The 60,948-nt window shown below is 39.2% G+C and overlaps 3 protein-coding genes across 3 annotated transcripts in view; 2 read left to right on the top strand and 1 right to left on the bottom strand.

Annotated features, from left to right (window-relative positions):
* Window positions 1-10,167: 10,167 nt before the first annotated feature.
* nsmaf (neutral sphingomyelinase (N-SMase) activation associated factor) lies at window positions 10,168-38,252 on the bottom strand. Its single transcript, XM_062993119.1, has 31 exons — window positions 38,098-38,252; window positions 36,673-36,753; window positions 31,842-31,920; window positions 31,690-31,754; window positions 30,092-30,128; window positions 29,869-29,919; window positions 28,630-28,701; window positions 28,497-28,544; window positions 28,349-28,401; window positions 27,276-27,405; window positions 27,110-27,181; window positions 25,905-26,013; window positions 23,600-23,776; window positions 22,643-22,722; window positions 21,792-21,882; window positions 21,616-21,679; window positions 21,468-21,519; window positions 21,255-21,375; window positions 20,660-20,791; window positions 20,515-20,557; window positions 19,185-19,351; window positions 18,923-19,031; window positions 18,750-18,808; window positions 17,364-17,431; window positions 17,174-17,241; window positions 16,940-17,063; window positions 16,079-16,162; window positions 12,807-12,957; window positions 12,589-12,691; window positions 11,450-11,559; window positions 10,168-11,355 (listed from the first exon to the last, which is right to left on the bottom strand). The coding sequence occupies exons 1-31, from the start codon at window positions 38,133-38,135 to the stop codon at window positions 11,261-11,263; spliced, it is 2,733 nt and encodes a 910-aa protein (XP_062849189.1). The 5' UTR covers window positions 38,136-38,252; the 3' UTR covers window positions 10,168-11,260.
* A 7,628-nt stretch (window positions 38,253-45,880) lies between these two features.
* Window positions 45,881-48,387, top strand: LOC134311484 (collagen alpha-1(XXVII) chain B-like). Its single transcript, XM_062993118.1, has 4 exons — window positions 45,881-46,080; window positions 46,796-46,960; window positions 47,129-47,235; window positions 47,473-48,387. The coding sequence occupies exons 2-4, from the start codon at window positions 46,879-46,881 to the stop codon at window positions 47,665-47,667; spliced, it is 384 nt and encodes a 127-aa protein (XP_062849188.1). The 5' UTR covers window positions 45,881-46,080; window positions 46,796-46,878; the 3' UTR covers window positions 47,668-48,387.
* Window positions 48,388-53,352: 4,965 nt separating this feature from the next.
* ggh (gamma-glutamyl hydrolase (conjugase, folylpolygammaglutamyl hydrolase)) overlaps window positions 53,353-60,948 on the top strand; it is an 11,549-nt gene continuing 3,953 nt past the window's right edge. Inside the window, exons 1-6 of the mRNA XM_062994032.1 lie at window positions 53,353-53,690; window positions 55,806-55,914; window positions 56,812-56,862; window positions 56,956-57,040; window positions 58,218-58,356; window positions 59,980-60,086. Of these exons, the coding sequence (XP_062850102.1) occupies window positions 53,600-53,690; window positions 55,806-55,914; window positions 56,812-56,862; window positions 56,956-57,040; window positions 58,218-58,356; window positions 59,980-60,086 (582 nt within the window). The 5' untranslated portion in view covers window positions 53,353-53,599. The remainder of the gene's footprint in view (window positions 53,691-55,805; window positions 55,915-56,811; window positions 56,863-56,955; window positions 57,041-58,217; window positions 58,357-59,979; window positions 60,087-60,948) is intronic.

Raw genomic sequence — 60,948 nt, 5'->3', positions numbered from 1 at the left:
TGTACGGTACAAACCAGTTCACAAATATAAAATAATGAATGTAGTATATTCCTGTACTTACCAGCTGATGCAACCATGGAGCTCCCAAGCTCTTCCTCACCATTAATCGTAGCTTCAGGAGTTTGGTGTTCCTCTTGGTAATTAATATAATATTCACCAGATATTGTTGTCAAGGTGGAGTCTGACTCAAATGAACAGATGGAGGATGATGAAGACTGGTATTCCAGCAGGGCATCATCAACAATATCCACCTCTGTCTCATTTGGTAATCCACATGCTACTGTGATTGAACTGAGACTACTTCCCCCAGAAATTGAGGGAATGTCTGACAGATCAGAGAAACACCTAACACATAAAAACACACCAAAATCAGCTTTATATTACACAGAAATGTTTCTTTCTTTCTTCTCATGTTGGATTTGGACTTACTCATCAGATATTTCAGTAGAGGAAATCATTCCAGAGGAGCCATGACGATAAGATAAAGAGTGATCCATTATGATCATTGATTCATCTCTCATCATCATGGTAGCTGGTGCCAAACTCTTTGGAATATCATGTAAAACAGGCGTCCAAATACTTTACATTTGCCAGGAATATATCTGAGTACTAAATCCTTTAGCAGGAGTTTCTCTTACCAGGTCAGCATTGTCAGGATCATTGGAGGTTTCCATAGTTTAAATATTGATGGTACAGATTTTGCTGTCACTCAGTAATCAGATCTGGATCAAATAATTACATTTTCTCTGAATTAGTTTTAAAGTATCAAAAGATCAAAGCACACAAGATAAAATGTCTTCATCAAAAATCATAATAATTGAACACAAGACTCTATGACACATTTATATTAAGGATCACATGAACTGACTATATCAATGAACCAGTGTACCTGTGTGCATGAGATTCCATAAAGCTGCTAACTGTGACATCACAACATTCTCTGCTCTCTACCTGCAGGATTCATAAGCTGCTTACATCAGCATGGATGATCATTTCCAACCCTAAATATTACAGCTGTATAATCAGTTGTAATGTTTTTTGTTCTTTATAAGCTGTGCTGCACTACTAACATTAACATTAGGAGTACTAAACTGGTTTATTAAATGCAGCTTGCCAATGTTTATCAGATTCATATATGGGTGTTTAGTAGTAAACCACCATTTTGTTTAAACATGAATAGAAATAAGTGAATTTAATAACCGCTGAAAAAATTACCTGGATTAATGATACATAGATAGATACATAGATAGACATACTTTATTTATCTCAAAGGAAATTATTGATTCTCCTGACACTGGCACACAAATTGAAAAAATGTAATTGTCGTTTTATTCAGTGCTTGGAGGTGTTTCATCTCATTCTAAATTGCTTTTGGAACTTAATCTCCAGGGAAAATTGCATATTTACATAATGTACTGCATTGTTCAAAATACACCAATTAGATATACTATAAAGAACAACAGTGTGTTATTTGTTATTCAGCCACTTTGAATCTCGTATCTTAGAATTTATTCTTAAGTAAAAAAAAAAGAGTCTGACCGTGTGAGACTAAAAAGCTTGTTTTGTAACTCTTTTCAGTGATCTCTTTTTACATCATGAATTTCTCCTTGGTGATGGATGGATGGATGGATGCTTAATTGGAATAAAGTGGCAACCTCAACGTTGTTTACACATAATAGACAGCAATTGAAAGAGAAGATTAAACACTGCTGTGTGTTTGTATGTGCATGTATGGCTTTGTTCACAGGGACATTTCTGGCATCAGTCAGGAAACATAGCTGTGTCTTTTATAGTCGTTTATTTACAGTCATTTATTATATTCTTTTTTTAGATTTAACTTAGATGCAAAGCAGGAAAAAGTACAAAGGCCGAGTAAAAGCAAAAAAGCTTTATTTAAAATGTAGTCACTAAACTGATTTCATAAGCCCTACTTATGTTATATTAAATATAATAGTTAATACTAATTAAAGTGAATATAATTAATCATATGTAGGATTACTCTTACTGAAGTAGGAGTCAAATATTAGATTTCACATATTACATTGCAAAAAAACCTTGGTTATTTTTTATTCTTTAAAAAAATATTTATAATGTATTCTAATGCTCAGACAGCATTTTTAGTAAAGCCTATAGTAAGCATTTTTGTGGGCCTTTATTCGGTGTAGTGAGAAATAAGTGGACTTTGCCATGCAGTTAGAGTAATAATAAGACACAAAATGTTTCTCTTGTTGCAGAAATAATTGCATTCTAAGGTTTTTTAGTATCCAGAAATAACTAATGACTAATAAGACTATAATAATGAGTTCACTACATAGAAATGTCTATTTTATAAAGACAGCATAAACCTGCATCCTTCACTAATGTGACATTACATCATTTGTAGATCAAAATCTGGTAATTTAATATTATACAGTAAGTGCATTGCAACAGATCCTGCCATAGTCATGCTGAAATACTGCACAGTACATATTAAAAATACATTGACTGACCCTGTCTTACCTCTCTGGTGGAATTATTGCTATTTTAGGATGAACAACTGAGGACTGTGATTAATAACTTTTTGCACCCATAGTTCTTAAAATAGGCATGGTAATAGAGATCATTATCAATAAGTAAAATGCACATGTATTTATTACAATTAAATCTTATTACAATAGCACAATTGTGTTTATGTAATTCTGTATTTCTGCATAGCTAACTCAAAAATAGAATAAACTGATCTTTTATTGTCATAATAATAAACAATACACTTGATAACACAAATGTCATTTCAATACTGAATACATTTAATGATAAAAAAATACTGAAAACCTGTAATATAGTTATTCTAAAACTAAGCTGATCATACCAAAACCTTTAGGTATCACCAATAAGTCATCATACACACTTAGACCTTTGTGTTCAGCGAGCACAATTTAGATTAGAGTAGTAGCCTGTTTAGCATTGTAGTCTTGTTTTTCTTTTCTCCATGTCGATATGAATAAATCATAAACTTAAGATAGAGGTATACCATTCTGTAGCCAATATTCAACACTAACACACTCAGATGTTGCATAACCAGCACTACTCCTCATTCTCAACAGGGGTGTCTCTGATCCTTCACAGTTAGCATGATAATTCCTGGCATCTGTTCCCTTCAGAAAGTTTATGAAACCACCCAGACAGGTGTACAATGCAAGATAACACAACACTCTAGCCAACAGTCCCTCAGAATAAGTTGTTGGAAAACCTAAAAGTAGCACAAACCATTATAAGGGTCTGTCATGGTATGGGGCTGTGTCAGTGCCCTTGGCAAAGGTCATTTACACTTCTGTTATGGCAGCATTAATGCAGAAAAGTCAGGCACGTGCACAGATAGACCCCTAGTGGTGCTCAAGCACCTGCCCTTTTGCCCTGGATGAGAAAAGTGCCCTTTCTGCTGGAGCCCAATTTTTTTCTACATTCATCAATATTTAAAAATAAAAATTACCCTCTCTGTCATCAATTCCCCCCAAAAGTGTTTTGATATCTGAGGGGCATTTATTTGAGTTCTTGTGAGAATTCTGACCCGATCTGATCCGCAGCGCACACAAGCTCCCGCCTTGCCCCTCCCTCCTCCTCCTCCGGTTAGCACTCATGCAGTGCTGAGCGCCAGGCCAAACCGCTGCTACACACTTCTCCTCTGACCCGCAGCATCAGACAGACAGTTAATGACAGTGTTTCATACAAAGAGCATCCAAGCATAAGCATAGCCTACACGTTTTGTACTCATGAGTCATGAAATACGTGATTTTAAAGCCTTGTCCAGCTGTTTACTGACATTTGTCATGTTTAATGAAGGGGGAGGGGGACAAACTGCAGCAGACAGACAGACAGAGAATTTAAAGACAGTTTTACTGTTTTACAAATTAGACAGGTTCACTAGTTTTGTTTCATTTAAAATCTTACTTATTTTGATGTGAAAGCCTGAAGAAAAAAAAGCATGAGCACAAACATTTTGCAGGAGAATGTCAAGTAGCTCTCACAGTAAAGTGTTGAAAATAGATACAAACATACAATATTTTATAATTACAGCATCCTGGCCAAAACGCTGTGTAGGAAAAGTCACCTTTAGTCAAGGAGTTATTTTCATGCAAGCATTTATACTTCCAACAGTTGAGGTTTACAAATGAGGAATAATTTTGCTAGGTAATTAACATTACAAACTAATATATGTAGAAGACTAAATATAATGCTTTATGATATAGAACAGCATACAAAAAATTATGAATAAATAGGAAAATGTTATTTAGCTGTCTATTTTATTGGCATAATAATAGGCCCATTGTTAACATTAACTACCCAAAGTGGGTTTCTGATTTGAAATCAAAGGTAGGTCTTAAGTTGAGCTACATAACAGTCTGGTGAGGTAAATTGATACTAGTGATGGTATATTATTAGTGCAATGCTTCAACTCTGTCAGAAAACAGTAAAATGATGTACACTGTGTTCTCCCCTTTATGGAGATTCAGTAAGTCACTCTTGATTATTATGCACAACAGTGATTTATCTCATTTACAAATTTTGCAGCATAATGCCAAGAAAAGAAAGGTTACAAAAGCAGAAAGAAAAGGAACTACAGCAAGCAGCTCAGAGTAGCAGCTCTCTTTTATCCTGGATTAGGCCATCTACCAGTAAAGCAGATGAGGGAGATGTATCAGTATCAGTTGTTTGGTTATTAAAAAGTGTGCACAATATGGCCTTGTTTTTGCCTGTTTTTCATTTATTTATGCAATTTAATAATTTGAGATATTTGATTAGATGTGTATTGATTGTGTTAACAAAAATAAATATATAAGTTAAATATCCTACTGTGTGTTTTTTTATTTTTTTTATTTTAATAATAATTTTGGCGATGGGTGCCCTTTTTTTTGACTTGAGCACCTGCCCCCAAAAATGTCTGTGCACGTGCCTGAGAAAAGTACATTGAGATCTTAGAGCAACATGTGCTGCCTTCAAGACGTCGTCTTTTCCAGGGACATCCATGCATTTTTCAACAAGACAATGCAAAACCACATGCTGCACACATTACAAAGGCATGGCTGTGGAAGAAGAGGGTACGGGTACTGGATTGGCCTGCCTGCAGTCCTGACCTGTCCCCAGTAGAGAATGTGTGGAGAATTTTTAAATGAAAAATGTGACAACGACGACCCCGTACTGTTGCACATCTTAAGACGTGTTTGCATGAAGAATGGGACAAAATAAAAGCTGAAACACTAAATCACTTGGTCTCCTTGGTGCCAAAAAGTGTGGTGAAAAGGATTAGCAACATTACAAAGTGGTAAATGCTTTACTGTCCCAACTTTTTTTGGAATGTGTATCAGGCCTGAAATACAGAAATGGATGTTTATTAATAAATGAAATGAAGTTGACCAGACAAAACATGAAATATCTCAGGTTCATCCTGTCTGCAATGAAATAAAAGTAAATGTAAGAAACTTTTTTTATTATTTGCATTTTCCATGCTGTCCCAACTTTTTATAATTTGGGGTTGTAATTTAAAAAGAGATGTGCATCTAAAATTTGCACACAAGTATAAAAAATGAAAACACCTGTAAACATTGTAAAATAATGTACTCAGTAAGGACAAAGAGTATAATGCTACATGAATAATTAAGCCAATTTTTCAGAAGAACTTGGCCAACAAAAACCCTTGCATTAAGCTACAAAGCTATATCAAACATTTCTTACATAGAGCATATCAGAGAGCAATGTATTAGCAATCAGCAACTGTACTGGCGAAGGTTTCAACCATTTTTAGAATTGAGCGCCATCTATCGGGATGCTAAAAAACACGATCAGAAAAGCATACCGATCTAAACTCACTCCAATTTTAACACTGGAAAAGTTTTGTGTCTGGGTCATGCCTGGGATTGGGTGCCTTTGGGACCTTAACATTTTTTGAAAATTTGTTTTTCATGTTTTATTATAAAAAGGACATGTTATACTTTCCCAAACTAATATTGAGGTTTTATTAAAACATTTTATGCAGTCTCTGACCCAGGATGTCCACCCTGTTATGGACAAATGCATAACTGTTGTGTTTCTGTCTTTCAGCTGCACTTAAGGCCATTCTGTAAAGGATGCACACGTAATATCAATATTTGTTTTATTATTATAACCAAACTGAATAATAAAGCTATATAAATTACACATGCACCTCATATACACTGTGATGTCCACCCTGTTACGTATTAGGTTGGAACAGGGTGGACCATAACAGAGTGAACATTCTGACATAAAATTAGCCATTAGCTAGCGAGTGAGCAAAACCATGCTAGCATAAAAGTGAAATCAGACAAAGAATTCTCTGCTTTTTAGTGTGATTATTTTTAAATGATCAAATCGTATTGCTTTTTCTTCATATATCCCATAACAGGGTGGACATATTATGGTTGACCATATAAGACTTTTAGGATAAAATGTGGAGAAAACAACATTAAAATGAGGAGTTTAATAAGCCACTCATCTTCCACCGTTGTTTTCTCTCCAAAAAGATCATGTGAGCTCCAGGAAATGATGTTAGTATGTAAAACAGTTCTTCATTTTAAGAGACAGTAGTAAGAAATAACAGGGTGGACAGGAACTTGAGGGACGTGTGAAAAACCCTTCTAATCAGCAATAAAATCAAACTCATAAAGAAAAAAAAATCCAAGGTTTAGAGGGACTTAAGCAAAACCTTTTAAACAGTATTGAAAGACAGATATTTTCATGATTAAACCTCATATATCATCACTAAATCTGAATGTACATCACTGGGGACATGGGAAAACCTCTGCTATATAAGAGATTAAAACAGTATGTATACAGTCATTTTAAATACAATGATCAGTACTGGGGACACAAAAGGCACCTAATTGTAGGAATGACCCTTCTAACACAAGCAAAACCTAAATCTTTTAAATGAATGTATAGAATTATGTTGTCTATTTCTGTTCGCCGTAAGGTGTTCCCTTCAAAACAAGAGCTGGTGTACCTTTTGTATCCTTTCTTACAGGTAACAGCATGGCAGTGAGCTCCAATGCAAATCCTACTGTTTATATGTGAATATCAGCTCCCATTTTATTTAGCATTAATTTAATTCTTCATGGCCTCTGTGATGAACAGCTAAACACAGAGAACTTAATTTACATCTTATGTGATTGTAATTTTTAGCAATATGTGCTACTGTATATAGTGCATATATTATTTAGTATTAGCATGTGATTTGAAAGGCAGTTCTACCTAGTTGGTCCACCTTGTAGATGTAAAGTCAGAGACGATTACTCTTCTATTGCTGCTGTTTGAGTTGGTCATCTTCTAGACCTTCATCAGTGGTCACAGGACACTACCCCATCCAACTCTTGGCTGGATATATTTTTGGTTGGTGGACTATTCTCAGTGAGGTGTTTAAAAACTCCATCAGCATTGCTGTGTCTCATCCACTCATACCAGCACAACACACACTAACACACCACTTTTCACTGCAGTGCTGAGAATGACCCACTACTCTGTAGTGGTCCTGGGAGAGTCCTGACCATTGAAGAACAGCATGAAAGGGGGCTAACAAAGCATGCAGAGAAACAGATGGACTACAGTCAGTAATTGTACAACTACAAAGTGCTTCTATATGGTAAGTGGAGCTGATAACATGGACAGTGAGTGTAGAAACAAGGAGGTGGTTTTAATGTTATGGCTGATCGGTGTATATTTGACAATTAAATAAACTTGTCGGGCAGTGATGACTCAATACATTAAGAGACAGAACCCTTGATAATTTACTTATAAGTTTAGTTAAGGGTTTAAGCCCTGCCACTGCCAAGTTGCATGCTGGGCCCCTGAGCAAATCCTTCAAGTTGTTTTAAGTTGTATCCTGTTTAAAACTGTTACTTTTTTAAAAACGCATCCAAAATGAATAATCTACAAAGTTTACATCTTTAAAAAAAAGTCAGCAAGATTGAGTAATATGAAATAATCACCAAAATATGAAGTCATTTGAGATTGAGAGGCAAACTTCAGCTGGTCAGGTGTACCCAGGTATTTCTAGTCCTCAAACAGTAGAAATTTGGTTTTGTTGACAAAACGCATGCTTTACTACAGACTTCTGAAAATGGTTTAACCATATGTTCTGTGCCAATGAGTAACACCACTCATTCCAGTTGCTATAATTTCTTCATGGCTGAAAAATCCGGTACTGAAATCAGTAGACGTTAGCTAGTCAAACAACTATTACTGAACGTCAAGAGAAATGATCTAACCTATATATATTTACATTTTTGGCATTTAGCAGACGCTTTTATCCAAAGCAACTTACAGTACTGTAACAGTATACAGTCTAAGCAATTGAAGGTTAAGGGCCTTGCTCAAGGGCCCAACAGTGGCAAGCTGGCAGTGGTGGGGCTTGAGCCAGCGACCTTTAAAATGTTCCTAGGCCACTGTGATATTTAATGGCTGATATAATGTAATATATATCACTTACTTACATTGTTTAAAATCAACGTTCTACAGCAGTGACATTTGCATGAAAGTTTGTGATTTTTATTTAGTGCAAAACACAAAAAACATAATCTTCAACGTGTCATGAGCCCAATAAAGCTCAGGAATGTTACCACTAAAACAATAAAAACAAAATGTTTAAATATAAATCAAGTAGCTGTTAAAACACACATTAAAACATGATGACTTTGTTTTCATCCACATATTTCTCTTTGTAGAGATCATACAGCTGTACAATTTACACCGATGTCTTTCAGCTTTATTAGCATTTTGTACAGTAATGAGATACTGAATTAATTTTTATACAAGCATCGCTTTTATTTTACTGACCTTTCTAGATATGAAAAAACTCTTCACTGAAGAACAGAATGACTTCTGCAATAACATGAGTAATATATAAATAATCAAAAATAAAAATCAATGTGCGTGTGTATAGATAGATACACAAGGTTTTTTTGTATACTTGCATGAACTATTGCACACAGTTTTTTACAATAAACAGTTATTGTTACTTAGATGCATAATAATTTTGTAGATACAGTTAAAGCTAAACGTTTACATCCACTTGTAATAGACTTGTATATCATGTAAATGTCTGGAACATTCACTTTTAGGATCTGGATTGCGTACTTAGGTTTATGACAGTGTCTAGTGTGTGTGTGTGTGTTGTGGATTAAATTCTTCCAATGTTGAGCCAGGTTCTACAGGAATTGCAGGTGTGGCTACAATAAAATGTAAAGCCAAATTTTAATGCAACATTTTCAAGATGAAAATCTAGTTTGTTTGTTTATTTATTAGGATTTTAACATCATGTTTTACACTTTGGTTACATTCATGACAGGGCAAGCCGTAGCCTAGTGGTTAAGGTACTGGACTAGTAATCAAAAGGTTGCTGGCTCAAGCCCCACCACTGACAGGTTGGTGCTGTTGGGCCCTTGAGCAAGGCCCTTAACCCTCAATTGCTCAGACTGTATACTGTAACTGTTCAAGTCACTTTGGAAAAAGGCATCTGCTAAATGCCGAAAATGTAAATGTAAATGACAGGAACGGTAGTTACTCATTACACAAGGTTTATCAGTTCACAAGGTTATATCAAACAGTCATGGACAATTTAGTGTCTCCAGTTCACCTCACTTGCACGTCTTTGGACTGTGGGAGGAAACCGAAGCACCCGGAGGAACATGCAAACTCCACACAGAAAGGACCCGGACCGCCCCACCTGGGGATCGAACCCAGGACCTTCTTGCTGTGAGGCGACAATGCTTGAAAATCTAGTTATGAGAATGAGAGCTGGCCTCACAAGCATAGCTGGACAATGACCCAAAAACACAGTTGTAGAAATCATTGAAATCCCCAATGTGCCAGACATACAAGTGACTTACAAGTGTATGTAGAGTTTTGACTTTAACTGTGCCACATAAACCTATGAGTAGATTTTTTTTTTAAATAAAATGTAAGGCATAGTCTTTTCTCCTGACTGCTGAGCAGTTCCCGAAATAAAAATGAATTACATCACTTACGTATCACTAACTAGCTAAGATAAATATCAGAACCTTGACGACCAAGTCGTAGCTGCTTTGATACGAGATTTACTGCAGAATAGGTATTGTACTTTATTAAAATGACAGTATTAATCTGTTTAACTGTATTGAGTTCAAGTTTTATAATCACAAATGTAACGTTAGATTGAATAAATGTTAAAATGATTTAATCCACAATTAGGCCAGTTTGTCCAACTCTTATAGCGGTATATTCATTAAAATAATCACTAAAATTCTCTAGATGAACAGTTACAGTGGTTCATTTTGGTATGTTTGCAGCTATACTAGCAGGTTCTGATCAGGACCTTAAAGGAAAAATCCACCTCATTTATTTTTATCTTCAGTAACTCAGAGTATAATGATCCAGAGCCTATTACTAACACTGTGTGCAAGGTCCCTGAATGATCACACGTTAATATTTGTATTCATGTGCAAAGCATGTGCATTCATGTTAAGCATTTTGTTTTACTTTTGGTTGAACGGTCAAAAATATGTTGGTCTAGTTTATGTAACTTTAGCACTACTGCAACACTAAACAATTACAGTGAAAAAATTTTACATTAGGCCCTAATGCACGTTTGGTTATGTAAATATAGTCTAAATGGGAGGTCATAAAAGCTATTGAAAAACATACACTGTGAGCATAAATGTGATACTGCTATTGTAATAATAATGACTGTGCAGATAATCAAATGGACTGAAGTAGGATTTGGTTAAATACATAATATGACATCTCAATGTCCAACACAGTCATGGACAATTTTGTATCTCCAATTCACCTCACTTGCATGTCTTTGGACTGTGGGAGGAAAACGGAGCTCCCAGAGGAAACCCACGCAGACACGGGGAGAACATGCAAACTCCACACAGAAAGGACCTAGACTGCTCCACCTGGGAACTGAAGTCAGGACCTTTTTGCTGTTGACTAAGAATAAAACGGAGTGATAAAACAGTAATATAAAATAATAATAAAAAATACACAACCAAATGGCAATTTTACATACAGATCTAAAAAAGCACTGCTCTCACTACACAAGTCCTGCATATTAAAAGTAAATGTAATTCCTGATGAGTTTCTGATTGTGTCTCAGTGTATAGTGTGTTGTGCTGGCTTGGTATCAGATTTATGCTCACATGATCACAGGACTAGAATAATAAAACACAACCTTCAAATCAAATAGTGTCCAGCACATGTCATTGTATGGGAGTTCATGCATTGGTGTGGGTTAAAACTGGGGTTTCCAAAACATCATTTGTTTATCCTCCCCTCCAGTAATGATGCTGCAGCACTGTTCATTCATCCAAATACACGAGACAGGACCTGAAATAGAGCTCATGTAAGTATAAACAAGCTTGTAACCTTTAATGATTGGCTGGTTTAGTTGTTGTTTTTAAACTAATGTGTTTGTGGGTACCTGAGTGAGCAGGAATCCTGTGTGTGATTTTGCTGTTGAGTAGATCCCAGATCAGCAGATTTCCTGACTGACCTCCCGCCAACACTGTGGTGCCATCCCAACAGAAACACCTGTCCTCCAAAAAATAGAAAGGTTAAAAAAATTGCTTCTGTGACGTTCCAGTGTTATTCATGTAACATTAAAACTCATGGTTTTTAAATCTATTATTCTCAAACATGGTCATGTCCGATTACCCATTTGTAATTTTCCCGTGGTTGCACACTGCCCTGAATGAGAATAGCTGGAGACTATCATGCAGGTAGTTGCCAGCTGTTTCTTTTAACCTGCCAGAGGTAATCAGTGAGCATACCGCTTCGACCCATCAGCAGAAGCAGCAATTGCTGCAGCAATGAGAAACCCTTCCTAGGGCACAGCCAATTGTACCTCTGTTTATGCCTGGTCAAATCGACAGCACAGCTGCATTAGTGTTTAGATCATGTGACCTTTCAGAAAGGGAAATAATGGAAAAGCCAAATGCACTGAACACCATGCCATTTTAACAGAACTTGTCACAGTAAGTTATTGGTCACTTACCAGCAGGTAAATATTGTGATTTTTGGGGGTGCTCGGGTGGCACAGCAGTCTAATGCGCCAGCCCACCACCGCTCAGATCTCAATACTGAATCTCAGCTATGCTATCGACCTGCCAGGCATATAAGGTTAAGAGTTTGAATCCCAGCTCTGCCATGCTGCCAATGTTGGGCCCTTGAGCAAGGCCCTTAACCCTCTCTGCTCCAGGGGCGCCGTACGATGGCTGACCCTGCGCTCTGACCCCAGCTTCCAAACAAGCACGAAGAAAGAATTTCGTTGTACTGTACGTCTGTATATGTACAGAATATCTGACAAATAAAGGCATTTAATTCTACTTTGGCCTCTGCACAAAGACAAGGAATAACAGAGAGCAGTGCGTGACTCTTCATATACAATACTGCTCTCTGTGTATCGTGCAGGTAAAAAGAAGAGGTTGGCTACTACATACGTCAGAAGGGGCGTGTGTTAGGCGAGTTTCGTTTCTACAAGGAAGGGTGGTGGACAAACAATGCATGTTGCTTTTCTTACACTTCTTACACTTGGATGAATTAAGTGTGTGACAAGTTTACCTTTGTTCTTCCTCAGCATGAATCGTCGAGAGGAGCATGCCGGTCTGTACGTCTGTAACCTTTAGACATGAATCCTCACCCACACTCAGGATATTTCTACTGTCTAACAGACAGACAGACACACACACAAATATAATTAGTTCGGACTGTAAGAATTTTCTATAATCTAGCTACAAACATGTTTACATATAAAGAACAAAGTAAACAAATAGAAGCACCAGGACTAAACGCCACTTGGTGGATATTTCCAGAATGGCAGGTAAGTTGATGCAGGATGGAGAAGCTGGCAAGATCCCAGATACTGAGGGTGCCTTCTTTTGTGCCTGAAGCCAGTAGCGTACCAGCAGGGTTAAGAGCTATGGTGTTTACCTGCACACAAAAACACAATCACTCATTTAATCCCTTAAAGGTTAATCAACATAGAAAAAAACATAAATGTAGGAAACAGATATGCACTGTTTTTATAAGCGACACCTATCATACATATACAGGTCCTTCTCAAAAAATTAGCATATTGTGATGAAGTTCATTATTTTCCATAATGTAATGATAAAAATTAAACTTTCATATATTTTAGATTCATTGCACACCAACTGAAATATTTCAGGTCTTTTATTGTTTTAATACTGATGATTTTGGCATACAGCTCATGAAAACCCAAAATCTCAAAAAATTAGCATATTTCATCCGACCAATAAAAGAAAAGTGTTTTTAATAAAAAAAAAGTCAACCTTCAAATAATTATGTTCAGTTATGCACTCAATACTTGGTCGGGAATCCTTTTGCAGAAATGACTGCTTCAATGCGGCGTGGCATGGAGGCAATCAGCCTGTGGCACTGCTGAGGTGTTATGGAGGCCCAGGATGCTTCGATAGCGGCCTTAAGCTCATCCAGAGTGTTGGGTCTTGTGTCTCTCAACTTTCTCTTCACAATATCCCACAGATTCTCTATGGGGTTCAGGTCAGGAGAGTTGGCAGGCCAATTGAGCACAGTAATACCATGGTCAGTAAACCATTCACCAGTGGTTTTGGCACTGTGAGCAGGTGCCAGGTCGTGCTAAAAAATGAAATCTTCATCTCCATAAAGCTTTTCAGCAGATGGAAGCATGAAGTGCTCCAAAATCTCCTGATAGCTAGCTGCATTGACCCTGCCCTTGATAAAACACAGTGGACCAACACCAGCAGCTGACATGGCACCCCAGACCATCACTGACTGTGGGTACTTGACACTGGACTTCAGGCATTTTGGCATTTCCTTCTCCCCAGTCTTCCTCCAGACTCTGGCACCTTGATTTCCGAAAACAGTACTTTGGACCACTGAGCAACAGTCCAGTGCTGCTTCTCTGTAGCCCAGGTCAGGCGCTTCTGCCGCTGTTTCTGGTTCAAAAGTGGCTTGACCTGGGGAATGCGGCACCTGTAGCCCATTTCCTGCACACGCCTGTGCACGGTGGCTCTGGATGTTTCTACTCCAGACTCAGTCCACTGCTTCCGCAGGTCCCCCAAGGTCTGGAATCGGCCCTTCTCCACAATCTTCCTCAGGGTCCGGTCACCTCTTCTCGTTGTGCAGCGTTTTCTGCCACACTTTTTCCTTCCCACAGACTTCCCACTGAGGTGCCTTGATACAGCACTCTGGGAACAGCCTATTCGTTCAGAAATTTCTTTCTGTGTCTTACCCTCTTGCTTGAGGGTGTCAATGATGGCCTTCTGGACAGCAGTCAGGTCGGCAGTCTTACCCATGATTGCAGTTTTGAGTAATGAACCAGGCTGGGAGTTTTTAAAAGCCTTAAAAGGAGTTTTTAAAAGGTGTTTAGAGTTAATTCGTTGATTCAGATGATTAGGTTAATAGCTCGTTTAGAGAACCTTTTCATGATATGCTAATTTTTTGAGATAGGAATTTTGGGTTTTCATGAGCTGTATGCCAAAAACATCAGTATTAAAACAATAAAAGACCTGAAATATTTCAGTTGGTGTGCAATGAATCTAAAATATATGAAAGTTTAATTTTTATCATTACATTATGGAAAATAATGAACTTTGTCACAATATGCTAATTTTTTGAGAAGGACCTGTAGGTATATATACATTTACTGACTGTTGCACTGTACACTTTATTTAGCAACTTTACTTGCCAGATGATGTTTAGGTAGTGGACTATTTTCAGCACCTCAAATGTGTGGTGTACTGGTATGAGTGTTTTAGGTGTAGCAGTGTTGTTGGGATATTTAAAGGGGCAGTTGTAGCCTAAAAAGGTTAGGTACAGAACTGGTAATCGAAAGGTCGCTGGCTCAAGCCCCACCACTGCTAGGTTGCCACTGTTGGTCCCTTGAGCAAGGCCCTTAACTCTCGATTGCTTAGACTGTATACTCTCACAGAATTGTAAGTGGCTTTGGATAACAGTGTCTGCTAAATGCCAAATGTTAAACACCTCAGCGTCAGAATATTAAAAAATATTAACTCTCTCAGTGCATCTGAAATCTTCTACATTCGCTGTCCAGTTTTGGTTTCTTTGGGACAATTGCTCAGGGACAATAATGTAGGTGTAATGTTAATGTTTTGAGTCGAGGGAAAAGAAAATGAAGAGCATTTTAGCAGTGGTGTATAAAGTACAATTATCTTACTAGAAATTTACTTTGATGGAAGTTAAAGTCACCTTTTAGAATATTACTTAAGTAAAAGTCTTTATCTGTATCTGATGTTTAATGTACCAAAAGTATCAAAAGTAATTTTCTGATATTAAATGTACTTATTTTATATATTATTGAAAGTAGAACACCTGTTGACAACAGCTGATTATAATCATGATTTGGCACAAATCATGTTCGGAGGGAAGGAAGAAAATGTATTTTTTCTATAAATTCTTATGTTGTGAAGACCTTGTTTTTCTGTAGGTGTAAGCTAGGCCCTTTTGTTCAGGCGGTTTACAGGCAATTCTGACCGCTCGAGTTTTTATTAATAGCATTTACTTGTTTGTTGGTTTATTAGGATTTTAACGTCATGTTTTACACTTTGGTTACATTCATGACAGGAACGGTAGTTACTCATTACACAAGATTCATCAGTTCACAAGGTTATATCGAACACAGTCATGGACAATTTAGTATCTCCAATTCACCTCACTTGCATGTCTTTGGACTGTGGAAGGAAACCGGAGCACCCAGAGGAAACCCATGCGGACACGGGGAGAACAAGCAAACTCCACACAGAAAGAACCTTCTTGCTGTGAGGCGACAGTGCTACCCACTTAGCCACCGCGCCACCCTCTACTTTTACTACTTTCAGATACTTGTACTTTTATACTTTATACACCACTGCATTTTAGATTTGTTTTCTGTGATAGCGACACCCACAGTTGGCCATACTTAATTTTATTTCTAAAATACCTCATTTTAAAAGTAATGATATAGCTGTACAGTAAGGATAAATTTATTGTGTGTCCCAACTTTTTTGACCATGAAGCATAACCACGAATATCTTGCTAGACAAGCACTCACCCCAGCCTCATGCTCCAGTTCAGCAAGCAGCTCAAACGGTGTCCTCTTATTACTGGACATATCTGCAGCTACACACTTCCACACCTGTTCAAACATAAACATAGTGGAAAGAAATTCAGCACAAAATCAGAGCAGGTCAGAGTGATAGAACATAGTTTATGAGGTGCAAGCATTTTTCCCCATTTAATGTCATGTTGTGCCACCGCTTTATCCTGGTCAGCCTTGCAGTGAGTCAAGCTTCCTCGAAATCCCACTCTGGACAATGAATGCTGCTAAATCAGGGGTGGCATGAGCATAGTGCCTAGTTATCTGACCACTGGTAGGCAGAGGCTTTTTTTCCTTCATAGGAAAATTTTAGACTCGCTTGATTGTGGACAGTGACCCCTGTGTTCCAGCAGCTTCTAATTCATGACAGACCTCTTTTTGGTGGGTTTTGGATTTCCTATTAACAAAAGTGACAGTCTGAGTCTCTTATACGTGTCTCTGAAGTTGACCTCAGTTGTAACTGTAGGATTCTACAGCCTAACCCAGATTTAGGCATTATACTACTACTGTGTCAGTGTGCTTTATACTATTCCAGCTAAAAATTGGCATTCAACACCAGTTTTCTTTTATAAGCAAGTTGAAACATGACCCCACACTGTTATTTGTGTACTGTTAGCTTGTGGCCATTTTTCACCGAATGACCAAGGCAGGTGTAAAGTTAGTAAGCTATTCAGTCCCATTCTACCACCACTGTTTGCCTATGGAAATTGCCTGGCTGTATGTTTAATTTTACACACCTCTTAGTAAAAGGTGTGGCTAAAAGCTGAATAATATAATGTACCAGCACTTCTGGCTAGACTTCATTTTTAAAAGTACCTTTACAGTCGAGTCCCACGATGCTGTGTAGAGCTGACTGTCTCTCCAGCAAACCTGACTGACTGCATCATCATGGCCCATGAGGGTATCCTGCCTCCTACCATAGGCTATTGAGTAAAAGTACCTAGTCAGAGAGAGTAAAGGAAACAAAGATAGGAAACCATAAAGGGAAAAGTGAAGGAGTGAATAATATTCATAAAATAAAAAGGATACAAAAGTTTAAAAAATACTCACACATTATTGTCCCATGAAGAACAAACAACTGTTTTATCTTCAGGCAGCAACACACAAGAAGATAACGCCTAAAATGAGAATAGGAGTATTTTGATTAAAAGGTGTTGAGACCATGGCCAGAGAAAACTGAAACTTTTCTATTTACTAAGTTGTTTACAATTAATTGATTAAGAAAGCATAGGCAAATTACCATGTTTGAAAAGGACACACTCCTCTGAAGCGCGTTGGTCTCTTTAGAAAACATCTTTAATGTAGAGTCTGAAATAAACACGCATTTTGTAGTTTTTTATTTTGTAATTAATTTAATAGAGGTTTTTATGCACCGTATTATGAAAATATTTAGGAACATTCACTGCTGTGGATCCCTGATTGCGTTCGAGGAGGGTATATTGCTTATGTGCCCTCCGACTAGGGTGGCCAGACGTCCGGTTTTAGGTCGGACAGTCCGGCTTTTCAGCTGCCAGTCCTCCATCCACGCAACGCTAGGACAGACACTTAAAAATCCTCTTTTTGGAGTGAACTGGTTTCATTTTTGATCAATATTATCTGTCATTGGCTCAGGTACATGTCAAAACAAATGCTTATTTCATTGGTTTAACAGCCTCATTTGACTGCTTATAGTGCTACCACTGTCCAATCACAGAAGGTCCGCCCTCTAAATGCTAGTCTGTAATTGGGTGGTTGAATTTCGCCTGCCCGCTCTATTCTGCATACACCTCTACCTGAGTCAATTAGTAAGTTCTCATGCTCAGGAACGCTGTGAAAATGCCAAAAAGTAAACTTTTGGAGGCAGTGATGAACGGACTTGAATATGAAAAGTAGACACAACATTTGGTGAGTAAAACAGTAATTTGTTATAGAATTCTTGCTTAAATTGGTCAAAAACTCTGTTATATGGGTTCTGGTTTCATTCTGTGTGTTGCAGTATCATGTCCCCCTGTTCCTAATATGACGTCCTCCTTTTGGGTGTAATGTCCTCCTTTTTGGGGTGTAATGTCCTCCTTTTTGTGACTATGAATGTGGCCACCCTACCTCCGACATGTGCGCAGTCGTAGCGGACCCCTTCTTTACGCCTCTTCTGCTTCTGCACAGGCGTCTCTATCCACTAACCAGGGTCCTTGCACAGCGTTTAAAGACCCCACCCACTAGTCCGGTCATTTCCCCACCCAGCAGACACGATGGCCAATTTGTGTCTGCTGCAGACACTGCCAACTGTGCCCGCTAGATGGTGCTTGGCCGACCGGTAGCAGAGCCGAGATTCGAACCGGGGTGTTCAGAATCTTGGCACAGGTGTGCTAGCGGACCATCCCACTGCACCACCTGGGTGCCTAAATATTTGCTAATTTTAATGCACAATTTCTGTTTATTTGTTTTATTTGTTGCAGTTAACTTTGAAAAAAGCACCTTTATTACTGAAAAAGGAAAATCCGGTCTGTAAACAGCACTGTTGCATTAAAATGTACAAAGAATGTGTTTAATATTTTAACTTAAAAAAAATCAACAACACATGCAACAGAAACGGGGTGTTAAAACTTTTGCATGAGTGTGAATAACATTCATAATGGTGTTGCTTTACCTTGAGATGTTGTGAAAGCTGATGCTCCATTCAGAGTCACTGTAATTCCGGTCACTGCCCTGAGTTACCAGCACAAGACAGAAATTATTATACATCGTTTAAACTGTATTCTCTCTATCCTTCTCTTTCTCTCTCTGTCTCACACACGCACGCACGCACACACACACACTTACTCTTTGTGTATCTTGTGACTGGACTGCAGTGTGAGTTTGTTCATGTTGTTCCAAGCAAGAGTTTTGCTCTCCTCTGTCAGATCCTCAAACGATTCCGTACTGGGAGAACCTGATTATGCACGTGCACACACACACACAGACACACATCAAGTACGTTTATTCACAATAAAAATACTTTATTTAAAACTCTATGGACAGTACTTTTACACATTTTATACGTGTGCTCATTTTTAATTTGGTGAGTAAAGTTGTAAGAGTTTACCTGGTGAAAGGTCATTGGGTGAGCTGCTGTTGCTTGTTCCTGTAGAAACACTGTGGAATCGAGGGGTGATGCGCTGAGGGTGTGGAGTGGTGAAAAGCTGACGAGGAGTCTGACCAAACTCCAGAATCTGTGTTAGCATGGCTATCTTCTCTTCAGGGTCCTCAATACTGCACAGACATCAGGACACAGATGCACAGAAGCAAACATAATAATTAAATTAACAAATTATAAACATTAAAAGACATAAATAAACAATCAACTTTATTGACACATTTTGTAAAGACAGGTAAAAATGTTCTGTGGTTAATTAGTAGTTAATTAACCAATCATCCCTGACTTTCTGTTTTAATGGAGAATAAATAAATAAAAATTCCTTAGTCCTACATGTGTGTGAGCTAATTAAACAAAATTTTTACCTTGTTTTATTCATTTTAACCCTTTAATGGTTTGCTCAACCATTTGGTTGAGTTTACTTTAAGTCTAAAGGTATAAAGGTAATAATAAGGTGGAATAAAAAATTTTTTTATCTTGTTTGGGCCATATCTACTCCTTGGTTGAAATCAACTCAAAAATACTGGTAGACGGTCTTAAGAGAACAGCCTTTCTTTTTTTTATTTATTTATGCATTTTCTCCCCTTTTTCTCCCTTTTAAGCGCGTCCAATTGCCCGATTGCATCATGCTTCCTCTCCACCAATGCCGATCCCTGCTCTGACTGAGGAGAACGAAGCTAACCCAGGCCCCCTCCGACATGTGGGCAGCAGCCGTATGCATTTTATCACCTGCACTTTGACGAGTGCATTGCGGACCAGCACTGTGTACAGACAGACACACCCTGAGAGCACTCTTTTCTCATCTCTGTGCAGGCGCCATCAATCAGCCAGCAGAAGTCGCAATTGCATTAGTTATGAAAGAGAGACCCTATCCGGCTTAAACCCACCCCTATCTGAACAACAATCAAATCATTGTTCATGTGGCTGCTCAGCCTAGCCAGCAGGCAGAGCTAAGATTCATTACGATGTATTCGAGATCCAAGCTCTGGTTCCAGCGTGTGTTTTCACCGCTGCGCCACCTGAGCGGCCAAGAGAACAGCCTTTCTAACCTGTATGTCAACTTGAAGCTAGCAGCTGAAATGAAAAGTTGCTTTATTTTTGTGATCATCTCAACTGTTTGGTAGAGGCTCTTCTAAAAAATACTGTGTGCACTAGTAAAAAAAATATATTGTTTGTTGTTGGTATAACATTATTTTCTTGGTGAGACCATTAATTAAGCGAGGGTGCCAATAATTCTGAAGCTGAATACATAACATTTGTAATAAAAATGATGACTCACCTGTCACAGTCAATGCCGCCCTCATATGTTAACGGATGGAAAACTAAAAACAAAAAGTTGTGTGTTGATCTTTTTCCGTATGTACATGTGTACCACTATGGATTGACGTAAACATCTGTGTGTCCAGTGTGTAGTGCGTATGTACCATTGTGTGCTGCCACAGCTTCACTCCCTCTTTGTTTGTAGCCAAAGATCAGATCAATCCACTCGTGTAGATGCTCAGACACATGCTGACTCTCCAATGCAGATCGCAGCTTCTGTAAGAAGTCGTCTGCATCTACACACACACATTTAAACAAGGTGTTTACTGGATTAGAACCTCACTGACCCAGAACTATCAAATGGTAGCCTGTCTGGTTACACGAGATTCATCAGTTCAGGTCTTTGAATGTCAAACACAGTCATGGACAATTTTGTTTCTCCAATTCACCTCACTTGCATGTCTTTAGACTGTGGGAGGAAACCCACACAGACACGGGGAGAACATGCAAAGGACTCGGACTGCCCCAACTGGGAATTAAACCCAGGACCTTCTTGATGTGAGGCGACAGTGCTACCCACCGAGCCACCGTGCCGCCCTACTCTTTTATATATAAATAGATATTTAGAAAGCACAAGCAGATGTGGTGTCGTGCCATCCACATACATTGTTCGGGTAGAATATTAATCTGTAATCTGTCTTGGTAGCAAGTATATTCAATATCAGAAATTATGAAATGACTTGAAGCCAGATGAAGTACCTGATGCCCAGGAAGGAAGTTCCACATCTCCTACACGGCCACCACACTGCTTCCGGCCCAGATTTAGACCCAGCGTGTTTTTCAAAAAACTGGTTTCTGTTCCATAAAACTCAGGAATCAACTAAAACACAAACATACACACACACAAACATAGACATAAATGCAACTGTGATTAAAAAGTGTCACTTTGCAACACTTTTTTTGGGCCCTCACCTCTTTGAAATCAGTTCCTCCCTCTAAGCAGTTCTTCCACGTATCGCTAACACTGCACACACACACACAGGCATTAATTATCATTATAAGTAGTTACAGTGGGAAGAGCATTAATACAGTACGAATGTGTGTGCATGTACAATGGTACCTGTTAAACATTCGGTCTGCGTGGTCGTACCGGCCATTTTGCAAACACAGCATGTGCTCTGGAGCTTTAGGGAAAAAGTAAAACTACTGACATACATATCACACCTACTGAGCAAATTCTGTTTACATTCACATATCAGCATCAGTTAGTGAGGAGGGAGGAGCAGTGTGACTCACCCAATCTGACGAGGTAGAATAAGACATATCCAGGTGAGGAGTAGTGGCTACCGAATATGAAACAAGGTTCAGGCATGTCCCTATAACGCTCCTGTAAAAAGAACAGTGTTGATCAGTATTAAAACTAGCCAATCAGTGCTGAGTACAGGTGGAGCTTGAAACAGACTGCTATTCAAACCACACCATACCGTACTAAACAGTAGGTCTAACAGTACAATATTAATAGTATAGATATGTATAGTTCACACTACACGACTTTAAAAAGTGTTCAGGTCGCTGTACAGTTCACACTACACGACTTGATCTCTTGTAATCGGGAGTCTTTTAAGTCGTTGTTGATTTCACACTACACGATTGATCTACGTTACACAATCTACCATTGGGAGGTCAATCGCAGACGAGTCTATCTGGTCTCTCAAACTACGTTTTGTCACGAAAACACACGCAAGAAGTGACAATGGGTATAATAATACCATGTCCAAAAATGCACATCAACAAGAAGCGAGCAATCAAAGTTGTGCACTGATGTGTAACGTAAAAGCAAGTAGGAAAAAGAAAAGAATCTGGCTGAAGGAGTGGGATTGTCTGTTCTGCAGAGAGAGTTGGAAGTCAAATATTTAGAGCATTGCAATGCTGGTATTATGGTTTGGCATGGACGACAAGTCACAAATACTGTAAAGCTTGTGTGTGTTCACACTTAGCAATCACTTGGTGTGGATACTTCATCCTATTAACTTACATATGCTTAATGTAAGCCTTAAATTTTAAATAGCTCATGTAAACTACATAGCAACCGAATATAAAAAAGCAGCCCAACATGATGCCAATCATATGCATATTATCATGCTTACCAGTAATCTTTCCAGTCTTTCTTTGTTTAAGGCTCCCACAGGTTTACTGAGGTCACGAAACGAAGCAGGGTTTAACAAATCTAAAGGAAACAAGCACACACAGAGGCATTAGAATAATAAGCTTCTCAATTCTACACTTTTACCATGTTGACCTCTGAAATTTGGCCCTTTTATTATTATTGTTGGCAACTTCTTGTCATAAGGCTACAGTGACCTGAAGCCGTTATGTAACGTTTGTACAATCAGATTTGGCCTCAAGTCTGATGGATTTGCTCTTGTATTAAAACTGTTGCGTAAATCAGGATTTACAAAGCACATAAGTGAAATAAAAAGCCCCACTGGACCACAGATGTCTTAATGATGCTTGGATGATGGCTAAGTTTTAGAACTGACACTAGCATGGTAATGACATTGTAGTGTGTGTTGTTCTGGTATGAGTATATGAGATGCCGCATTGTTAGTGGGATTTTTAAACACTGTTTAATCTTACTGATCTTTAGAAACACATACCCTGTTGGAAATCATAGGTGTACAGTTTTAAGATTAACGGCTGTTAATCTTTGTCTTGTCTTTTACCAGTGGATTCTTTCTGATCACATGATGCTGTTGGCTTTATATCTTTGGTTGGAGCACTATTCTCCTCCCAGCGTTGATAATAATGTGTTTAAAACTCCCAACAACACTGCTACACCTGATATACATATAGAAGTCCAACACACACTAACATGTCATTAACACTGCAGTACTGTGAATGGTCCACCACCCAAAAATCATCTGTTCAGGTTTGTATAACCACATCTGTATGGTAGTTAATCTAATCAATAAATGTCTGTACATAAGTGTACCTAATAAAGTGCTCAGTGATACAAGCACCAATAAAGCTGATTAGCTAAAACATTAAATATCTTGTTTTTTTACTGTTTGCAAACAACAAACTGCTGTGTGTTTAAGGCTCACCTAGCTGAGGACTAGTGTAGTCGCTGAGGACCCAGGGAAACACAGGGTACTGGGAGAGATCATTAACGCTGCGATCTGCCAGGTTGTTGAGGTGAAGCAGGTATTGGTAGTTGGAGATGTGGCCTCTCTGCCACTGCAACATGTAACTCTCTGCTGTATGCTCTGCTACGTGGTTCTCTGTCTCAATCAAACACAATAACAAATATTAAACAATATGTTTAGTATATGGTATCCACATCTAAAACCCAATGTTAGAGACCAATTAGCCATTAACTGACAAATGTCATTATTTAAATAATTATTCATTACCAACAGCTGACACATGTCAGTCACGCATGGAGAGCCCAGACGATTAAACTCAGAGAGCTCAGAATCCCAGTGCTGGTGTGCTAGCAGAAAACTACTAGTGAAACTACTACACATCAAAAGCACAAATGGAAGCTGCTTTGCATTAGAATGGAATCTGACTCCATGTTAATCATCTGCACCCCCCATTTTTTCTACAAAAATGATGTGGACTTTTGTACCATGTCTCATTAAAAAGGTAAAACTGCTTATCATTTCATACCAACTACACTAATGTTGGCAGAAAGAGCTTTAATATACTGACTGCAGTTCCTTTAATCATGATAAGCTGGCTACATGAAATCTACATTCTTAATGTTGAACTAGTTCTGCTCGCAGTGTTTATTGTTCTACATTAATGCTATGTTTAGTACTTTACACTGTGTTTTGCTTAAAAAAAAATTAAGCCTTGTTAACATTAAATTTGGTGATGTATTTTATATTGTAACAGGCTGTAGACTAATGACGGTTGCTTATTGGTTGAAAGAAACAGGCAAAATATACCATGTAAATGCAGAAGTTTATTGAAAAGACATTAAGACTTTGCAATCTTTAAAGAAACATTTTGACAAATCCACAATTCTTTTACTTAAGAATTTCGATACCCAAATTTAGCATTTTTGTCATCCCACACACTTCCACTTTTTGGAGTGGCCAGCAGCAGAATCTTGCAGGGAACTTTAACTAGTATGGAGGGTCACACTAAAAGTCACTGTTACAGTTCCTTTCCCGCCCTTCCTTTGTTAAGATAGTCGTTTGTGTAGATTGAGCATTAACCAGATCTGGGGTATTATGGTTAAGGACGCCCAAAAACTCCTTCACTAGTTTAATTTTGTAGTATACTGAATATGCTGAATTATCTAACAAGGAATAGCTCTCAGTGTTGTATTATATGCTCAGGTAGTGCTCAGTGCACTACCATCTAAGTGATAGCTCAGTGGTTAAGGTACTGGACTAGTAAACAGAAGGTTGCCGGTTCAAGCCACCACCAAGTTGCCACTGTTGGTTCCTGAGCAAGGCCCTTAACCCTCAATTGCTCATCATGTTCAACTCATTGTGTAAGTCGCTTTGGATAAAAGCGTCTGCTAAATGCTGTAAATGTAAATCTAAGTGACTTCTAAGATCCAGCTTTGTTTAAAGTGTGTCTGTGGGACTTTGCATTGGACAAGAAGGCCTGGCTGGCAACCAACTCATCTAGTCATGTCTTAATGGAAATCCCCTTGTGCAAAGCAGCGCAGTCATGCAGAAACAGGAGAGAACCTTTCTGAGATTGTTTGCCTCAAAGCAGGTCATTTATTTAATATAATTAATTTCATGCACCTGTTCGTTATGGTTGTGTTTGTTTGTTTAGGATTTTAACGTCATGTTTTACACTTTGGTTACATTCATGACAGGAACGGTAGTTACTCATTACACAAGATTCATCAGTTCACAAGGTTATATCGAACACAGTCATGGACAATTTAGTTTCTCCAATTTACCTCACTTGCACGTCTTTGGACTGTGGGAGGAAACCGGAGCACCCGGAGGAAACCCATGCAGACACGGAGAGAACATGCAAACTCCACACAGAAAGGACCCGGACCGCCCCACCTGGGGATCGAACCCGGGACCTTCTTGCTGTGAGGTGACACTAAGCCACCGCGCCCCCCCCCCAGTTATGGTTGTGGCTGAAACAACTGAACCCAATAGACTGGAGTGGTGTCCACATAATTTTGGCTATGCAGTGTACATTTTTAAGAAAACAGGGTGACATCTGGGTGGAAAGCCAGAACCAATCTACTTAAGGCTTAAAGCTTCCTTTAATTGTTCCTTACAGAGCAAAACTAAAACTTCAAACATACACATTTATCAACTACAGTTAGGGTAAAAAAGGGAAACTGTCCTTTAGATTTTTCCAAAATAAAGATGTAAATATTTTTCCACACTGAAACAGACTGTGAGTGAGTGGGTAACATACCGAGGTAAGTGGCGATGTAGTAGTAAAGTTCATCCCGATCTTTTGTGTTGTAGAACTTCAGGTAGATGTCAGAACACAGATCATTTTCTGTACAAAACACCTCCAGCCCCTGACACACATGCACATATATCACAATTGCGCCATTATTAGGTTGCAACACCTTTGACGGACTTTTTTCTATTTTCGCTTTCCTGTCTTAGTTTCATTTCTTGTCATTTATTTGGTAAGCAGATCATTTTTTAAAACAAGACATGAAAGTTCTATACTTGCAAATAGTGTTTGCACCTGATTTGAGGGCAAATCCAAAATTCCATATAAACAGAAGGGGACAGTCAATACAGAGGTTCTCTGAAAATTTACTTTTTGCTAATCAGAAAACGAAAAAGAGTTATTTTTTAGGGCTCACGTCAGTCACAAGCCCTTAGTCATCCTAAAAACTGAATCTTATAATAATAATTATAATATTCTTACTATGAAATGCTGTATTTGTTTTTTACCAGACGTAGTAAAACCTTTGTCCTAAAAAAGTTCCAGTGATCACTTTCCCACACTTGTTGCAAATATGCTTCTTTAATATTGTGTCACAAGAAGTTATTTTATCTATGCTTCAAGTCATCCTCAACTATTCAGATTTTTAATGCAAAAGTCAGACGCACGGCACTGCCACAGTACAGGTCAGAAACTCTTCAGACACACTTAATCATGTCTTTGAAGTGTCTTGCAATACACAAAACACAATTCTTTTTGTTAGAAATACTCAGTACCTTAGGTATTAATAGATGAGATAAAAAACAGTGTAGCAGAGAGCCTAGGAAGCAAACCAGTAAGTTTTTAATGCCACTTTGAGGCATCCTGAGAGAGAGACATTAGGGTGAGCATGAAACATATACAATTATATCACTGATAAAGATCTTTTTTTCTATGGAAAGGGTTTTTGGTGGTAAATAAGGGCATTTTTTAAAGTGTGGAGATTATACAAGATCATTTAGTTTTAAAAATACCCAAATGTGACAGTTCCCCTTTAAGCCTGAGTGCGACCAGCTAGCTAAATTAATTTACACTTGAAAAAACTGGAGTAATCAAGGTGGTACTTTGTATCTTAATTACATTATTATGTTTTAAAACATGTGATGATTTCCTAATGTATCATAATGTATTTTTAATAATAGTGCAAAAATATCTATCTAGAGGCAGAAATGACTCACCAGTGGTCTCAGGCCATGTCTTCTTTTGTAGATGCGCCGGACGCTGTGGAGTCCAATCTGCACCGCTGAATCCTGTTTTACACACACCAATAGTGAAAAAAGTTAACTTTCAGTCCCCTGTACCTCACGAGCTATACAGATAAGTGATGCTACATTAGGAACTCACAGGGTAGCCATTCAGCGGCTGGAAGTAGAGACTGTGGTCAGTGATGCAGACATGGCCGGGGTTGGTTACCAGAGGAGACACCATCTCAGCCTCACACTCCATATGCGGCTGCTCGGTCACACTCTGAAAGCTACACACATACACATAAAAAGCTTCACAGCCAAGAACTTCTGCCAGCCATGTAAGCTTCAGTCTTTTTGCTTTATTTCCGTCCAAGCTGGCTGTTTGACCACCTACACCCGCTTAATCTTTCTATTTGGTTAGAATGCTTTAAACCAATCAGACTGTCAGAAATAACCACATTATCCATCCCTAGCTTCACCAAGTGGCACAAACTCTGACTGCCTTAAGGGATGTCTTAAATGAGCAGTTGGTTGTTGACTAATCAAGCTCCGTAAATTTATGTGTAAAGTTTTTTTAAAATGAATTATTATTTTTAATTCAAAGCAACATAAAGTGACATTTAATTGTACGTCTTTTTATCTTACCATATTTTACCCTGCTCAAGATACAGATGTTAATAATCAACTGGTTAACGATAAAAATCAAGCAAGCCATTGATTGATTAATGCTGTCGGTTAAAACAGTAATTTTAAATTAATTTCTTTGATTGTTACCTGTGATAGCTACACTAATGCTGTCATTGCTGTAATGCTTCATTATATCAGCTGCATCTTTTTCTCATTACGACAAGTATGTTTATTTAGCAGGCATTTGGGTGGAGCAGCGGTCTGTTACACAGCTGTGTCACCTGAGTGCCTGGCAGATCCTATCGGCCGGGCGTATACACAGACATAATAGGCTATGTCTGAGGGGGTGGCCAAAGTCCTGCGATCAATTGGTGACCTGTCCAAGATATTTCTGTCTTGCGCCGTGTTTCCACTTATCAGCTTTTACATTTATTTTGCGCTTAAATTATTGTAAGATGACGAGCCCATTTCTGATTCAACAGTGTTTAGTGCACAAACATCAACATCAGCGCATTGGTTGTTGATTGAAGCACATGGATATTTTACCATCAATTAATTCATTAGTATCTGAATCACGAGCGTTAATTACACATGACTGCTCACCTGTTCTTATCGAAAGATGTTCTAGCCAACCTGGACTGCAAGTTAGCAGCAATCTAGAAAGATTACACATGTATTAATTAGGACAGGAATAAATAAATATGCAACAATCACTGGCAAAATCAACAGGACTAAATGTTTGTGTACAAACCATGGCGGTCTGGTCACCGAGCTTGTCCAGACAAGACGCTCTGTGTAACTGCAAAATGTAAAGAAACAGATCAGGCAAATAGTTGCTATTATGCTTTATTAAATACTAAAGCGGCAAGAACTGTAATGAAAACCTGCAGCAATGTCTGAACGACGTCTTCAGTTTTCCTAGGCATCTCCAGTTGGAACATGATGTTTCTTTCACCCTAGTGAGCAGAATTTAAAATTAAGAGTAAACAGATCATGTGGGATGAAAAGCTAAATCAGAAATCAGAAATAGACATCACGATTATCTGTTTCTTTAAAAAAAAAACAGACTTGATGATAAACAACATGGGTTGGGAATCTATCAATGTAGAAAGCACTGCGGTACAAACATGTTACAGAAAGTCTTTCTATTGATTCATATTTAATTTTAGTAAGCACTTCACTGCATATCATCAGTTGTTTGCTTAAACCTGGTAGAAATTTGTAGAAACCTGGTAGTCACTGTACAACACGCTAGCACACCAGTGCTAAGATCTTGAGCTCTCAAGTTTGAGTCTTAGCACTGCTTTCAAACACAGACACAAGATTGGCATCGTCTGTAGAGGGTGGGACAATAGTTGAAACAGGGTTCCTTGTCGTTGGGGCAAGTACGGCCTCTGCCGACACGTCGAGGACCCTGCACGTAAAGCGGCTGATCACTACACTCGAATACTACACTCTGAGAGACCACACCCATGGTAGGTAAAAACAAGCGGTCAGCAGCTGCACACATGTTGGAGGGGGCACGTGACAGCCTCGGCCCTCTTCAGTCAGGGTTGGGGGTGGCGGTAGCACAGAGACAGTCATGACCTAAGCTCAAATAGGTCATGCCTGGATTGGATGAAAGAAACAAGAGAAGCCAATCCTCCTGCTGTGTGTTTTAGGAGGTCTACTAAAAGTTTTATTTATTTATTCATTCATTTATTTGTTGTTTAACCCATGTTAAATACACATTGGTCATTCTCATGGCAAGATAGGTACCTAGATTATATACAGGTTATTTATTCATGTTCTTTGTCTAGTGTCCTTTCTGTGTTTAGTTCTAGATGTGTAGTATCTTTGACGTTCTATGTTATATTTTGTGCACTTTGTTAATAAATGTTCAGTGGTTATTTGTGTATTACAGTGGTCACATATTGGTGAGCTCCCTTCACCAGGTGTGTATGTGTTAGGCGAGAGTGCCCAATACGACATCTGGTATATGTCGTCTGTTCCGATCTCTTTACTAAAAGAGCACCTTAAATAAATGGACAGAAGCTTCCGTTGTGTATTATGTCTCATTCAGCCTGACAAGTATGCAATAAAGGAGACGATCAGAAAGGGCAACAACAAAAATATCCTCTTACCCTTTCATATTTGTATGGAGCAACAACATTCGCCTCCTTAATGAAATAAACCTGAAAATGATGTAAAAAGAAGAAAGACAAATGTAGTATATTAAGTATATCTTATATTAACATGTGAACATATGTTACATTTACTTATAAGTGCTGCAAAAGAAATTTGAACTGCCCCTTTTATTTGTTTTTTTCTGTGTACACACACACACACACACACACACACACTCACCTGCTTGGTTTCCACAAGTAAAGATGCAGGTTTTGTTCTACATAAGAATGAGGAAATGAAAAAGGGAAAGAAAAGTTCAGAATAAATTCATGTAATGTCTAAATATGGAAACATGTAAAAGACAAGAGTATCAGAACATTTTTTAGCCCTAATCAAATCAGGGTGTTCAAATAGTGCAGCAGTAAAACATGCTAGCCCACCAGTGCTGAGATCTCAAGCATGTGAGTTTGAATCTCAGCTCTGCTATCGGCCATCCGAGTACCTACACACAGACATAATTGGCTAATGTCTGCTGCAGAGACGATTGACTAACATCTGCTGGGTGGAAGGGCCGAAGGGGTTTCTCATCACTGCTAAAATTACAGCCTCGATGGCACGTGTCAGAGATAAGATACAAAGGAGAGCAGTGCGTGACTCTACACACTCCCTGTGTGAACCTGCCTCGTACAAGTGAAATGAAGCTGCTGGGGGTGAATGTTAGGAAGGGGTCAGCAGCACTGGAGGAGAGGTATAACCACGGTGATTGAATTAAACTAGAATGGGAATACGCATAAATAGAATAAAAAACTATTTGCTTTTTCTTCACTTATGAATTTATTCACTTTTATCTCCCAATCTAGTCATTTCCAGTTCCTAATTGTGAGGAGAGCCAGATCACTACACTCCCCTCGGTCATGTGTCCATTCTGAGGCCGCTTCTTATCACCGGCCAGTGGTGAGTTCCCTGACAGAGCCACACTAAGCTCCAAGTGAACCCCCCTCCACCACTCCAGTGGCGGAAATCGCATATCATTTTCATTTCATTTTCATTTTCAGCATTTAGCAGACGCTTTTATCCAAAGCGACTTACACAATGATCTGAACACGATGAGCAGTTGAGGGTTAAGGGCCTTGCTCAGGGACCCAACAGTGGCAACTTGGTGGTGGCGGGTCTTGAACCGGCAACCTTCTGTTTACTAGTCCAGTACCTTAACCACTGAGCTATCACTGCCATATCACAGTGAAATGAGACACATACCCTCCCTTCCCTCTGCTGAGATCACATACTATGCAGTGGTGTGTTAGATCGCTGTGCCACCTGAGCGCCACATTATTTTTTTTTTTGGTTTATGTTCAAAGTAACCTGAAACAGCACACTAGGCAGAATCGTAACAGCCTAATTCAAAGCTTATTTGATTGCCATGGGGATCAGCTGGGCACAGTTACAGATTTATGTCCTCCTGCCTTGCCACTCGTGGCTATCAGTTTCTTTTAACTGACTCACTGAGTGATACTTTGCTCCAAAAGGAAGTGTTTCTACTTATGACGGTTTCTTCCTCACAGATTTGCCAGCTGTATTTCATTTATTACTCTGTGTGTTCCTGTTCTTTTGGCCACTGCTTTTATTGACCCATTATTACTTTTGTTTGTGGATATCCTGCAAATTTTGGAAATGGGTTAATTTCAAATTCTTGCAGGTGTGGAACTACACCTGGTGCTCCAGAAGCAAGGCACGATCCCATTACAGGGCCTAAACGTTAACAGCAAAGTTCACTCTAAGCATGAATCTAATTTAAAAGTGCATTTGTAGTTCTGGCAAATGTGCATGGACTGTCTCACTCTTTAAAAGGGTTGCTCTCGTTCTCCTCCACTCCCTCTATCCGTCTGCAGTCTTTCAGTGGGATCTGTGAGGAAAGCAGTCGGTCAGATTATTTCTGCCAGGACTTGTAATATGAGAGGGTTAGAAGCTGAAAGCATGATGATAGTTTTACCTTTAGAATAGGCTCATTCATGTCATCTGGCTCAAAAATGATCGATTTAGAGCAAATTTTTAGTGACCCCCGAACATTTCTGGAAAAAAGACAACAAAGGAAACAAAGACAAATGATATATTAAGCATTTAAGATGAATTAAATTGTTTTATTAGAGCAGATACACAAATAGACAGCTGCTGTTTCTACTTAATCTAAATCGTCATCACAGTGGGTTCAGACTACCCAGAACCAGTGGTTAGAAGGCCAGAAACACACCTACAAGGACACCAATCCATCTTATGATATTACATTAAACACTCTCTCAATCACACCTGTGACATTAATTGCGTAATTGCAACCATGTTGAGCTAATTCTGTTTATTTGAGATTACTGCAACTAATCAGGTTAGGTTTCCTGACCTTAGCTAACAGACCACTGTTCCATGCACTATTTCCTGAAGGACAATTGTTTGTACAGATGACCTTAAGTTTTTTATGACTTTACGATATGCTTTCTGAGATCTATACAGGGCTTACTAAACGTTCCTATTGTAATCTTTGCGACTCCAGCACTAATTATATGGGCACCGATTAAATCAGCAGCTGTGGTCAATCATATTCACTAACAAGGTATTCAAAGCCCATTCCACAAAACTAAACAACATGAAAAAACATTGTGCATGAAAAAAGCTCTATTCTCTATACTGTACTCCTCAACCAGCACTAACAGGTTAGGTGTTCCTAATAAAAAAGGCCAGTAAGTATACAAATCCCAACAACACTGCTGCACCTCCTACACTCATACCTACACAACCCACTACCATGCTATGTTTTCTGCAGTGTCACTGCAGTGCTGAAAATGGTCCTCCATTCAAACTTCATCTGGCTTCATGGGGTTAATATATAAGTTTTAAAAGGTTGACAAAGTGTACAATGTGACATCTGGGCTACACACAGTAATGGTCTACCCACAGACTTCATCTGTATGCAAGACATAGTTCTTAAATAACAAATGAATGTACAGTATATACCAGATGGATGGTTCTTTGCATGTGTGAGTCGAACTCTGGCTCAAATACTGATGCTTCACCCCAAAGATCATGGTCAAGTGTAACAGTTTACTAAAGTACTGTGGGTTTAGACACACTTTTTTTTAGTAGTGTTTTGAATCTTGAGTCAAGTCTTAATCTTGAGTAATACCACAAATTGAACATAATATACAGCACACACAGCAGAACCTGATATTTCAAACAGTCCAAGCAAAAGTCACTTTAGTTTAATTAATCGAACATCTCTTCTGGCTGGTCTACCAAAAGAGCGTAGCCTCATACTGCAACTACACCAAAAAGTGTGACAAAATCAAAGGTGAGCAGCCATTTCCTTTATGTATGTGCGAACCATTTTCTCAGTGATGGCGGCAAGCAATACAGAGACAGAGCAACTTATGACATTTAAATAAAGATTTCCGTCAGCTGTGCTATCCACTGGCCGGGTGCCTGCACAGACACATGATTAGCTGTAAGAGGAGGGACAACAGCAGGACCAAGGTTGCAATAGGATTGGAATACATTGGGTGAAAGAGGGAAACTATTTTGTTTTGTTTCCTTCATTTTATACAATTTAGCTATGATGCAGTATAATAACAAATCCCAGTGATTAATGTCCCAAGAGCATTGTTTTCTTTCCACATTTAGCTCGGTTTTACTGCTGCTTGGCACATATAAATAAAACACTTTTCTACTGAAGTTTTTCTACATTACATTTACATCTTCGGCATTTAGCAGACATCTTTATCCAAAGTAACTTACATTACAGTTACAGTATACAGTCTGAGCAACTGAGAGTTAACGGCCTTGCTCAAGGGCCCAACAGCAGCAACTTAGCAGTGGTGGGGCTTGAACCAGCAACCTTTGGATTACTAGTCCTGTGCCTTAACCACTAGGCTACGGCTTGTTCCTTAGCTACAAAGTTTTAATGCAAGCTAACATGAAAAGGTGTTATAATTTTGGTCAAAAGCATTGTCTAGTCAGCATCTAGACAAAGTTAACTATAGCAGCCGCTCTTACCCCGTACAAAAGAGAAACCATGAGCAACATCACATCACCTGCTAGTGTGAATGCAGAGTAATATTTTCCCACAGTTACTTAAGTCTGCATGATTATTAGTCACTATTAGTCAGACTTGCTGGCTAAATTAAAGTACTGATGGTATAAAACCTAGCTAAGAAAACGGGACGGACTGAGCCAGTGTTTGATATTGTGTGGCAAGAAAATGATTGATGATATTTTGTTAATACTGCCATGTCACAATTATTCGACCCTTAAATAATATTGCTGATATTAAAACCTAGTGCTAGTCTGTAAGACCTAATGTTGGGTTACAACATGACTGAACTCAATAATCACCCTTAATTTAAGGTGATGGTTTCCAAGAGATTTCCAAGACTTGAAACATTCTAAAAGAAAGCATTTGGAGTATTGTCCAGAAGTTCCAAACTCATGGTGCAGCAGTAGGCCTGCACAGCCATAAAAAAACAAACAAACTTGTTACTGCAAAAGACTTAAAGGATGACCTGAAAAAAGCTGGGACAAATGAGTCAGTGGCAACCACAACATAGATTTCACAAGATTAAGATTTGCTCTCAGGCGAGATTTGCAGCATTCAGTACTTTCACTTGAGGACAAAACGTGTCAAAACTGCTTTCTGCTGGTTGTGGCACTAAGCAGCAAGCTTAAAAACACTACACAGTATTGACAGTTCATTCACATGCAGTTTTGAATAAAATGTATTGTAGTTAAAAAAAAGTTCTGTCAGTAGTCAACATTTGGAGATTAAAAAAAGATTAAAACCCAACATAAGACTGAAGTAGGTTTATAAAATGGTATTGTTTCATTAAGCTAAGGGTGAATTAAATCATATTGTGGTAGCTTAGTGGTTAATATTCTGGACTAGTAATCAGAAGGTGGCCGGTTCAAGCTCCAGCACACTGTTGGACCCCTGAGCAAGCCCCATAACCCTGAATTGCTAAAAATGTATTTTGTTGGCACCTAGGTGGCGCAGCGGGATATTGCGTTGCCACCGGTCGGCTGGGCGCCATCTAGCGGGCATAGTTGGCGGTGCTTGCGGCAGATACTAATTGGCCACCGTATCTGCAGAGTGGGGGCCGGACTATGTGTGGGTGGGTGGGTGGGTCTTCATACGCTGTGTAAGGACCCTGATTGGCAGAAGAGACACCTGTGCAGAATGCACGGACGAGAAGAGGAGGGCTGTACACATGTCGAAAGAGGCGTAAACAGCGACGTGCTCTCCTGGCATCTCTCAACATTAAGTTGCTTTGGATAGAAGCATCTGCTTAATGCGATAAATGTAAATGCAAACTGTGAAACAGTAAGAATCAGTTTCCCCTCCCCGAAAGGCAGGAAACACCCTAGACAGGTCGATAGTCCATCACAGGGCAAACACACAGACACACATTCACTCATACGCTTACATCTAGGAGAACTTTAGCATCTGGGAGTGAGAGGAAACTGGAGCTCCCAGATGAAACCCACACAGACACTGGGAGAACAAGCAAAATGTTCTGGCCTCTGTGGTGAAATTAAACCTTGGTGATAATTGGACAAGGTTTTAAATGATTGGACAATGATGCAAAGCACACTTTAAAAACCAACCAAAGCAATTCATTGTAACTAAATACAGCTTTATAAGAAACATTCACTGGCCATTTTATGAGCCACATCTATGATCATACATACTGTTTGGGTATACCATTACTGACTGTATTCCCATCTGTTTGTATAATCATCTGCGTACTTTGCCACCCCACCATCCATCCATTAATGAAATGGGACCCCATAGAACCCCACAGACCAGATGGAATTTGAGTTGACCACTCTCAGACACTAACAAAGTAATGACAAGACCATGCATTGTTCTGGCAGGAGTGTTTCAGACATAGCACTGTTGAGGTTCCTTAATACTGTTTACACCTACTGGCCTCTTTATTATGAACACATATGAACCCTTTTTTAAGTGTACATTGTAGGTACATTGTAGGGCATACAGTTTATGCACAATGTGTGTTCATTTGCCTTTAGTCCTTTATCAGTGGACACTTACTGATCATATTACGCTGTTGGCTCTATATTTTAGTTCAAGCATTAGTCCCCTCCTAGTTTTGACACTGATGTGTTAAAAAATTCAGATAACACTGCTGCACCTGATACACTATACCAGTGCAACACACTTCGCAATGTCATGACGATGACAGGGTCATTGCAATGCTGAAAATGAGCCACTACTCAAGTAACATCTGGTCAGTGGGGATTGTGTTAGAGGGTGACGGTGCAAAGCAAAAAGATGGACAGTCAGTAACTTTATACTTTATACAGACAGTGCATATGTATGTTGGGTGTAGCTCATAAATTGGCAGACAAATGTACATTCAGATCAGGTGTTTCTAATAAAGTGTGTGGTGAGTGTATGCTAAGCAAATGCAGACACAGCTCATACGTAATACGATCACGGTGAAATGCTGAATTGAGAAGAACCGGACTTCCGAATGATGACTTTAAAAAGAACTGTGCTTTGGGACTGAAAAGAATAGGGACTGGAGTGGACACAGACAGCAAAATTAGCGGTGAACTCGCCACACACACAAAAAAAATTAAATCATGTTTTTGAAAATGGATGAACTGTGATCTGAAATTTCTCACCATTTAAAAATAGGAGCACATGTTCAGCTATAAAAAACATTATTACATACTGCTGAGTTTAACAGTAGCTTGACATTTACATAATGTTCTTGCTTATTGCTGCCAGCCTATCACACATCTTATACAAAGCTCACCTGTCTGGAAGTGCAGTCATACGATATGCAGTATGTTGTTCAAAGTAGTATTCCTCAAGATCCAGCAACAACAATGAGAACCTAAAAAAAAAAGAGAAATATATTGTAACACTTTCAATTTATAGACATTACTTTAGCTGCCAGATGTTGAGCTCTACACAGTCCCCGCATACATATTTTAGTATACACCTTTTACCTATTAACGTACATGTACTGCTTTTACACAGCACATACCTAGATATCGAGGACCTCTTTATTACCTAAATACATTGACATTAGGATAGTCAACGAGTAAATGGTTAACCAATTATTTTACATTTACATTTTCGGCATTTAGCAGACGCCTTTATCCAAAGCAACTTACATTACAGTTACATTATACAGTCTGAGCAATTGAGGGTTAAGGGCCTTGCTCAAGGGCCCAACAGCAGCAACCTGGCAGTGGTGGGGCTTGAACCAGTGACATTTTGATTACTAGTCCTGTACCTTAACCACTCGGCTACGGCTTGCCCCACTGTTTGATTAACGCTGTTGGTCAAAAATGTAATTTGAATTCATTTTCAAAAGTGACCTACTAAAAAAATGACAAATGGCAGCTGGAATAAAACAAACAGTGAAGATGGTTCAAAACAAAAAATTTGGTGGAAGGATCCGTGATGATCTGGGGCTGCTTTAGCAAGGCTTGAATCATGCAGATTTTCTTTGTGAAAGGCACGAATCAAGATCATCATGCTTTTGCTCTGACATTACTCCCCAACTTTGAGGATTGGTTATTTCAGCAAATGTCACACAGACAGGCCGATCTAGGTGTGTTTGGACAACCACCAAATCAAGACCAGCATAATATTTAGACCTGAAACACATTGAAAAGCTCTGGAATGTGATCAAGAGGAAGGTGTGATGCCACAAGTCATCAAACAACTATGTAACTTGAACATTTAGCAGTGATATTATTTTTTCCAGAGCTGTATGTACTGAAACTGAACTAAATAAAAACAAACTTGCTTTCCCATAGTTTGTAATTCAAAACTAAATGCTAAAAACAACTTTAATGACTGACTTTTACGCAGCTCTGTTATCTAAAAATGAAAACAAATGCTGAGAAAAGGCTTGTATGCAGCGAACATAGTCAAATTAGCCTAGTAAACATAAAATGACTTAGAGACACAGAACATTTTAAGTACATTTACTGTATAATTTGGGCTAAGTTGGACTCTGGACAGAGCAGTTTATCTTATTCGGCCTGTAAACATGTGATGCAGCTCTAGCGAGTGTCATGACATACAGGAAGCACTTGGACCACATACAGCTCTATTGTATAGTAACTTTACAATCAGACCATATTCCCACACATACACAAATACACTCTGACTGTGATCAATCAAGGTAAACCCAACACACACACACACACAGTAAAGTAGTTACCTCTCTTTAGAGCGTTCCTTTCTTCTGATAAAAGCCATTGTGCATCTGATTCAGTCCTGGACGCAGAATTACTTTAACAAAGACTAAACTGAAAGATCTAGCTGAATATCATGCCTGTGCATTACAGTTCATAACACAATACTGATCCAACCTTTAACAGCTTTGTTTTCTTTCCCTTTCTCCGTTCTGTGACGCGTATGTCAGCACACAGACGCGCACGCGCATTTCGCCGCGATCGCGCAAGGCACGTGTCAGTAGGAGTCAATTCTTTGAGTCGACACTTTTAGTTGAGCGTTAGAGTCGATTCACTTATGCGACTCAATTTGATAAAACTACTAACCGACGTATTAGGAACATTGTTCAAAGGAATATAATATCTAAACCAGCTGCAGTATTCTTTTGGAATAACTTATATTATGATATAGATTGGAAAACAACATGGCTTTTACCAAATAATTTTTTATCACAAGTAAGGTAAGGGAAGTAACTCTAAGGATTCTGCATAGATGTTACCCAATCAATAAAAAAGATACAAATACTGAATGTTTATTTTGTCACAAATATGAAGCATCCCTTACTCACTTATTTTGGGATTGCTCATTTTGCTCAAATTTTTGGACTGATTTAAATAATTTTATTAATAGAAAAATTAGCTGTAACTTTCAATTGAAAACTGAATTTATTCTGTTTGGAATAACTAAAAGTGACATATTGAATTCAGATGAGACTTATATTGTCAACCTTCTCTTAATATTATCCAAATATCACATTCATTGTTGTAAATTTATGAATAATAGACCAAATTTCAACACTTTTAAGGCATCTTTTATATCGTACATTAATACGTTAAAACTCTGTAAAAAAAGTTTCTCTATCCCTTAAGGTTTTTTAAAAAAATCATTAAATGGTATTATCTATAAACTCCTGCTTTAGCTAATTTTATTTATAGCTTATTTCACTTCTATTTCTACAAAGCGGATTCCAAAAAAGTTGGGACACTAAACAAATTGTGAATAAAAACTGAATGCAATGATGAGGAGATGGCAAATGTCAATATTTTATTCGTAATAGAACATAGATGACAGATCAAAAGTTTAATCTGAGTAAATGTAACATTTTAAAGGAAAAATATGTTGATTCAAAATTTCACAGTGTCAACAAATCCCAAAACAGTTGGGACAAGTAGCAATAAGTGGCTGGAAAAAGGAAATTGAGCATATAACGAACAGCTGGAAGACCAATTAACACTAATTAGGTCAATTGACAACATGATTGGGTATAAAAAGAGCTTCTCAGAGTGTCAGTGTCTCTCAGAAGCCAAGATGGTAAGAGGATCACCAATTCCACCATTGTTGCGCAAAAAGATAGTGCAGCAATACCAGAATGGTGTTACCCAGCGTAAAATAGCAAAGACTTTTAAGTTATCATCATCAACCGTGCATAACATCATCAAAAGATTCAGAGAATCTGGAACAATCGCTGTGCGTAAGGGTCAAGGCCGTAAAACTCTACTGGATGCTCGTGATCTCCGGGCCCTTAAACGTCACTGCACCTCAAACAGGAATGCCACTGTCAAGGAAATAACAGAATGGGCTCAGGAATACTTCCAGAAAGCATTGTCAGTGAACACAATCCACCGTGCCATCCGCCGTTGCCAGCTGAAACTCTACAGTGCAAAGAGGAAGCCATTTCTAAGCAAGCTCCACAAGCTCAGATGTTTGCACTGGGCCAGGGGTTATTTAAAATGGAGTGTGGCAAAATGGAAGACTGTTCTGTGGTCAGATGAGTCACGATTTGAAGTTCTTTATGGAACACTGGGACGCCATGTCATCCGGACCAGAGGGGACAAGGATAACCCAAGTTGTTATCAACGCTCCGTTCAGAAGCCTGCATCACTGATGGTATGGGGTTGCATGAGTGCTTGTGGCATGGGCAGCTTGCATGTCTGGAAAGGCACCATTAATGCAGAGAACTATGTTCAGGTTCTAGAACAACATATGCTCCCATCTAGACGTCATCTCTTTCAGGGAAGACCCTGCATTTTTCAACAAGATAATGCCAGACCACATTCTGCAGCAATCACAACATCATGGCTACGTAGGAGAAGGATCCGGGTACTGAAATGGCCAGCCTGCAGTCCAGATCTTTCACTTATAGAGAACATTTGGCGCATCATAAAGAGGAAGGTGCGACAAAGAAGGCCCAAGACGATTGAACAGTTAGAGGCCTGTATTAGACATGAATGGGAGAGCATTCCTATTTCTAAACTTGAGAAACTGGTCTCCTCTGTCCCCAGACGTCTGTTGAGTGTTGTAAGAAGAAGGGGGGATGCCACACAGTGGTAAAAATGGCCTTGTCCCAACTTTTTTGGGATTTGTTGATGCCATGAAATTTTGAAACAACATATTTTTCCCTTAAAATGATACATTCTCTCAGTTTAAACTTTTGATCTGTGATTTGTGTTCTATTCTGAATAAAATATTAGATGTTGGCACCTCAACATCATTGCATTCAGTTTTTATTCACAATTTGTTTAGTGTCCCAACTTTTTTGGAATTCGGTTTGTATAACCTCGAGCAATTTTTAGTTAATAATTGTCTAATTTTCATTGTGCATGTTACATCTTGGCTGTGATTGATGTATTCAATAAAGTTCATTAAAAAAAAAAAAAAAAACATTTGCGACTCAATGGCAGCGGTTACAGAAATTGCGTGTGGACTGTCCCCAATCTGAGCCAATTGTTGCTCACACTTAAATGTTGTTTTAGAACTAGCATCAGTCTAAATAAAGTTTGGCATGCATCTGGTTAAACAAAAAGAAGAATAACACAAATGTAAGGCTAATACATAGACATATTTTACTGTATACATGTTCAGGGTCGTCAGCTGCCCACACCAACACATCTTCTTATGTAATTGCATAGTTGCTACTATGTGAGTTCTTTTTCAGTGTTATCTGTTTGCCAGGACCAACCCTGCCACAGAAGTTGAGAAGCTTGTGATGAAGGTGAGGAGCTTGTGATGAAGAAGCTGAGGCGATCGTGATGAAGAAGCTGAGGCGATCGTGATGAAGAAGCTGAGGAGCTCGTGATGAAGCTGAGGAGCTCGTGATGAAGCTGAGGAGCTCGTGATGAAGAAGCTGAGGCGCTCGTGATGAAGAAGCTGAGGAGCTCGTGATGAAGCTGAGGAGCAAGCAAGTTTGCGAGTAAATGCAGTATGTTGTATCTGAATTTATTTATTTTACTATATATATTATGTATCCATCCATCCATATATTTCTTTGTGTATCTGTTTCATTAGGTCATATGTGTTTTTGTGTGTTCTGTATTATGACTCTAGGAGCCGTTAGTTTGGCTTCGGGTCGTTTGTGGGGTTTTTTCTTGTCCCCCTGTTAAGCTCTAGGTATTGATGAAGCTGAGGAGCTCGTGATGAAGAAGCTGAGGAGCTCGTGATGAAGAAGCTGAGGAGCTCGTGATGAAGAAGCTGAGGAGCTCGTGATGAAGAAGCTGAGGAGCTCGTGATGAAGCTGAGGAGCTCGTCGTGAAGAAGCTGTGGAGCTCGTCGTGAAGAAGCTGAGGCGATCGTGATGAAGAAGCTGAGGAGCTCGTGATGAAGAAGCTGAGGAGCTCGTGATGAAGAAGCAGAGGAGCTTGTGATGAAGAAGCTGAGGAGCTCGTGATGAAGAAGCTGAGGAGCTCGTGATGAAGAAGCTGAGGAGCTCGTGATGAAGAAGCTGAGGAGCTCGTGATGAAGAAGCTGAGGAGCTCGTGATGAAGCTCGTTTTAGCTCGTTTTCTGCTCTTGCTCTCGTGGAAGGCGGTTGCATTTTCCCTCCTCCCTTATCTCTCCTGCTTGGCTTCTCCTGTATCGTCTTGTCTCGTCTACTCTACTCTACAGAGATTTTCTCAGCACAGCTCCTCAAAAAACAAATTATGGAATTGGTTAAATGGTCTCTGAATGCTATTGACACCATCTTCTCATCGAGAAGTTCGGGTTCGGGGGAACCCACATGCCCCGATGGAACGCAGATGGCAGGATACGCGACTGACTCGTGGGGGAAGTGGAGAGTCGTGTGCCTGGCACCTCTTTCGTTGGAGGACGTAGAGGATGTTTACCTATTCGGAACTTTAATTGTGGGGTTTCTGCTGATTGGTTTAGGCTTAGCCCTGCTGTATCGGGAAATTAAAAGTTGGGTCAGTTGTCAATGGTCCCAAGGAACTGCCCAATTTGATTGATATGGTGGGTAGAGCTGTTGGAACTCAGACTGTGGTTATTAATCGCAACATGGATTCCATTTTGGAGAAACTAACGGCTTTGCGAAATGAGACGGATCAGAGACGCATTAATTCCGTGAGTTCTTGTTAAATTTGTATTAGGGCTCAGACTAAACAACATGTCATTTCTGCTCTTGGCTCCCACTGTTATCATCAACGACCTTGGTGATAAGAAAATCCCTCCAGAGGATCTGCTGCGAAGTACCCTACCCTTCCTCCACTGGCTGGTTCATTCGGGGCAGTAAGAGCTGTCAACAACCATGTCATCGTGAACTTTGTACAGACTTTTTCTTGCTGCACGAATGACTGTCAGAACTTTACCAACCCAAAAACAACGTCTCCACTCTCTTAGCTTGATCCCACCAATACGGCAGGACGGGTCTGCAGTGTGCGCCTGCGTATGGCTGCAAATCGCTGAGGCTGCTTGTCGTAGCTGGTACCTTCCCTATCCCCTCACCCCCAAACCCGTGGCTCGTTGTGTGACTGTTATGTTCTTATGTTTACATGTGCTTGTGTGCTGTTAGGGGCTTTTTTTCATGTTACCACAGTGTGCTCCTCAGGGAGCACAATCTGGTTGCTAGTTTTTTTTTATCTCCTACTCTCCCAATGTATTACCATTTCTAACGATGCAAATTTCCCCATTGTGGGATTAATAAAGGATATCTTATCTTATCTTATGAAGAAGCTGAGGAGCTCGTGATGAAGAAGCTGAGGAGCTCGTCATGAAGCTGAGGAGCAAGCAAGTTTGCGAGTAAATGCAGTATGTTGTATCTGAATTTATTTATTTTACTATATATATTATGTATCCATCCATCCATATATTTCTTTGTGTATATCTGTTTCATTAGGTCATATGTGTTTCTGTATGTTCTGTATTATGACTCTAGGAGCCGTTAGTTTGGCTTCGGGTCGTTTTTGTGTTTTTTTTTGTCTTCCCCTGTTCTTAAGCTCTAGGTATTGATGAAGCTGAGGAGCTTGTGATGAAGAAGCTGAGGAGCTTGTGATGAAGAAGCTGAGGAGCAAGCAAGTCTGAATTCATTTATTTTACTATATACGTTTTGATTTATATTTATTTTGTATCCGTCCATATTTCTTCATGTAAGTTATGTATTTTTGTATTTTTTTATTTATATGTTGTATGTACAGTGTATCACAAAAGAGAGTACACCCCTCACATTTCTGCAGATATTTAAGTATATCTTTTCATGGGACAACACTGACAAAATGACACTGACACAATGAAAAGTAGTCTGTGTGCAGCTTATATAACAGTGTAAATGTATTCTTCCCTCAAAATAACTCAATATACAGCCATTAATGTCTAAACCACCGGCAACAAAAGTGAGTACACCCCTAAGAGACTACACCCCTAAATGTCCAAATTGAGCACTGCTTGTCATTTTCCCTCCAAAATGTCATGTGACTCGTTAGTGTTACTAGGTCTCAGGTGTGCATAGGGAGCAGGTGTGTTCAATTTAGTAGTACAGCTCTCACACTCTCTCATACTGGTCACTGAAAGTTCCAACATGGCACCTCATGGCAAAGAACTCTCTGAGGATCTTAAAAGACGAATTGTTGCGCTACATGAAGATGGCCAAGGCTACAAGAAGATTGCCAACACCCTGAAACTGAGCTGCAGCACAGTGGCCAAGATCATCCAGCGTTTTAAAAGAGCAGGGTCCACTCAGAACAGACCTCGCGTTGGTCGTCCAAAGAAGCTGAGTGCACGTGCTCAGCGTCACATCCAACTGCTGTCTTTGAAAGATAGGCGCAGGAGTGCTGTCAGCATTGCTGCAGAGATTGACAAGGTGGGGGGTCAGCCTGTCAGTGCTCAGACCATACGCCGCACACTACATCAAATTGGTCTGCATGGCTGTCACCCCAGAAGGAAGCCTCTTCTGAAGTCTCTACACAAGAAAGCCTGCAAACAGTTTGCTGAAGACATGTCAACAAAGGACATGGATTACTGGAACCATGTCCTATGGTCTGATGAGACCAAGATTAATTTGTTTGGTTCAGATGGTCTCAAGCATGTGTGGCGGCAATCAGGTGAGGAGTACAAAGATAAGTGTGTCATGCCTACAGTCAAGCATGGTGGTGGGAATGCCATGGTCTGGGGCTGCATGAGTGCAGCAGGTGTTGGGGAGTTACATTTCATTGAGGGACACATGAACTCCAATATGTACTGTGAAATACTGAAGCAGAGCATGATCCCCTCCCTCCGGAAACTGGGTCGCAGGGCAGTGTTCCAGCATGATAATGACCACAAACACACCTCCAAGACGACCACTGCTTTATTGAAGAGGCTGAGGGTAAAGGTGATGGACTGGCCAAGCATGTCTCCAGACCTAAACCCAATAGAACATCTTTGGGGCATCCTCAAGCGGAAGGTGGAGGAGCGCAAAGTCTCGAATATCCGCCAGCTCCGTGATGTCGTCATGGAGGAGTGGAAAAGCATTCCAGTGGCAACCTGTGAAGCTCTGGTAAACTCCATGCCCAGGAGAGTTAAGGCAGTTCTAGAAAATAATGGTGGCCACACAAAATATTGACACTTCAGGAACTTTCACTAAGGGGTGTACTCACTTTTGTTGCCGGTGGTTTAGACATTAATGGCTGTATATTGAGTTATTTTGAGGGAAGAATAAATTTATTGTGTCAAAGTGTCATTTTGTCAGTGTTGTCCCATGAAAAGATATACTGAAATATCTGCAGAAATGTGAGGGGTGTACTCACTTTTGTGATACACTGTATGTCTAAATGTGTGTATTTATATATATGGGTGTATTATATATGCGCACACGTTTATAACTCCGCCATTGCCGGTCCCAAGCCCGGATGAGAAAGGAGGAGGGTGGGCGCAGGGCTAGCAACCCGCCCCGTTAAAAAACAAACTGCTGTCTGCTCCAGGGGTGCCATACAATTGCTGACCCTGTGCTTGGACCCAAGTTTCCATGCAAGCTCCCCCCCCCGTGTTTGTTCTAATGAACTTATGCAAGCATGCTGAGAGGGTTCAGTGTGCCTCCTTTTAGTAGTGCATACATTAATTGTAGATCAAACTCAGAAGCTATTAAGCTTTTAAATGACACTGAGCATGTCTGAACACATAATGGCTTCTCAATGTTTGGTGAATGGTTAATAGGATTTAATCTGCAATTGCTTAACTGGCTTGTTTTGTCTCCAGGGTCCCCTTGTCAAGTTCACTGTCACTTGTAAGTAAAATTTTCTGCCCAGACTATTTAGCATTGACATGATGGATGTAACGTGCAGTACACGCTTTTGATGTTTGAAATTGTAGCTTGCTGCCTGTCCGTCTACTGGCTAGTTAACCTTAAAATGTGAAAATCTAGCTGTGTTGGTTTCATTGTAATAGGTTAGTATGTGGCCAGTATATTGAAAGCTGACATCGATTTTAGAAGCTAGCTAGTTAATGTTAGCTTACTTGGCTACAGCGGAGATTAGAATTTACCTCAGGGAAATGTTTGTGAGCATTTTTATTTATTTCCAATGTTTGTAACCATAGTTTTTTGTTATGTCTTTGCTACTTTTTTTTTTTTTAAACAGTCTGGAACCAACATGGTGCAGTATTTGCTGCAATAGGAACAGAGGAATCCATTCCTGTTTGTATTGTCCTTTGCAGCAGCGTCTCTTATTCAAGCATGTACAAATAATACGTGGGCTGCAATCAAAGAAATCCATGTAACTCTGAAAATGGTAACTTATTTAAAATTAGTTGTTTGTGTGTATCCATATACATTTAATAATAAAATAAGAACTCAAAACATGTGCTGACTTCTTATTATTGTTTTTGCTAGAAGTAGTAATAGCAGTATTAGTATAATTATTTTTATATCAGTAACAATGCATTGGTGTAAACAACTCAACATTTCATGGTGAAATTAACCCAGCATTGGGTAAAAAGAACCTTACCGTTGGCTTGTTAAAACATAAAATAAACCAAGTTAAGTTGTTTTCAGCCAAGCATTTTTTTAGTGTACCACTAAACCATCCCATCCCCATTGTTCAGAGATGTCTGGCATCTCTGTTGTATATTTTTCTTTATCATGCAGCACACGTTTTTAATGAAAATCAGGTCTGGATTGCAGGCAGATTACTCTCAAACTAGTGCAGAATGTGTCTTTGCCATTGCGTTGCTAAAAAAAAAAAAAGCTGGGATGCTCACTAGATGGCAGTATATGTTATTTAAAATGTGTATCTCACAGACACAAGCTAGACCTGGACGTAACTGCTGCATTACATTGTACTGTACTACTGTATTATAGTGTATTAAAATCTCTCCTCTTGTTCTGAGTGACGACCAGTTAGTACTGTGTTAAGGTGTTTTTGGCATACTGAACCAGTCAATTTGCCCTGCATATGTATAAAGTAAATTACAAATAATTTTTTTAGATGTATTTCTTGTATGTAGTCGTACACAGTCACGGACCTTCCTATGCTGGACCAGGGAACAGAGATCTTTAAGACCCTTCACTACTTCAGTAATCTTACAGCATGAAGAACCCCCTGGGCACACAGGAGAGCCCAGCTAGAATGTGCTGGGACCTGCTGGACTGTGAGCACAGGTTAAACCATGGTGAGAAATTACAGCATACATTTTATTAATGGCATAAAGTTACACCTTCAACTCCAGTAAATTTCATAAATCAGGATATGTACAGCTGCATAATAATTTCATTACGTTTAAAGGCTGTTAATGTAAAAAATTTACTATCTCTCAATCTTTTTGTATGTAACTTAAAAGGCTCGTATTGGATTGACTCGAATCTGGGCTGCACCTCTGATAGAATTGAAGTCACCTGCAACTTTACAGGAGGACAGACCTGCCTGAGACCCATCACTACATCCAAAGTAAGCTAAATAAAATGTGTCCACCTCAACAGTAATGTCAGTTTGCCTTCAACATGTGTGTTTGTGCTATTCTCTCTATTAACACAGATAGAAAAAATGTTGAGTATTGACATCCTTGCGATCATACCAAGAAACGCCCTGTGTACATCTCTGACTGTAAATAAGATGAAAAAAAAAAAGTAAAAGTGCAAACAAAAATCTGCCTATTTCTAAAACTTACCTCCACTTTTCTCTCAGATTACAGATGGCCGGTGGCATCGGACCCAGTTCCTTTTCCAGACGGACGATCCTACCCTGCTTCCAATAGTGGATGTTGTGAACCTCCCAAGCAAGAAACCTGGCTCTAATTATCACCTAAAGGATGGACCTGTGCTTTCTTTAAAGCACAGTCAAAAGAGAAATGGACATGAGAACTACAGCTTATTTTCTTAGAATGTTTCATCTCGTACTGCTCAGACTTGGACTGCAGATTCTTCATGAAGGAACCACAGAGCATTTTTCGAGAAAAAAAAAAACCAAGACTCTTATTGCTAGAAGCTCTGGTGACTAACAGCTTTTTTTCTCATTTGACTTTGTTGAGGATTGGTTGACAGACCAATAATTTTTTTTCTTATTGATGCTGTCTGCACAAGATTTTCTGTTTTAGTGTGAGAGGAAATGGAAGTTGAACATGGATTTGCATTTACAGTACTTATTTTGTATTGTTTTGTATTTATAGCTATTTGTATATTTGCGATGTGAGATCTCGTTATGTAAAAATAAATTGTATATTTGACGTTTGAAAGGAATGAAGGTTTACTGTCACTGGTATGGGTGTTTTCAGGTTTAATGCACGACTGTGTCCATGTGTGTGAATATGATCTGTAGTTCTTGTTAACATACTTGGTGGATTTTAAAATGTTTAAATACACACACCAAAGTGTATCACATCAGGTTTAGTTCACATTGATGGAGGTGGATTTATTTACACTTGAAAGTGTCAACCTCCAATCATGATTTATGATGCTTTTGGGAGCTTTTAAAATATACAATAATGTGTCTCCTGTGGTTGAGCTGCCAGTCAATGCCAGTTTGTACTTACATTTAACAAATGTCTATACATGAAGTGTGTTGTACTAAAGGAAATATTTTTGTATAAACTGAAAAATAAAAATTGTCCACGTATTTTCTACAATATTTGTTCCTTTTTTTTTTTTAAACATAACTTAGTCTGAATGCCACCAGAATTGCCTTTGACACAAACTAAGCTACAATGTTTAATACTGAAAAAAAGAATTCTATTCCTGTGGGTACTAAGGGCACCAGATACTGAGGGCACCAGGGACTAAGGTTCAATGTCCATATAGGTGATTTGATTTCCTCTTACAAACTACAAAAATAAATAAAACCCATAGCAGCTGTTACCCCTATGTGTGATTGAGAATGTTTTGATGTGTTAGTGCTTTGTCCTTATTGTTACTGTAATACATCCTAGATTTACTACAAGCCTGAATTTCTGTAGTAATAAACATAGATATGCAGGATCTCTACTTTTAGTTGAAATAACTCAAAACTTGAATATTTTTGGTTCCACTCAAAGTGTTAACACTGGTTTAATCCTGCTCTTCAGAGTAACATAATACTAAATGCAGTTTAGAGTAAATTATCTCTGGTATAATGTTTGCCCTTAGTGTTATTCCTAAATCTAAGTTGCATAATAGTGTTATTTTTTTTACTGTAATGTAATTCATGTCAAAAGCAAATAAACACGGTAATACAAATGACAGTACCAGCATTTATTTCCATAACAATAAATAAACACTGATGTATTGATTATAGGCAAGGTGAGCATTGGCACAGGATTGATAATGTTTTGCTCATGTGTGTTCAGTGTCACAATGACAAAGAACATGCTCATCAAATAGGGCAGTGTCATTCATTCCATATTACATTTGTATGTCAAAAGGCCTATGGCAGTGGTGTCCAAACTTTTTTCTAGGAGGGCCAGATTAGAAAATGTGAAAGGGCCCGAGGGCCAACAGTCCCTGATCTGTTAAACACGTGAAGTCACGAACAAGTTGACTCCGACCGCCTCTTTATATATGTATACAGTATATATACAGTATATATATATATATATATATTCAGTATATATACATATACAGTGGGGGAAATAAGTATTTGATCCCCTGCTGATTTTGTAAGTTTACCCCCTTACAAAGACTTGAACAGTCTATAATTTTTATGGAAGGTTTATTTTAACAGAGAGAGACAGAATATCAACAAAAAAAAACATTAAATAAAAGTTATAAATTAATTTGTATTTAATTAAGGGAAATAAGTATTTGATCCCCTACCAACCAGCAAGAATTCTGACCCCCACAGACCGGTTATGTGCCCATGAGGCACACAAATTAGTCCTGTCCCTGTATAAAAGACTCCTGTCACAGAATCAGTTTCTTCCGTTCAAATCTCTCGACCACCATGGGCAAGACCAAAGAGCTATCAAAGGACGTCAGGGACAAGATTGTAGACCTGCACAAGGCTGGAATGGGCTACAAGACCATCAGCAAGAAGCTTGGTGAGAAAGAGACCACTGTTGGTGCGATAATTCAAAAATGGAAGAAATACAAGATCACAGTCAATCACCCTCACTCTGGAGCTCCATGCAAGATCTCACCTGGTGGGGTAAGAATGATTCTGAGAAAGGTGAGGTCAGTCCAGAATTACACGGGAGGAGCTTGTCAATGATCTCAAGGGAGCTGGGAGCACAGTCACCAAGAAAACCATTAGTAACACACTTTGCTGTAATGGATTGAGATCCTGCAGTGCCCGCAAATTCGCTTTGCTCAAGAAGGCTCATGTACTGGCCCGTCTGAAGTTTGCCAATGAACACCTGAATGATTCAGAGAAAGCTTGGGAGAATGTGATATGGTCAGATGAGACCAAAATTGAGCTCTTTGGCATCAACTCCACTCGCCGTGTTTGGAGGCAGAGAAATGCCCAGTGGGGATGGTGTTCTTGGGGTCATATCCAGCATTTCTCTGCTCCCAGCTCCCTTGAGATTGAAATATTAAACGCTAAATAATAAACAATAAATAATGTCAGTCACTGCTGCCTGTCCCATATGAGAACATGACAGCGCGGGATTTGTTTGGAACTATTGAAGGGGCACATGAACCACGTGACCGCGTGGCGGCGAGATCAAGGAGTGTCGCAACTCAACACAAGTATGTATCTCTGCAGACCGGAGTACCGTGAGTAGGAGGGGCTTATACCGCAAGTGGGCGGGTACCCGCAAGTAGGAGGGGCTTGTGCCGCAAGTGGGCGGATATCAGCGAAAGAACGTCTTTGCAAGACAGGGTCCTAAAGGAGTAGGGTTCAATGAATTTCCGGTCTTAACCCACTATTTAATATGCAACTTTCACATCGGAAACATAATAAAAATACAATTAAAATAGTATGTGTTACCTGTTATTGTTCAAATATCATTGTCAGGTACAGGTTACAGGTACAAGTTAAATAAAATGCATTTACATTCTGATTTTGGATAAGAAGTATTACTAAACAATATTACTAATAGCATACACCAATCAGGAATAACATTATAACCCCCTTCTTGTAAATCTAAAACCCAAATAATTAACCTTTAATAGGTCTTTAATATTCTAATGCATTTGTCCCTAAGGACAAAAAATTGCCTCTTTGCAAAACTGCTGTAAAAATATTATGCATGAATATAAAACTTTTAAAACTACTTCTGCCTGAAATATACATATCAAATATTACTTTTTTAACCTTTTAAATGCTGGTATGTTACATAGCACCATTGTTTTTTATTGAAAAAAAAAACTAAAATAATTTCCATAAAATACATTTCAAGGAGCATTTGATTCTTACTGTTATTAGGCCCTGAGATGGGTAAATGATTGGCAGCAACATTGATTTTGGTGCTTTTTTTTTTTTTTTTGCAGTGTCAGATTAAAAGAAAAACTCACACTCAAGGCCAAAAAATGACTACTTCCCAAAAACTGCTGTAAAAATATATGTAGGGCGAGAGAGAGAGAGAGAGAGAGAGAGAGAGAGAGAGAGAGAGAGAGAGAGAGAGAGAGAGAGACAGCAAGTAAGATAAATTACTATTCCTGCAGCAGCTGATGAGCATAGAAGATGCCCTCTCTTTTTGATGTGTGGGGCATTTCTCCCACCTTGTGCGGTGTTTCATGCTTAGGAGCAGCACATCCTTGCCCAGTCAAGGAATAACTGACCAGTGTGTGGGTCTTCATAAAAGCAAAGGTGGAGGAGAAGAGCGCTCTTGCTCTTGCCTGGAGCAACTGAGGGGAAGCTCAGGCTTGTGTCCGTGAATTGTGCCAATCAGGGCCAGTTTCCATCTGAGCAACTCCTCTTAATAATGAATAACCTCTGGCAAATATTAGCTGTATTTATTCAACACAGCCAAAATGGTTTGAATAAAAAAAATGGCTCTTAAGGGTTAAGTTGGACTAGGGTTTTGATGATTATGCTTTCATATAGTTCATTTCAGATATAAGTTAATTGTAGTGTGTTAAATTATTATATAACTTTTGTATAAATAATAGATTATTATATCTCTACTTGATATTAGTGAGTCCATTGTGCTTTCATTAGAGAAAACAAGTGTGCACTGTTACACTTCCATATATTTACAGGTAATTCCCATGGGTTCCTCCCCACCCATATTAACTGAAAAAATACATAAATGATTTGCCTGAAATATGCAAAGGCACAGTGTCGAATGTATGCTGACGATACAATAATTTATGTATCGGCAAAGACTCCACAGAAAGCAGCAGAAATATTAAATAGGCAAATGACTAGTGTTTCTCAGTGGCTTAATAACAATTGTTTGTCTTTAAATCATACTAAAACTGTATCGATGTGTTTCACCTTAAGACAAAAACAACAAAAAGATTTTTTGATATATGATAATGAAAAGGAAATTGAGAAAGTTAGTGAGTTAGTGAGTTCAAATATTTAGGAGTGACTTTGGATTCTCAATTAAAATTTGATACTCACATAAAGAAATTATCCAAAACTATTAAAACTTAAACTGCTTTCGAATGATAAGACCTTGCATTTCACTGAAGGCTGCAAAGATGTATGTGCATGCTATGATTCTATCTCATATGTCATATTGTGCAACTGTATGGGGTCAAGCTTCTCAAACAACAATTAAACCTATAATGTCATTACATAAACAGGCATTAAAAGTGATGGATCAGAAATCAATGAGATGGCATCATTGTGAAATTCTAAAAAGATACAACTTGCTGAGATTTGATAACTGTATAAAGTTCTCTATCCTAAAGCTTGTCTTTAAGTGCGTAAATAATCTTGCACCAAAAATATTGTGCCAGTTCATTACAAAGCAGGAAAACAAAGGAGTGACAACCAGGGGAGAAGTAAGTGGCAACTGTAGAATGCCAGTCTATAGAACATCTTTTGGTCAGTCACCTTTTACAGTTAAAGGTGTACGATTATGGAATATATTACCTTCAGAAATTAAAACCCAAAATGAATTAAAAGTTTTTAATATAAATTTAAAGCAATGGTTTAAACAGAATCCAACCTGTGAACACTCTAAGTATTAGTTGATAAACAGATATAAAGATGGACTCATCATAAATGTAATTGCTCAAATCAGTATGTTGTTTTATGTATTTTATGTATTTACATTTTGTACTTTTTTGTTATAAAAGCCTAAGCAGGGACTGGGGTTGCAAATGAGCTTATGCTAGAAGCCTCTTATACAATACATCTGGTGCATTTTATGTAACAATGTTAAATAAACTGTTAAAAATAAAAATACAAAAATCTTTTTATAAAAAGGGAGTAGTAGCCTATATGTATGCAGACATTTTCCCCCTTGTAGGACACATTGTATGTGGTCTCAAATAAAATTTTTTACCTTGTTTATTTTATGATCACACACAGACAGTTTTGAAACACCCGTTTTGAGTTGTACCACCCACTTTTTGTATAAGCCCCTCCCACTTGCGGTATAAGCCCCGCCTACTTACGGCTGGCTCCGGTCTGCAGAGGTACCCTTCTCACTCAACGTGACGGCACCACAACAAAACACAACAGAGCAGGAGGGGAGGAGCGAGGTGAGCGTGTAAGATAAGAGAGGAGCTGCTACTGTCGGTACAGACGCGGTCTTTACTTTTTCTCCGCTACATTCAGCACTTTTCTCCCGTGTCGTCAGAAAGTAAAGTATCGATCCCATAACACGATTGTCGATTCGATACCAATACCAACGTTAGTATCGATAATATCGATATTTGGATCGATCCGCCCACTACTACCAGCCACTGCAGGAAAAGTTCAGATCAGTTTAAGGAGTGACAACATGCGTTTCTTCTACATCGTGATCTCCTCGGTCTTCATCCAGCTGGTCTCTGGATCTGAAGGAGACCAAACAAATGACAGTCCTATAATAGGTAATACAAGCTGTTTATTTTAGATTAAAATGTTTGTTGAGTGCTACTTTAAATAGTTATGGGAAGCTGCAGTGTTCGTGTATTATTAGTCGAACAGACATGCAGACATTTGTAAACGACATGTAACAGGAATGTTTAGATTTTATTAATTTCTACAACTATTATTTTTGTGAGATTAAATGATTATAACTCATTATATGGTGCACTTTATTGTGTTGTGGATCTGATTATGATTTGATATAAATGCCATGTACGCATCACGTTATCACAATTTAATTCAAATATCAAAAACTGTATCCAGATCATTTTCTGTGATACTTCAAGTTGTAATCATGTTCATCCTGTTTGCTTTAATTATTCTTGAGATGTGTCAACATAGACATAGTCAACATAATTTGGAGTCTGGAGTAAATATAATTTAGAAAGACACACACCTGGGTCTGTAAGGGGTCATTTATTGTAGGATAAAAAAAAACTGTCTGTATTCAAATTGTGGCTACTGGCTATATACTGTATATCAATTAGGCATAACATTAAAACCACCTCCTTGTTTCTACACTCACCGTCCATTTTATCAGTTCCACTTACCATATAGAAGCACTTTGTATTTCATTCTCAGCACTACAGTCACACTGACATGGTGATGATGTGTTAGTGTGTGTTGTGCTGGTATGAGTGGATAAGACACAGCAATTTTTTTAAACACCTCACTGTCACTGCTGGACTGAGAATAGTCCACCAACCAAAATTATCCAGCCAACAGCGCCCTGTGGGCAGCGTCCCGTGTCCACTGATGAAGGTCTAGATAGAAGATGACCAACTCAAACAGCAGCAATAGATGTGCGATCGTCTCTGATTTTACATCTACAAGGTGGACCAACTAGGTAGAGTGTCATTGTCATTGTCACTGCAGTGCTGAGAATGATCCACCACCTAAATAATACCTGCTCTGTAGTGGTCCTGTGGGGGGTCCTGACCATTGAAAAACAGGGTGAAAGGGGGCTAAAAAAAGCATGCAGAGAAATGCAGATGGACTACAGTCAGTAATTGTAGAACTACAAAAATATGGTAAGTGGAGCTGATAAAATGGACAGTGAGTGTAGAAACAAGAAGGTGGTTTTGATGTTATGGCTGTTCGGTGTATATTCTTTAAGTGTTCCAAGTACCAGCGTAACCTTAATAATTTTAGAAGAAGTAGAAGAAGCTATTTAGGCTCTACAGAATACTGGAAAAAGCTTCTGAAAACGTATTTTAGTAAGAGATTTCAGTTTTTAATTTTTAATTCATTTTCAAAAAAACTTTAAAACCATGTTGGGTAAAAAAGGTGATTATTCATTTCAAATCAAATCCAAACAAAAAGTGAATAAAAAGGGCTAAGAATGCACTTTATTAATATGTGGACCAGAACATTTGTATGAATTGAAATTTATAAAGCGTTATTTTAGCAAAGACACAACTACCACACAACTTTGTATTAAAGTTGTGACAACCTTTCTTGACTTTGGAACACTATGGATATTTAGCACATAAATATGGGGCTGCTGCTTTTTTAAAGAAAATTAACTTAATTAAAATTTTGACTATTAACATTTTTATATTATAATTGGAGATGATTATAGCGTAAATAATAATACAGGTATGTCGATCAAAGGTGGGAAGTATCGAGTAAGAATCAGTATTAAGTAAAATTAATCAATGTACTGGTATAAACAAAAAGGCAGTCTGGAAAATCTAGTTCCAATTAAGTTCCCACCCTAATTAATACAGACACTTTTCTATTTCCCAAAAAAAATTAATGGATTTAAAAAAAAACAAAAAAACTTGACTGTTCTGCTATAGTAGTATTTCTACCCTATTGCTGTTTTCATTGTTCATTTCTAATGTACTTATATTACATAAGCTAAAAGCCATAGAATTACATTAGAATTGTGGAAAACATACGTACAAGAAGAGCTACAGTTTGCAAAGTTATTAATTTGAATGATTTGCATACAGTTACTATAAAATGTAATGTTTATTAACTGTGTGAGATTTTAAGGAGCTCTAGCACTGTATGGAATATGATGACAATGTAAATGCCTATTGATTATTGTAAGTACTGTTCTCTCTGTTTAGGAATTCTAGCCCAGGAGGCGTCTTTTCCAAAACCTGGGCAAAACTCTTACATTGCAGCTTCTTATGTAAAGTACCTGGAGTCAGCAGGCGCTCGAGTTGTTCCTGTAATGTGAGTTTAGGTTTTTATTGAATAGTATGTTAAAATAGTTTGAAGCTTTGCTGGCATGGTCTAGATTACCAGTTAGACACATTGCATATTGTGCATTGTATACACCGATCAGCCATAACATTAAAACCACCTCCTTGTTTCTACACTCACCGTCCATTTTATCAGCTCCACTTACCATATAGAAGCACTTTGTAGTTCTACAATTACTGACTGAAGAACAGGGTGAAAGCAGGCTAACAAAGCATATAGAGAAACAGATGGACTACAATGGTCAGGACCACCACAGAGCAGGTATTATTTAGGTGGTGGATCATTCTCAGCACTGCAGTGACACTGACATGGTGGTGGTGTTAGTGAGGTGTTTAAAAACTCCATCAGCATTGCAGTGTCTTATCCACTCATACCAGCACAACACACACTGTCACTGCTGGACTGAGAATAGTCCACCAACCAAAAACAAACAGCACCCCGTAGGCAGCATCCTGTGACCACTGATGAAGGTCTAGAAGATGACCAACTCAAACAGCAGCAATAGATGAGCGATCATCTCTGACTTTACATCTACAAGGTGGACCAACTAGGTAGAAGTGTCTAATAGAGTGGACAGTGAGTGGACACGGTATTTAAAAACTCCAGCAGCGCTGCTGTGTCTGATCCACTCATACCAGCACAACACACACTAACACACCACCACCATGTCAGTGTCACTGCAGTGCTGAGAATCATCCACCACCCAAATAATACCTACTCTGTGGTGGTCCTGACCATTAGAAACAAGGAGGTGGTTTTAATGTTATGGCTGATCGGTGTACTATTGTATATTAAAATGTGTAGATTCTGTAGAACATAAGCAATTACCATGGCTGTTACAGCTAAAAAAAAATTTCATGTGTTTAGGATTAATAGGACTGAAGATGAATACACCAACATCTTCAAATCTGTTAATGGGTGAGTGACTAAACCTCAGCAATGACTTTTTTATTCATTGCCACACATAAGCATTAGACTGTTTGTCCTCCTTTGTGTGGCTTTTCTTTACAGAATCCTTTTTCCTGGAGGTAGCGCCAACCTTAATACATCTGGTTATGCCAAAGCAGCTGACATATTCTACAAGCTTGCTCTAGAGGTAAGAACTTAAGTATTGGGGGACACCTAATTTCTGAAATCATGTGTTTCAGCCACGACAGTTGCTAACAGGTGTAAAAATCGATTACATTAAGAAAATGATATGCTTCCAAATTTGTAGCAATCGTTTAGGGACCACCATTTGCTGTTCCAGCATTACTGTCCCCATTTGCACAAAGCAAGGTCTATACAGACCTGAAAAAGCTTGAATAAAGAAATTCCACCAAACATATTTGAAATAACCTAGAACATCAATTGAGGTCTTTTTGACCAACATCAGTGCCCAGTCATACACATTTTTAAAAAATAAACAAGCATGGCCGCTCAGGTGGCGCAGTGGTAAAAACACATGCTGCAACCAGAGCTGGGATCTCCAATACATCGTATCGAATCTCAGCTCTGCCTTGCCGGCTGAGGCTGAGCGGTCACATGAACAACGATTGGCGGGACTAAGCCGGATATGGGTCTCTCTCTGTCAGACTGGTGCAATTACGACCTCTGCTGGCTGATTAGAGGCGCCTACACAGAGATGAGGAAAGAGTGTGTCTCTCCGTACACAACGCTAGGTGGCACAACACTCGTCAACGTGTGGGTGATAAGATGCATGCGGCTTGCTGCCCACGTGTCGGAGGGGGCGCGGGTTAGCTTCGATCTCCTCGGTCAGAGCAGGGATCGGCATAGGCGGAGAGGAAGCATGATGCAATTGGACGCTCTAAAGGGGGAGAAAAAGGGGAGAAAATGCATTAAAAAAAATAATTAAATAAATCTTGTGAGATGCCTTCTCCAAAGAGTGGCTGTTGCTATAGCTGAAAAGATCACATAGAGCTTACTCTATGTAATGTCCAACAAGCTCGTGGTCAAAGTGTCCAAATACATTTGGCCACATAGTGTACAAGGCAGTCCCATCCATTAGTGCACATGAGAATTAATGTGCAGCAGTCCTGTCAGTGTTATCAGCTGTATTTATGAGAAACAGTCAATGTCCGTGTCGCTCAGATAAAGAAGATTACTTTAAAAACACAACTGGCTGCAAATAGTTGGTCGAGAGTTAAGGACTTTGCTCAGGGACCCAGCAAAATAACGATGATGGGGCTTGAACCAAACGACCTTTAAATCAATAGTTTACTATATTAACCGCTGAGCTAACACTGTCCTGTTTGTTGTACGTGTGTTGACAGGCCAACGCAAAAGGAGATTATTTTCCTGTATGGGGGACGTGCTTGGGCTTTGAAAAGCTAATAAGTCTGACTAGTGGCAGGCGTTTGCTGTCCCGCACGAATACCAGTGGAGTTGCGTTACCCCTGACCTTTACAAAAGGTAACAATTGTTTACAGTATTTTTACCTTTAAGCTGCATTAGTACACAAAACTGAGTAGAGTGGTACCTCTAGATACGAGCTGTTCCACATACGAGCTTTTCGAGATCCGAGCCGAGGCTCGGACAAAATTTCTGCTCTAGATACGAGCCCAGATCCAAGATACGAGCCGGGCTGGAGCTTCGGGGACGCTACCGCTAGTTTGCGCTTCGGCGCAAGGGAGCCGTTTCAAAGGAATTTCCCAACTACTACTACTACTACTAGTACAGTACTCGCTCCCACAATCCTCGGTCCCACAGTCCTCTAGCATCCCCTCATCCCGTTCTTCTCATGGGTCCCAAGAAAGTAAGTGCAAGTGACAATGGCGAGAAGAAGAAGAGGATGATGTCGATTGAGTTAAAGCAAGAGATAATAGAAAAGCATGAGCAAGGCGTGCGTGTGATTGAACTCGCTAGGCTATACGACCGCAGTACGTCGACCATATGTACGATCTTGAAGCAAAAAGACACAATTAAAAGTGCTAGGCTAGCGAAAGGCACTACAATTATGTCGCAGTTAAGGTCGAATGTGCACGAAGAAATGGAGAAAATGTATTTTATACATTTTTCTTACTGTTTTTTATAAATTTTTCTTTTATTTATTTATTTTGTTATGTTTCATATGTTCATACATGTGTTTTTCTTAATTAAAAACGTGTATTTTTTCATAAACGAATTTTCTGGAACTAATTAAACTCGTATCTAGAGGTACCACTGTATTTAGCCAGGTCATCTAACACAACCTGACAGTCAGGCAAGTATGGCGTGTTCACAATTTGGTCAGGGTCACAGTGGGTCTGTTGCCAACCGGAAAATATCAGGTGCAAGAATACTATACTATACTGGACAGGGGTACCGGTCAATCGCAGCGCCAGTCAACACACGTACTCACCCAGCCAGGAGCAACCTATAGCATGCAGTCCTCCTTCCAAATGTGTTTGGTTACATTTGGGACAGTTAGTTACTGGTTACACATCTACATTTACATTTTTCGAAGCGACTTACAGTTATGACTGAACACAATTTTGAGCAATTGAGGGTTAAGGGCCTTGCTCAGGGACCCAACAGTGGCAACTTGGCGGTGGTGGGGTTTAAAATGGCAACCTTTTGATTACTAGTCCAGTACCTTAACCACTGAGCTCACTGCCCTGTTACACAAGGTTCATCAATTCAAGTCTTTAATATCAAACACAGTCATGGACAATTTTTTATCTCCAGTTCACCTTACTTGCATGTCTTTGGACTGTGGGAGGAAACCGGCGCTCCCGGAGGAAACCCAATACAAACTCCACACAGAAAGGACCCGGACCGCTCTACCTGGGAATCGAACCCAGGAAGTTCTGTTCAGAACTAAATGCAGGAGTTTACAGGTGTGCCGTAGAATAGGAGCGCAACTGTCCACTGTCAAGCAAGCGTTACATCACATTGGGTTTAGAGGCTGTTGTGCTATAAAATGCTGATTCTTGAGCAGCAGCTTCTTTATTGCATGGTAACCTCCACAACCATGGTGATGGAAAGCTTGCTAGACTGTGGAAAGTGTCAGCAATATGTAAACCTTTGACTCTTACTGTATGTTGTTCTGTTTAGATGCAAAAGACTGTCGGATGTTCAAGGACTTTCCTGCAGATCTGGTAGAATCACTGGGAAAAGAAGCACTAACAGAACACTCTCATCAATTTAGCGTCACTACTGAGGTATTACACCAACCGCAATGTTTCTGTTACAGCGCTGAGCTAAAGCAGTTACTATTTTTACCTCTGTAACTGCTCTACTTAGTGTCAGAAATTTTATCATCAGTACTTGAACTCCAAAAGTCGTTTGTATGAACGGCTACACAGAAACAGGTCTGGTAACACTTGGGCACAAGTCTGAAATACACTCAACAGGCACCCAGGTGGCGCAGCGGGATATTCCGCTTGCACACCAAGTTTCGAACCGAGGAGTTCAGAAACTCTGTGCTGGTGTTGCTGCTGGTCGACTGGGCGCCATCTAGTGGGTATAATTGGCAGTGCCTGCAGCAGATACTAATTGGCCACCGTATCTGCAGGGTGGGGGCCAGACTATGTGTGGGTGGGTGGGTCTTCATATGCTGTGTAAGGACCCTGATTGGCGGAAGAGACGCAGAATGCAGGGGTGAGAAGAGGAGGGCTGTACACGTGTCGGAAGAGGCGTGTGCAGTGACGTGCTCTCCTCGGATGCAATCCGGTATCTCTCAGCAGCGGAAGACATAATTGAGTGTGCTAAATCAGGAGGAAAATGGGGAGAAAATGCATAAAAAAAAGAAAAAAAAGAAATACACTTAACAGACACAGTGGCCAATTTGTGTCTGCTGCAGGCACTGCCAATTGTGCCTGCTGAATGGCGACCGGTAGCAAAGCCGAGATTCGAACCAGGGTTCAGTGAGGCACTTGAATGCTATGAGAAGGAAAAACTAAAAAATTGTCTGTTAGAATCTCAGCTCTGCAACCGGCAGGCTGGGCGCCTACACGAACAATGATTGGCTGTTGTCCCAGTGTGCCAGAGGGAATTCCTCATAACTGATGCAATTATAGGGCG

This window comes from Trichomycterus rosablanca, chromosome 4 (genome assembly GCF_030014385.1).
Source record: "Trichomycterus rosablanca isolate fTriRos1 chromosome 4, fTriRos1.hap1, whole genome shotgun sequence".
Classification (NCBI taxonomy): domain Eukaryota; kingdom Metazoa; phylum Chordata; class Actinopteri; order Siluriformes; family Trichomycteridae; genus Trichomycterus; species Trichomycterus rosablanca.
Note: the sequence above shows the minus strand (reverse complement) of the source record. Positions and strands in the feature narration are given on the sequence as shown.

Coding starts and splice junctions, on each gene's coding strand:
- nsmaf (XM_062993119.1), bottom strand. CDS start 38,135: ATGGCTTTTATCAGAAGAAAGGAACGCTCTAAAGAGAG. Junction 36,754..38,097: donor AAGGAACGCTCTAAAGAGAG/GTAACTACTTTA, acceptor TTTTTTTTTTAG/GTTCTCATTGTTGTTGCTGG. Junction 26,014..27,109: donor GACATGGCCTGAGACCACTG/GTGAGTCATTTC, acceptor CATGTGTGTCAG/GGGCTGGAGGTGTTTTGTAC.
- LOC134311484 (XM_062993118.1), top strand. CDS start 46,879: ATGAAGAACCCCCTGGGCACACAGGAGAGCCCAGCTAGAATGTGCTGG. Junction 46,961..47,128: donor TGAGCACAGGTTAAACCATG/GTGAGAAATTAC, acceptor GTAACTTAAAAG/GCTCGTATTGGATTGACTCG. Junction 47,236..47,472: donor GACCCATCACTACATCCAAA/GTAAGCTAAATA, acceptor CTTTTCTCTCAG/ATTACAGATGGCCGGTGGCA.